Here is a 70,388-nt window from a genome sequence, read left to right as displayed (position 1 = left end):
TATTGGGGCTTGAACTCAGAGCTGCATTCTCTTGCTTAGTTTTTTTTTCCTCAAGGATACTAATCTCCAATTAATCACCAAAAAGCTGGACACAGAGATATGGATCATATGGTAGAGTTAGCCTTGAGCACAAAAGTTCAGGATACCGTGTTGAAAATGAACTACCCGGGGCCAGGGGTTTGGCCTAGTGGTAGAGTGCTTACCTAGCATGCACGAAGCCCTGGGTTCAATTCCTCAGTACCACATACATAGAAAAGGCAGAAGTGGTGCTGTGGTTCAAGTGGTAGAGCACTAGCCTTGAGAAAACTCAAGGACAGTACTATAGCCTTGAGTTCAAGCCTAGAACTGGTAAAAAAAAAAAAAAGAAAAATGAACTATACTATTTGTGGGTGGGAGTGGGAGGGAAAAACTGGGAGAGAGCAAGGCAAGGGGGTGACATTGTCCAGAAAGAAATGTACTGTTTGCCTGGTTTATGTAACTATAACCCCTCTGTAATAAAAAGAAGTCTCATACATGAGATATTTTTGTATTTTAAGACGTGTGTGTGTGTGTGTGTGTGTGTGTGTGTGTGTGTTATGTATGAGTCTGTATCCATACAAGTTTTTTTTTGCCAGTCCTGGGGTTTGAATTCAGGGCCTAGGTACTGTCCCTGAGCTTCTTTTGCTCAAGGCTAGCGCTCTACCACTTGAGCCACAACACTATTTCTATGTTTTTTTTCTGTTTATGTGGTATTGAGGAATTGAACCCAGGGCTTTGTGCATGCTAGGTGAGCACTCTATCAATAAGCTACACTTCTGGCCCCACATATAACATTTCAACTAAACTAAAAATACGTCATATCTGAACAACAACAACAACAACAACAACAAAATGAAGCAAGGAAAGAATGAGCTACATGAACAGCTTGTTCCAGGAGGGAGAGAGGGAGGATGCAAAGCCAGTCTTGTCACAGATGAGCACCAGGGGGCGTGAGAGCACAGCTGGACGGGCTCTGGCCAGGGGTGAGATGTCCAGTGAACGGATCCCAGGCTCAAGTCTCCCAGGCCCCTGGGGTTGATCCCCAAGGTCCACATCTGCTGTGAATCCCCTTCATTTTCTATGCTGCAGCCACTGCTTGATGAAGAGGGATGTGGCACAGTGGCCTGGTAGAAGTGGGTAAGAGGGTCACTGTGGTTTCTCCTGATCCCTCACCCTGATACAAGTCCATTCACTCACAGACCATGAGGACTGGCCTCCAATGAGCTGACTAGAAAGCTGAGTTCCAGAGCTGAGGCCTGACTGCAGAGGTGCCATGCCCTACACCCCAAATAAACAGAAAAGAAAAAACTGGGAGAGGGTGGAGGAAGGAGTGACATTGCCCCAAAAGAAATGTACTCTTTACCTGACTTATGTAACTGTAACTCCTCTGTATCACCTTATAATAGCATTTAAAAAAAAAAAGATGTCATTGAAAAACGTAGCTCACCCACATTAAGTCTAAAATATATGTAAATAAGAACAGTCTTCTGGTGAACACTGAGGGAAATAAGTCCAGGTCTTCTTTTTATACTGCAGGCCTGGACTCCCTCCTTTGAGAAATGAGGCACTAGTACCTGCTTTAAAGAACCGAGCTGCAGTGGAATCATCCTAAGTGCGGCACTGTGCAAGCTCTCCACTTTTGGGTTCAAATACTCAGCTGGGGAAGAAAGAACAACTTGAGAACCATTCACTTATCTCATGGAGATAAGAATCTCAAGGGAACTTTTCTGCCCAGGCTAGCTTCAAAATGCCATTCTCAGATCTCAGCCTAGGGCCTGGAGTTTGGCCTAGTGGTAGAGTGCTTGCCTAGCATGCACGAAGACCTGGGTGCGATTCCTGGGTACCACATACTTAGAAAAAGCCGGAAATGGTGCTGAGGCTCTAGCCTTGAGAAAAATCCAAGGACGGTGCTCAGGCCCTGAGGTTAAAGCCCAGGACTCGCAAAAAAAAAAAAAAAAAAAAAAATCAGATCTCAGCCTAGCTACTGAGCAGCTACGATTACAGATCTGAGCCACAGTGGCAGCTCCTGAACTTTATTTTGATCAAGTGCTTTACCACTTGAGCCACAGCTCCACTTCTGGCTTTTTGTGCTTAATTTTCCTACCTACTGGCTTCAAACCATAATCTTCAGACCTCAGCCTCCTGAGTAGCCACGTTTACAGGTGTGAACCACCAGTACCCAGTACCTTTTTTTTTTTTTTTTTGCCAGTCCTGGCTTGAACTCAGGGCCTCAGCACTGGCCTTGGGCTTTCTCAAGGCTAGAACTCTACCACTTGAGCCACAGCACTTTTTCTATGTATGTGGTACTGAGGAATTGAACTCAGGTCTTCATGCATGCTAGGCAAGCACTCTACCACTAGGCCAAACTCCCAGCCCTCCCCAACAGTAACTTTGGAAGGTCTTTTCCAGTGCTGGGTTTTGAGCTCAGGGCTTTGTGCTCTACCTCTTGAGCCACATTGCTATCATGATTTCATTTGGAACAGCTTGTGTTCCTGAGAGCTACCGTGGAGCCTGGAGCCAGGAAGAGGGGGTGGGGTGAGGACAGAAAGTAGCTCAGCAGAAGTCAGCCTGTGCCAGCGTAAAGGCTGCTTTGCCATGACTCAAAGAAACCTTATCTAAGCCGCACAAGCCACCAAGATGGATGCTATGTTGCTTTTCTTTCCAGAACCAAATCACATGGCAACAAAATTGTGCACAGAAGCACATTTTGGGGAGGGCCACTGTTCATTCGTGTGTCAGGATTGAGAAAGAAGCCAGAAGAAACCACATCCACAGCACAAAGAAGCCGTGTTTACCAGATCAGAAAGACAGTCATATTTTCTTTCACTCATCCTTCTGTTCATAAACTATTGACACATGAAATATTCATTCACTCTGCTGCCCTTATCCAAATAATTACAAACAATTCATAGTAAAGAAAAGGCAAATGTAGATTTCGCAGATGCTACTGATTGAATATATTCAAGTTAACAATCTAAAGCTAAAATTAAAGCAAAAGGAAATTGGAGCCAGGGGCTGGTGTCTCATGCCTGTAATCTTAGCCACTTAGGAAGCTGAGATTTGAGTATCACAATGCCCAGACAGAAAAGTCTGTGCAACTTTTATCTCTAACCACCAAAAAGCTAAAAGTAGATATGTAGTTCCAGTGATAGAATGCCAGTCTTGAGCAAAAAAGCTAAGGAACAGTACCTGGGCCCTTCAAGTCTAAGTACTGGCACCAACTGGGTGGAGGTGGGGTGTGGGGGTGGGGACAGAGAAAGGAAGAGGGAGAGGGAGAAGGAGAGGGGGAGAGAGGAAGGAAAAAAGAATTGTGTTTTGTTTTTCCATTTTTTGAATTTTCTTTGTTTTTGCCAGTCCTGGGACTTGAACTCAGGGCCTGGGTGCTGTTCCTGAACTTCTTTTGGTGAAGGCTAGCACTCTACCACTTGAGGCACAGCCTCACTGTGGTACTGAGGAATTGAACCCAGGGCTTTATGCATACAAGGCAAGTACCCTACCACTAAACCACATTCCCAGTCCTTTCCATTGTTTTAAAATGCAGCATTTGTGTGTGTTCATTAAAAAGACCTTGACTTAGGACCTGCAAAAGAGAGTCAACTGTACTGATTTGAGAGAGATTTCCCACTAATCCAGATCATTAAATGCCAGACTACTAGCTGACACCCAGGTAGGAAAAGCCCAGGTCCTGGGATTTTGATGGGCCTGGCTGGCTGGCTGGCATGTGAGAGATACATGTGATGGCGCAGCTGAGCCCTCACAGGGGGCAGATTTGTGAGCAAAATCAATGTGGTATGCCTTTATTTTTTTTTATTAGTGTGTGTGTGTGTGTGTGTGTGTATGCATGTGCACCAGTACTGGTCTTGAATTTCACGCTTAGATGCTTTCCCTTGGTTGTAGATTTGTTTTGGGTTTTTTTAATTAAAAAAAATCTTTTTTAGCGGGGGTGGGGGAGGGCAATGGGGACCATGACATGAGAAAGGGTATCAATGGATGTGAAGTAATGCACCTTCTATCTGGTGAATAGAATGTAACCCTTCTATTAATCACAATAAAAATATACGAAATTTTATTTTATTTTATTTTATTTTTATTTTTTGCCAGTCCTGGGCTTGAGCTCAGGGCCTGAGCACTATCCTTGGACTTTCTCAAGGCTAGAGCTCTACCACTTGAGCCTCAGCACCACTTCCAGCTTTTTTTTCTATGTATGTGGTACCGAGGAATTGAACCTGGGTCTTCATGCATGCTAGGCAAGCACTTTAACCACTAGGCCAAACTCCCGGCCCCACGGAAAAAAATTTTTTTTAATCTTTTTTTTACCAGTCCTGGGGCTTGAACTTAGGGTCTGGGCACTGTCCTTGGGCTTTGTCAAGGCTAGAGCTTTACCATTTGGGCCACAGCACCATTTCTGGCTTTTTCTATGTGTGGTACCAAAGAATCAAACCCGGGTCTTTGTGAGTGCTAGGCAAGCACTCTACTATTAAGCCAAATGCCCTGCCTATTATTGTTGCTTTAACTCAAGGCTGGTGCTCTACCACTTGAACCACAGCTCCACTTCGTGTGCTTTCATAGTTGACTGTAGATAAAATCTCACAGACTTTAGCCCAGCTGGCTTTGAAGCTTGGTCCTCAGATCTCAGCTTCACAGGTAGCTAGGATTATAGGCGTGAGCTACCCTACACCTGACTGCCTATTGGGTTTTTTTTGTTTGTTTTTTGTTTTGCCAATCCTGGGGCTTGATCTCAGGGCCTAAGCACTGTCCTTGGGCTTTCTCAAGGCTCCAGCCCTATCACTTGAACCACAGTACCTCTTCCAGCTTTTTCTCTGTATATGGTACCGAGGAATTGAACCCAGGTCTTCATGCATTCTAGGCCAGCACTCCACCACTAGGCCATGCTCCTGCCCTGTTGTATTGCTTTGAATCACTAAACTGTTTTGTTTTGTCATTATTCATGAGGGCACCGTCCCTGAACTCTTTTGCTCAAGGCTAGTGCTCTACCACTGGAGCTATAGGGCCACTTCTAGTTTTCTAGTGGTTAATTGGAGACAAGAGTCTCACAGTCTTTCCTACCATAGCTGGCTTTGAACCATGAGCTGCAGATCATAATTTCCTGAGCCACCAGCACAATCACTAAGTTTTGAAGGGATCTGGAGTCCTGGAGAAGATGACAGAACGAGAGGACCATATGGAAGACTGCAGAAGATGCAAGAGCAGGGAGTGTGAAAAAGCCACTGCAAGTTACAGGCAGAACCCATGCAAGGAACGTGAGGAACTCAACATCTCCCCCAGGGCTTCTGAACCTTGCAAGAGGAAGACGTGATTTTCTTTAAACTCAGAGTGCACTCAGTCTGAGAAGTAATATTATGAATGCATCTAGGTGCTGGTAGCTCACATCTGTAATGCTAGCTACTCAGGAGGCTGTGACCTGAGGATCACCTGAAATCATCTCAGAGAAGTCCATGAAGTTCTTTTTTTCCCCCTCAGTTGTATCCCTGAGCTCTTCAGCTCACAGCTACCACTCTACCTCTGTGGCAAAGCAGCACTTCCCATTTTCTGGTGGTTAATTGGCAATAAGAGTTTCAAGGAGTGGGGCCAGGAGTTTGGCCTAGTGGCTAGTGGTTGCCTAGCATGCATGAAGACCCGGGTTCGATTCCTCGGTATCACATACATAGAAAAAAGCTGGAAGTGGTGCTGAGGCTCAAGTGGTAGAGCTCTAGCCTTGAGAAAGTCCAAGGACAGTGCTCAGGCCCTGAGCTCAAGCCCAGGACTGGCAAAAAAAAAAAAAGAGTTTCAAGGACTTTCATGCCCAGGCTGGCTTTGAACCATAATCCTCAGATCTCAGCTCCAGAGTAGCTAGGATTACAGCGGGAGCCACCGTCCTGGCTATGAAGCTTTGCTCCCCCATTAACCAGCAAAAACCTGGAAGCACAGGTGTGACTCACACAGTAGAGTACTACTTTGATTTAAAAAAAATTCCAAGCCAAAAAAATCCACCATTGGGGGCCAGGAGTTTGGCCGAGTGGTAGAGTGCTTGCCTATCATGCACAAAGACCCGGGTTCAATTCCTTGGTACCACATACATAGAAAAGTCAGAAATGGTGCTGTGGCTCAAGTGGTAGAGCACTAGCCTTGAGGAAAGCTCAAGGACAGAGCCCAGGCCCTGAGTTCAAGGCCCAAGACTGGCAAAAAAAAAAAAAAAAGAGCCAGAGGTGGGTGGCTCACACCTATAATTCTAACTGCTCAAAAGGCTGAGATCTGAGGATTGCTTTTCAAGTATTCAAGTACACCCAGGGCAAGAAAGGCAATGAGACTTTTTTGTGTGTGGGTCATGGGACTTGAACTCGGCCTGGGTGGGGTCCCTGAGCTCTTCTGCTCAAGGCTACCACCCTACCCTGAGCCAAGCCCCACTTTACGTTTTCTAGGGGTTATTTGGAGATAAGAGTCTCAGGTCCTTTTGTGCCCTGACTGGCTTTGAACCTTGATCCTCAGATCTTAGTCTCCTGAGTAGTTAGGATTACAGGCATGAGCCACGGCACCCAGCTTAAAGGTTTATTTTGTTATTTTATTTATTTAAATTTTTGTCTGTTGTGGAGCTTGAACTCAAGGCTTGGCACTGTCCCTGAGTTCTGTGGCTCGAGACTAGTGCTCTACCATTTTGAGCTACGCACCACTTCTAGGCCATGAGACTCTTAACTCCAACTAACCACCCCCAAACCCAAAGTGGTGCTAGCCTTGAGTGAAAAGGGGACAGCACCCAGGCCCTGAGTTTAAGCCTCTTGACCAACAGAGAGAGGGGGGGGGAAGGGAGAGAGAAGGAAGAATGGAAGTCAGGCAGGCAGAAAGAGAAAAGGAGAAAGAAAAGGGGGAGAGAGAGAAGGGAAAAGAGAAGAGAAAGAGAAACATGGGGGGAGGGGGATGGTGGCTGGTGCCTATAACCCTAGCTACTCAGCATCACAGTTGAAGTAAGTTCAGGCAGGAAAGTCCATGAGGCTCTAGTTTATATTTAAACACACACACGCACACACACACATTCACACACACACTCCAGAAATGGAGCTCTGTTTCTAGTGTTAGAGCACCAGCCTTGAGCCCTTGAGCAGAAAAAGATAAAAGACAGCTGCCTAGGCCTTAATTTAAATCTCAGTAACACACACACACACACACACACACACACACACACACACACAAATTCCTTCTTTACTTGATTTACTAAAGGACTAGTCCAACTGTAGAATAGAGGGGAGAACTTCTCTGATGGAACAGGCAGGAAAATACCCTGCTAACTGACTGAAGGGAGAAGGAGCTGCCTTCCTTGAGCTGCAGTTTACCCTTTCCAGGGCTGAAACAGAAGAGCAGCCACACTTTGGAAATGGGGTGTAGCCGAGGCTTTGGATGGATGGGCCATGCCCCTTGGGTGGCCGGCTCCATTTCTGATTGTGGGGAAATCCATATGTAGCTGGTGGCTTATGAACAGATGGTCTGGCTGGGCTTCTGACAGTGGAGACAGCAGGACGAGACTTGAGGGAGTCGAGGATGGCTGGCCTGAGCCATGCAGAGTGGGAGATGGGGGTATCTCACCCAACCCAGACACTCTGCATATGGGGGGTGCGGCGCACACAACAGTGAACAAAAAGACCAGGGCTGTCTGGCAATCTGGACTGCAAACGCAATTAAAGCTCAAAGAAGGCATCAAATGCTCAAAGGCAACATGTCAGGGGAGAGGGCTGCAAAGTCCACAAGAGTAGACATGTCCACAAGGTAGGGGACAGCTCTGCCAGGAGCCCAGCTGGCAAACGCAAGGTGACAGCTCCTAGGCAGGCAGTGGGACAGGGTGAGGTTGGCATTAGGAAGCACCCCCCACTCTCCTGCGCTCTTTTCTCTTCTTTTCTTTTTTTTTTGCCAGTCCTAGGCTTGAGCTAAAGGCCTGAGCACTGTCCTTGGGCTTTCTCAAGGCTAGAGCTCTACCACTTGAGCCTCACCACCACTTCCAGCTTTTTCTATGTATGTGGTATTGAGGAATCAAACCCGGGTCTTCGTGCATGCTAGCAAAGCACTCTACCACTAGGCCAAACTCCTGGTCCCCTCCTGAACTCTTGTATAGCACTTATTTCATTGAGAAAAAAAAAAGATCATCGTAGCTAAGCCTCTTAGATGAGGGGGAGAAATGCTTGTGACACATGGTTGATCATTGTGGAGAAGCCTGTAGTCCCTAGACTGTCCCTAAACCAAGGGGTGTTCAGGCACAGAGTGGCTGAGAGAAGTCTGAGTGCACCAGCTTGCTACAATCTGTAAACCAGTGGTTTCCTGTAGTCAGATACACAAACTGCCCTGAACCTTGCTGCAACTGCATCAATGATCTTTATGTGTATGCATACATATGTGAACACAAGCACTGCTCCAAGAGGTTGAACTCAGAGCCTGGGAGTCCCTGAGCTTTTGTGCTCAAAGCTAACTCTACCGCTTGAGCCATAGCTCCATTTCTAGCTTTTCTGGTGATTAATTGGAGATAAAAGTCTCATGGACCTTGCTACTCCAGCTGGCTTTGAACCTCAATCTTCAAATTTCAGCCTCTAGAGCAGCTAGGATTACAGGCATAAGCCACCAGTGTCAGGCTTTGGATGGTGTCTTAATAAAGACGGATTTTCCTTATCTCCTGTGCAAGTTGAGCAGCCTCTGGAGGGCAGAGAATGGTTTTGGCTCTTCTACCCCAGATACATTTTAGAACCAGCAGAGGTCCTTTGCAAATTCCCAATGGCCTGGCTTCTTCATCCCACACTAGCTAAGTCAGGCTGTCATATGATCCCTGGGGGATCCATGCTGCTTGAGATGAATTGATAAATAAACAAATAAATTACACTAAGAATACCTATCATGGGCCAGGAGTTTGGCCTAGTGGGTAGAGTGCTTGCCTAACATACACAAAGACTGGGGTTCAATTCCTTGGTACCACATACATAGAAAAAAAAAGCCAGAAGTGGTGCTGTGGCTCAAGTGGTAGAGCTCTAGCCTTGAAGAAAGCCCATGGACAGTGCTCAGCCCTGAGTTCAAGCCCTAGGAATGGCAAAATAATAATAGTAATAATAATAATAATAGAGAATACCTATCATGGGCTGGGAATGTGGCTTAGTGGTAGAGTGCTTGCATGAAGTGGTAGATAGTATGCACGAAGCCCTGGGTTCCATTCCTCAGTGCCACATAAACAAAAAAGGCTAGAAGTGGCGCTGTGGTTCAGGTGGTAGAGTGTTAGTCTTGAGCAAAAGAATCTTAAGACAGTGCCCAGGCCCTGAGTTTAAGCCCCATGAGTAGCCCCCCAAAAAAGTTTAATAACAAGGTGCCAGTGGCTCATGCCTATAATCCTAGCTACTCAGGAGGCTGAGATCTGAACATCTTAATTTGAAGCCAGCCTGAATAAGAAATTCCATGAGACTCTAATCTCTAATTAATCATCACATGTGGGTGTCCTTTTCGGACGTCTATGAAGGGGGTAAAATGGCAGCGGAGCCCACGAGTAATACACAGACTGCGGAGACCAGACTCTCGGTGGAGATCTAACTTTATTCCACAAAACATGCTCGCTAAATACAGATCAAGTGGTCACAGCCATGACATCAAATAGGGAGACCATCAGACAATGGTGTCCTGAGACACGCCCCACTTGCTCCAGGTGGGTGGGGCTGGGCGCCCTCTGGCTCCTGACTGCTTGCACTACTGAGGGTGTATGTGCTTGAAGGGCAGGTGGCAAACAGCAGGGTTCCGAGAGCTACCCCACAATCACAGAGCCAGAAGTGGAGGTTTGGATCAGCAATAAAGTAGTAACCTTAAGCAAAAAAAAAAAAAAGGTCAATGACAGTGCCTAGGCCCTGAGTTCAACGCCCCCCACCAAATGTATGAGAAAATATTATACAGCAGTGAAGATGAAATCACTCCAGTTACACACACAAAGGCAGATGAAATCTTCATACCGTAACGGAAAGTGAGAAAAATCAAGTCCCAGAGACTAGATAGTAATAGTTGATCAAGATTAACCTAAACTGAGCTGATTAGTTAGAGCTAGATTGTTTTATCCTGGCATGATAGAATGAGGTATTGCCATATTTGGATATGATGTGATGCATTAGCTGCCTGTGATTGACAAAGCTACACTGTGATTGAAACCCTGATATTTTTCACATTTTTATTAGCATATATTAATAGTACAATGGGGGAGTTGGTTATGAGATTTCCATACATACATATAATACAGTTTGATCATATTCATCTCTTCTATTATTCTTTGCGGGTTTTAGCCCACACTGCTAAGACTTTAACTCAGAAGCTCAAGCTTGTTCAACTTTCTTGCTCACTGCTGGCACTCTACTACTTGAGCTATGCTTCCAGTCCTGCTTTTTTGCTGCTTAATTAGAGATGGAGTCTCACAGACATTTTTTGCCAATCCTGAGCTTGAGCTCAAGATCTGAGCACTGTCCTTGGACTTTCTCAAGGCTGGAGCTCTACCACTTGAGCCTCAGTACCACCTGCAACTTTTTCTATATATGTGGTAACTAAAAATCGAACCTGGGTCTTCATGAATGCTAGGCAAGAATGCTCCCTGCCCTGTGGTATTGCTTTGAATCACTGAACTGTTTTGTTTTGTTGTTGGTCATGAGGCCTGGGCACTCTATCACTGAGCCACGTTCCCAGCCCTCCCTTAAATGCGAAACTGTGTATGTACTAGACTTGCTACCCTAACTCTTTTTTTTTTTTTTTTTTGGCCCCTTTCTCTTTCTGGCCCCGCTCGCTCCGGCCCTGCTCGCTCCGGCCCGGCTAGGCCCTCTTTCTAGCTCCGGCCCCGCTCGCTCCGGCCCCGCTCGCTCCGGCCCCGCTCGCTCCGGCCCGGCCAGCTCTCGCTTGCTCCTGGCTCTGCTCGCTCCGGCCCCTTCTCGCTCTGGCCCCGCTCGCTCCGGCCCCTTCTCGCTCCGGCCCCGCTCGCTCCGGCCTCGCTGGCTCTGGCTCGGCTCGCTCCCGCACGCTCCGGTCCTGCTCGCTCCGGCCCGCTCGCTCCGGCCACCACTCGGTTGGGCTCTGTTCACTTCAGCTCAGCTCGCTTCTTTCGCTCTCTGTCGCCGTCGCAGTCTCGTCTCTGCCTCTTCCGGCTTGGTTGTGTATGTGGGATACCGAGGAATCGAACCCGGGTCTTTGTGCATGCTAGTCAAGCACTTTAACCGCTAGGCCAAACTCCCGGGCCCTACCCTAACTCTTGTCATTGATTTTTTTTTGTCAGTCATGAGGCTTGAACTCAGGACCTGGGAGCTATGCTTAAGACAATTTGTGCTCAAGGCTAGGGTACACACACATTATTTCTTATTTGTGACAGGTAAGCTGTTACTATCATTCTGTAACCAGGCTTAAGTTACCTTAGATGAAGCCAGTGAGAGTGTCCATTTGACAAATCCTCTCTTTCTGGAGCTTGAACTTAGGACACTTTGCTCTTGCTTGAATTTTCTGCTCAAGCCTATTGCTCTACCACTTCAACCACACTTCACTTCTGGCCTTTACCTGGTTAATTAGCAGTAAGAGTCTTTCAGGTCTGTCACAGCTGGCTTCAATCTGCAATCCTTAGATCTCAGCCTTCTGAGTAGCTAGAGTGGCCGACATGAGCCACCACCACGTAGCTCCTGTACTTTGAGCATTTAATTTCTGACACAGAATATCCTACTCACCCTGTGCTTTCCTTCCCTCAAACTCTGGAATGAACCGGCAAACCTATAAGATTTTTATCTCCCATTAGCTAACAAAAAGCTGGAAACGGAGTTGTGGGTCAAGTAGTAGAATGCTAGCCTCAAACACAAAATCTCAGGGACAGTGCCCAAGTCTTGAATTCAAGCCTTAGGAACAGCACACATTTTTTTAAAAGAAATGAAGAAAGAAAGAATGTGGCTTAGTGGTAAAGTACTTGCCTAGTATGCATGAAGCCCTGAGTTCAATTCTTCAGTGCCACATAAACAGAAAAACCTGCAAGTGGCGTTGTGGCTCAAGTGGTAGCTCAGTCCCAGGACAGAAAAAGGGAAGGAAGAAATGAAGGATGATAAGAAGCCAAGATTTGATGCAGGAGAGTTCATTTTCACCCGGGCATCTTTATACATACATATCCTATATCTATCTGTGTATATAGATATGAATAGGGGTGTGTAGGGGTGTGTGTGCTGGTCCTGGGGCTTGAACTCAGGACCTAGATGCTGTCCCTGAGTATTTTCATTCTTTTTTTTTGTGGGTCATGAGGCTTGAACTCTGGGCCTGGGTGCTGTCCCTGAGCTCTTCAGGTCAAGGCTACCTATGCCTTGAGACACAGCCCCATTTCCCCCTTTCTAGTGATTAGAAATTGAGAGTCTCATGGTCTTTAGTACCCAGGCTGGCTTTGAAGTGCAATCCTCAGATCTCAGCCTCCTGAGTAGCTAGGATTACAGGCATGAGCCAGCATGCCTGGCTGAGTATTTTCATTCTTAGGGCTGGTGCTCTAGCACTGAAGCCACAGCTCCACTTCTGAAGTTTTTGGTAGGTAATTAAAGATAAGAGTTTCCAGATTTTCCTGCCTGTGCTGGCTTCAAATTGAGATCCATATATTTTTGCCCCTTGAGTAGCTAGAAGTACAGGTGTGAGCCTCCAGGACCTGCCCCGTGATATAGATGTTTCTATATCTATCTGCATGTATATGTTTAAAATATGCATATTTATACATCTATCTTTATGTCTGTACATATATAGGTGTAAATTTCTATACTTGTATGTGGTATGCGTGTGTATTTATTTTTCTATAGATGTATATGAATATATATATGTATATTCTTTCTTTAAGTCATGGGCTTGAACCCAGGGCTTCAGGGTGTTGTCTCTGAACTTTTCAGCTCAAGGCTAGCACTCTACCACTGAGCCACAGCTCCACCTCTAGTTTTCTGGTGGTTAACTGAAGATAAGTCTCATGGTCTTTCCTGTCTGGGGTTGGCTTTGAACCACAGTCTGCAGACCTAGCCCTCCTCAATAGCTAGGATTACAGGTATAAGCCACCAGCACCTATCTATACATATATTTCTAATGTGCAATTATGTACATAGGTAATGTGATGAGACAATTAATAATGCTAATAACTGTGATTCTAACCTAGTCCTATAGGGTTTGTGCTACTCTTCCTCCTTTCTAGATTGGTAGCTTCCTTCAGTCAAAGATACTTGTCAGGGGCTAGAAGCATGGTCTAGTGGTAGAGTGTTTGCCTAGCATGCATGAAGCCCTGGGTTCATTTCCTCAGTACCACATACACAGAAAAGGCCAGAAGTGGCACTGTGGCTCAAGTGGTAGGGCCCTAGCCTTGAGAAAGCCCAAGGACAGTGCCCAAGCCCTAAGTTCAAGCCCCAGGACTAGAAAAAAAAATACTTGCGAGCTGGGCACTGGTGGCTCACGGCTGTAATCCTACCTATTCAGGAGGCTGAGATCTGAGGATCGAGGTTCAAAGCCAGCCTAGGCATGAAAGTCCATGAGACTCTTATCTCCAACAACCATCAGAAAACTGGAAGTAGAGCTGTGGCTCAAAGTGGTAGAACACTAGCCTTACGCTGAAGAGCTCACAGACAGTGCCCAGGTCCAGAATTCAAGCCCCATGACCAACAAAATTAATAGTAATACTAATAATAAGATTCTTGAGAGGCTCTGGATACTGTTACAAATACCTCCTTTCTCACTCACTGTATGGCCATGCATTGTGCTGAGCACAGACTTGGGTATTGTCGAGCCTGTGTGAGACCCTTGCTCTAATCAGGCACAGACAGACGGAGGAAGCAGGCAGGGGTCTGGTTCTGAGCCAGAAGGCCCTTCTGGAAGGTTCAGGAGAGGGAGAAATAGAACCCCCAGAACATGAGGGGGTGCTGGTGGGCTGGGGGAGTATTGAGATTTTTCTGGGTAAGTGAAAAGTCAGAACAGATGGGCTGTTGGCTGACTCCATGGAAAGTCCATAAGCGACCTATGGGGCACTTGGAAAGGGCAAACCTGTTCCTCAGGGCAGCTGGGACAAGAGCCCTAACTGGAGGCATTGTTAGCCCAACAGCTGGCTCCAGCTGAGGCCTGGGGCAGCTGGGAGTCTGGGAGGAGAGTGTGTACACTCAGCTGTAGCCCAGAGAGCCCACAGGAGAAGAGACCTTATGTGTCTTTCTTTCCTATTGTTTCAGGGTGTGACTGAGGGAGTTAAAATACCAGTGACCTTGATCATGACCTCCTCAGACTGGTCTGTCCAACAGGACCTCTTCTGAGATCTTGTCTCTCTCTGAAGCCCATTGCACTTGAAGGCTCCAGTTTTATTCATTTATTTTTGTCAGTCCTGGGCTTAAGCTCAGAGCCTGAGCACTGTCCGTGGGCTTTCTCAAGGCTAGAACCCTACCACTTAAGCCACTGCAATGTTTTTTGCTTTTTCTATGTATGTGGGACTGAGGAATCAAACCTGGGTCATCATAAATGCTAAGGCTCCACTTTCTTAATTTAATTAATTTTTTGTGGTCCTTGAGTTTGAACTTAGGACTTCGACTTTTCTATGCAGGAGCTCTACCACTTTACCCACATCCTCAAACATGTTACTTTGTGTGTGTGTGTGTGTGTGTGTGTGTGTGTGTGTGTGTGTGTGTGTGTGTGTGTGTGTGTGTGCATGTGTGTGCCAGGCCTGGAGCTTGAACTCGGAGCCTGAGTGCTGTCCTTGAGCTTTTTTAAAATTTTTTTTTCAAAGTTAGCACTCTAGGGCCAGGAGTTTGGCCTAGTGGTAGAGTGCTTGCCTAGCATGCATGAAGACCTGGGTTCGATTCCTCAGTACCATGTACATAGAAAAAAGCTGGAAGTGGTGCTGAGGCTCAAGTGGTAGAGCTCTAGCCTTGAGAAAGTCCAAGGACAGTGCTCAGGCCCTGAGCTCAAGCCTAGGACAGGCAAAAAAAAAAAGTTAGCACTCGGGGCCGGGAGTTTGGCCTAGTGGTTAAAGTGCTTGCCTAGCATGCATGAAGATCCGGGTTCGATTCCTCTGTACCACATACATAGAAAAAAGTCGGAAGTGGTGCTGAGGCTCAAGTGGTAGAGCTCTAGCCTTGAGAAAGTCCAAGGACAGTGCTCAGGCCCTGAGCTCAAGCCCAGGACTGGCAAAAAAAAAAAAAAAAGTTAGCACTCTACCACTTGAGCCACAGCTCCTCTTCCAGCTTTATTGGTGGTTAGTTGGAAGTAAGGGCTGGGTGTTTGGCTCACACCTCTAATCCTAAGTACTCAGGAGGCAGAAATCTGAGGATCGAGGTTTAAAGTCAACTGGGGCAGGAAAAGTCTGTGAGACTCATCAGTTAGCACAAAAAGCCAGAAATACAGCTCAAATGAAGAACACTAATCTTCAACAAAAGAGATCAGGACAGTGTGCAGGCCCTGAGTTCAAGCCCTAGTACTAACATACACATACATACAAGAATCTCATGGACTGGCCTACCAGTTAGCTGCAATCCTCAGATCTCAGCCTCCTGAATAGCTAAGATTACAGGTTATGAGCCATTAATGCCCTATTTGCTTTACTTATTTCCTCAGATAGGGTCTTATATTTTTGCTGGGGGCTAATCTGTGATCTTCCAATCTATGGCTCCTGAGCAACCTGGATTACAGAGGTGAAACACCCAATCTGGCTTTTTTTTCCCAGTCCTGGGTCTTGAACTCAGGGCCTGAGCACTGTCCTTGGACTTTCCTCAAGGCTAGAGATCTACCACTTGAGCCACAGCATCATTTCCGGCTTTTCTATGTATGTCGTACTGAGGAATCAAATCCGGGTCTTCATGCATGCCCAGTTTGGCTTTTTGGATGAGATGAGCCTTTTTTTTTTTTTTTTTTTTTTGCTATTCCTGGGGCTTGAACTCATGGTCTAGGCACTGTCCTTGTGCTTTCTCAAGGATAGCACTCTACCACTTGAACTATAGCACCACTTCCAGCTTTTTGCTGTGATTGTGGTACTGAGGAATCCAACCCAAGTCTTCGTGCATGTTAGGTGAGCACTCTACCACTAGGCTACGCTCCTGGCCTCAAGATAAGAATATTAATACGTTTTTACTCAAGCTACCCTTGAATTATTATCCTTCAGTTGAATCTCTCTGCCTTCTGAGTAGATAGACTGTCATCATGCCTGACTCAACTTTCTTATGTAACAATTACATTTTCCAAAGTGTAGCCAAAGTACATGTAGTTTTTATGTATATGTTCTAGGAATTCAGTTGGAAACAGTAGGGTCTTTCTGGACTAAGAAGCCAACCAGGGGATTTATTTATTTACTTTTTTTTTTCTTTTTTTTTTTTTTTGCTAGTCATGGGTCTTGAACTCAGGGCCTGGGCACTGTCCCTGAGCTTCTTTTGCTCAAGGCCAGCACTCTACCACATCATCACTTGCAGCTTTTTTTGTGTATGTGATACTGAGGAATTGAATCCAGGACATATGCATGCTAGGCAAGCATCTACCACTAAGCCACCTTCCAAGCCCAGCCAGGGGATTTATGAAGGAAGCTCAGTTCAGCCCCCTATAAGTAACATCAACAATCTACCTGAGTACAGATGTGCCAGCTGAATATCATATTTCCTCGTGGGAAGGAAAGTTCTCTGAGGCACACATGAGCATTGTCCAGGTGAGAAAGGCCCTTACCGGCATAATGAGGGTGCTAATTCCACTTGCTAGGTATTGGGAATCACGTTTGTTCCAAACTTTTACTTCCGCAGCATGTGTCCTCTGGGTTATACAAGACAGGGCTTCTATGCTTAATACGGTCTCTTAGCTTCTGCAGTACCTGGAGAACAACCCAAATGTGTGTACACGTGTGTGTGTGTGTGTGTGTGTGTGTGTGTGTGTGTGTGTGTGTGTGTGTGACACACAGAGACAGAAAGACAGAGAAAATGAGAGAAAGCAATTGATGGCTAAGCACAGAGACTGAGAAACTACGTTCTCTTGACACCATATAAGCAACTGATTTTCAATCTCATAAAAGTCAGCAATCCCCAGAATAAACAGTGAGTGCAGCTGCCCAGACAGGATGAGGCAACCATTTATTTACTATTTACTTACTTACTTAGGTAGGTGTTTTTGTACAAATACTGGAGCTTGAATGCAGGGCCTGGGCACTGCTGTATAGCTTTTTTTGGTCAAGACTGGTGCTGTATCACTTAAAACACCCTCCACTTTCAGCATTTTTTTTTTGCCAGTCCTGGGCTTGAGCTCAGGGCCTGAGCACTGTCCTTGGACTTTCTCAAGGCTAGAACTCTACCACTTGAGCCTCAGCACCACTTCCAGCTTTTTTTTTATATATGTGGTACCGAGGAATCGAACCCGGGTCTTCGTGCATGCTAGGCAAGCACTTTAACCACTAGGCCAAACTCCCGGCCCCCACTTTCAGCATTTTGATTGTTAATTTGGAGATGAGTGTTTCAAACTGTTCTTCCTAGGCCAGCTTCAAACCACCACAATCCTCAGGTTTACCACCTGAGTACCGAGGATTACAGGCATGAGTCACTAGTGCCCTGCAGGACAAGTTTCAGACTGTGCAGGAAGCACAAACTTGCTTTCAGCCATGCAAATCCAAGAAATGTTACTGGAGACCTCAGTGGAATATTTAATCCAGAAGTGTCAAGCTGCCACACGTTTGAAGTGGAGGCAGAGGTTGACCTGGGAAGCCTCAGGCTGCACTGCTGGGCTGCTGCCCCCATCCCTATCAGCCACCTCTTTCTAGTTGGTTGCTAGAAAGGAAAGAGACTGAAAAGACCACAGCTTCCCAACAACTCAAAGCAAGAAGGCACTGAGTGCGAGGATGATTTTCATTACTGATATGCTCATAAATTCTGTTTTTTTTGCCAGTTATGAGGCTTAAACGTCAGGCCTGGGCGCTGTCCCTAAGGTTAGCACTACCACTTGAGTCATAGCACCATTTCTGGCTTTTTCTATTTATGTGGTACTGAGGAATCAAACCTAAAGCTTCGTGCATGCTAGGCAAACACTCTACCACTAAGCCACCTTACCAGCCTATTTTTTGTTGTTGTTGTTGTTGGCTGTGGGGATTGAACCCTGGGCCTGTGCACTACCCCTGAGCTCTTCAACTTAAGGCTAGTGTTCTACCCTTTGAGCTACTGCACCACTTCCAGCTCTCTGGTGGTTAGTTGGAGATAATAGTCTCATAGACTTTGGTGCCGGGTTGGCTTTGAACCTCGATCCTCAGATCTCAGCCTTCTGAGTAGCTGGGATTACTGGCATGAGCCTCTGCACCCAGCTTCTGTGAGACTTTTTTTTTTTTTTTTTGCCAGTCCTGGGCTTCAGTTCAGGGCCTGAGCACTGACGTTGGACTTTGCTCAAGGCTAGTGTTCTACCCTGAGCCACCACACCACTTCTGGCTTTTTCTATGTATGTGGTACCGAGGAATTGAACCTGGGTCTTAGTGCATGCTAGGCAGGCACTCTACCACTAGGCAAAACTCCCGGCCCTTCCATGAGACTCTTTATCTCCAATTAACTGCTCAAAAAACCAGAAGTGGTACTGTAGCTCAAGTGGTAGAACACTAGCCTTGAGCACAGAATCTCAGGGTCAGTACCCAGCCCCAAGTTCAAGTACCACTACCAACAACAACAACAAGCTAGAAGTAGAGTTATGACTCAAGTGGTGGAAATCAGCTTTGAATAAAAATGCTAGCAAGAGTGTGACACCTTATGAGTACAAGACTCAGTAGTGGCATATACACAACACACACACACACACACACACACACACACACACACACACACACACACAGTATTCCACCTACAAATCCCCAAATACTAACATCCATTACATTTGCTCCAGCACAGCACTGTCTGGGAACCTCTTTTTTTGTCTCTTGATCTATCTTTGGCACCCTTTCTGTGTCTCATTCTAGTTCCCTATCCCAATGTCTCTATCTCGATATTTATATTTCCTCCTGCATTGAGAATCAACTATAAATATGACATCCCTTTGCTCTTAAACACTTCTGTGTCTATTTCCCAAAACAAGGACATAGCTTATCTAACTGGAGCACCACGATCAAAATCAAGAAACTAGCACAGACCCGCTGCTGTTATCCAATCTGCAGATTTTATTCACACGCTGCCAAGTGTCCTAATTGCACCCTCGGCTGCATGCGCTGTGGCGTGCCTTGCTCTCTAGAATCAGCCAGTCCTGGTGCTCTGTCTTCCTCACTAGGGAAATTCTGAAGCATGAAGGCTGGGTATTTGTAGTCCATCCTACTTTAGTTTTAAAGGTACGTGTGTGTGTGTGTGTGTGTGTGTGTGTGTGTTGGTTCTAGGGCTTGAACTCAGGGCCTGGGTGCTGTTCTGGAGATTCTATTGCTTTACCACTTGAGCCACAGCTCCATTTCCAGCTCTTTTTCTTTGGCATTTTAATACATATAAAAGTCTCATAGAGTTTCCTGCCTAGGCTGGCTTTGAACTGCAATCCTTAGATCTCATCCTCCTGAGTAGCTAGGATTAGATGTGAGCTACCAGTGCCTGGCCTCACTTGGCCTTTTTTTATTAATGGCTAGATATAAACTACTAGCACCTAGGTGAAAAGAGTACAAAACACTTGGTAACTAGTTTGTGATTGGAGGTGGAGGGAGGGGGGTATCATGGGGTTTGAACTCAGCCTAGAGGCTGTCCTTTGAGCCATAGTTCCACTTACAGCTATTTCTGGTGGTTAAATGGAGATGAGTCTTATGGACTTTGTGCTTGCTGGCTTCAACCAATGATTCCCAGATGCCAGCCTCCTGAGTAGCTAGGTGCAAGCCATCAGAATTCAACTTGGTAGCTATTCTTTAAGTTCATATTTCAAATTTAAAAGGACAAAAGTGTATGCCTGAACTGACAGATAGCAATAGAAGGGGTGTTTTTTGTTTGTTTTTTTGCCAGTCTTGGGGCTTGAACTCTAGGCCTGTGCACTTGAGCCACAGCTCAACTTTCAGCTTTATGAAGGGAGTCGGAGATAAAAATCTCCATGATTTTCTGCCTAGCTGGGTTTTGAGCTGAAACCCTCAGATCTCAGCCTCCAGAGTAGCTAGGATTATAAGCTCTGACCCATGAGAAAGGGTCCACTTAAATAAATAAACAAATATACAAGTGGACAAAAGAGCAAAAGGCCATATGCCCATGCAATATGTGAGTCCTTTCTCACCCTCCTGAGTCCAGCATTGCTTTGCCAAGTGAGCATCTGAGGCCATCTGAGGCCACTCTCCCACTATTTGTCCCTTCCCCCTACTCTCTCTCTCTCTCTCTCTCTCTTTCACACACACACACACACACACACACACACACACACACAGCCTGGCAAAGCCATTGCCACCTGTCACCAGAACCCAGTCCATGGTCCTCAGGGACATGTACATTCAGGCCACCCTGCTTCTGCCCTGCCCTGGCTACCAGAGCTGCCCAGCACAGCCTCCTCCTCAGTGTGTGGTCTCACTGTTAAAGCTTCTAGCAGCTAGTGCAGCAGCTCGTCTTCCTGCCATCAGAGGCTCTTCTCCCAATTCCCATTACTGGTTGCCCTACTCCCCATGCCTGCTATGGGCCTCACTTAGGGATTTCATCCTGAGCCCTCCTTACCCTTGGAGCTCCTCAGGTCTGTGTGACAGAACTGGCATCTTGCGTCCCTCTGCCCATTCCCATCATTTGTTGCTTTTTTTTCTCATATATTTTTTTATTGTAATTAATAGAAGGGTTACATTATATTTACCAGATAGAAGGTGCATTACTTCACATACATTGATACCCTTTCTCATGTCTTGGTCTCCATTTCCCTCCACCCTACCCCCACCATCATTTGTTTCTTAAACCATACTTCCTGCCCACACATTCACTTGTGAGGAATTTGACATCTGGCTTCTATCCCCACCCCCAATCCCAAAGTAGGTCAGGGTCAAAGACACAGTATTTAGAAGGGAAAGACTTGAATTCCAGTCTCTGTCTTCTAAGAGCTGTGTGATTTGTGGCATGTTTCCAAGACATGTGAGAGGCTGAAATATAACTCAGCATGAACTGTCACCTGCCACCTCCAGTTACCTGATGCCTTTCTCGTTATCCTGGTCACCTGTCTCTGACTTCACACAACCACCAAGGAGTCTGATGTCTAAACCACCCGTCTGTGGGCAGGTCCCCAACCTACATCTCTACCACTTGCTCCCTGGGTCCATAGCCAATGGGCTATCTCCCCTCAGGCACTGAGTAAGCTCCCTAAATTTATCATGCCAATTATTAGATCTACTGTCATTCATGTTCCATTTGCTTAAAAGCTGGGGATAAAAGAAGAAATAAAACTGGGAAAATACTTTTAGGTTCTAGATATACCAAAGCAGCAACTCAGTTGTGTTCTATAGACTGTGAGTTACTTTGGGAAGAGTTCTAGGTAAAGCATCCAGGGCCTGTGAAAGTCTTAGTTCAGAGCTGGCTATCTTTATTTAAAGGGCTCATGCTTCCTATAAGTGTTGTCTGCTAAGGTCAGCCTGTTTTGAGACAACAGTTTACTCACCTCAAAATCATGTTCCACATTCTTAGTGGAAACCTTGTGTGGTTTCTGAGTCCTATCGACAAAGAATCGCCAGGCTTCCTTCTTTCCCAGTCACTGTCAGATCTCTCTAGCCTGTTTCTTTGTTTAAATGTTTATAACAACAAGCACTGGTGGCCCAGGCCTGTAATACTAGTTACTCAGGAGGCTGAGATCTAAGGATTGAGGTTCAAAGGCAGGAAAGCCCATCAGACTGTTATCTCCAATCAATCATCAGAAAACCGGAAGTGGTGCTATGACTCAAAGTGGTGGAGCACTAGCCTTGAGCAAAAGAGCTCAGGCCCTGAGTTTAAGCCCCACAATCACCACCAACAATGAGGTAACGTTACTAAACTGGGTGCTGGTGGCTTAAGCTGGTAATTCTAACTATTGAGGAGGTTGAGATTTGAGGATTGAGGGTTTGTTGTTGTTAGTTTTGGGTTTTGTTTGTGGTCTTGGGGCTTGAACTGTGGGCCTGGGCACTGTCCCTGAGCTCTTCAGCTCAAGGCTACCATCCTACTCCTGAGCTACAGCCCCACTTCCCATTTTTTAGTGATTAATTGGAGATAAGAATCTCTTGGACTTCAGTGCCAGGGCTGGCTTTGAACCGTGATCCTCAGAAATCAGCCTCCTGGGTAGCTAGGATTATAGGCGTGAGCCATCGCACCCGGTTTGTTGTTGGTGCGTTTTGGTTTTTCTTTTTTTTTGTAGTTGAAAAACCATGACTCAAAAAAAGAAAAGAAAAAAACATGACACAAACTCAGTACCTGACACTTTTGCTCACTAGCTAATATTGTACCAACTGAACTTGCTTCCAAACCCCCAGTTCAGTCTTCTGGGGAAGTAGTCCTTTTGTCTGTGTGTGGGTCAAAGGGCTTGAGCTCAGCCTGGGCACTGTCCCTGAGCTCTTCAGCTCAAGGCTACCTCCCTGCCCTTGGGCCAAGTCTCACTTCCCATTTCCTGGAGGTTAATTGGAGATAAAAGTCTCAGGTTCTTTTGTGCCTGGGCTGGCTTTGAACCTTGATCCTCAGATCTCAGCCTCCTGAGCCGCTAGGATTACAGAGTAAGCCACCAAAGCCCAGCCACTCTTTTGTTTGTTGTTGTTGTTTTTTTTTGCCAATCCTGAGGCTTGAACTCATGGCCTGAGCACTGTCCTTGAGCTTTTCTCAAGACTAATGCCTAACAATTTGAGCCATAGCACCACTTCTGGTTTTTCTCCATGTGTGTGTGTTACTAAGGAATCAAACCCAGGGCTTCATGCATACTAGATGAGCAATGAGCACTCTACCACTAGGCCATTCTCCCAGCGGGGTTTTTCCTTCCCTTTTTTTCTTTTTAGCCAGTCCTGGGGCTTGAACTCAAAACTCTGGTCACTGCCCCTGAGCTTGTTTTGCTCAAGGTTAGCCTTCTACTATTTAAGCCGCAGAGCTGCTTCCAGCTTTTTCTGTGTATGTGGTACTGATTGAACCCAGGACTTCATGCCTGCTAGGCAACCACTCTACCACTGGGCCACATTCCCAAACCCTGGTTGTTTGTATTACTGTGTTGAGATAGAATCTCAATATTGCTTTGATTTACATTTCTTTTATGGCAAGGGATATTGAGCTTCTCCTCAGGTGTTTATTGACCATTTTCACTTCTTGTGAGAAAGCTATTTAGCTACTTTGCCCATTTATTTAGTTATTGATTTGAGGTGAGGCTTTTTTTTTCTAAAGCTCCTTGTATATCCTGAATATAAGACCCTTGTTGGAGCCAGGTGGCTCATGCCTATAATTCTAGCTACTCAGGAGGCTGAGATCTGAGGATCACGGTTCAAAGCCAGTCCAGGCACTAAAGACCATGAGACTTTTATCTCCAATTAACCACTAGAAAACTCAAGGAGTAGGGTGGTAGCCTTGAACTAAAGAACCCAGGAACAGTGCCCAGGCCCAGATTCAAGCCCCATGATGGACAAAAAAAAAAAAAGAAAGAAGACCGTTGGATATATAGCTAGTAAAGATATCCTATTCTCCAACATGTCTTTTTAGCTTAGTAACTATGTCCTTAGCTGTGCAGAAACTTTTTTTTTTTTCTTGCTAGTCCTGGGTCTTGAGCTCAGGGCCTGAGCACTGCCCTTGGGCTTTCTCAAGGCCAGAGCTCTACCACTTGAGCCACAGCACCACTTCTGGCTTTTTCTATGTATGTATTACCCAGGAGTCGAGCCAGGGTCTTTGTGCATGCTTGGCAAGCACTCTACCACTAGGCCAAACTCCCGGGGCCCTGTGTGCAGAAACTTTTTAGTTTTAATTCTGAGCCACTGGTACCTGGCTCTTATTCTTCCCTGTGCCCTCTTCTCTCTCCACCCCCAACCCCTCCTAGGGCTTGAAGTCAGAGCCTGGGCACTGGGGGCACTGTCCCTGAGTTTTTATGCTCATGGCTAGTGCTCTATCATTTTGAGTCAGAGTTCCACTTCCACTTTTTTTTTTCTAGTTACCATCAGTTTATTATAAAAGGGAGATGTGGAAATTATTTACATGATGTAAGATCTCAGAACTTGCATGGAATGGGAAGCTTCACACGATGCCATTTCAGTGGTGTATTCACTCTACATACTTTCCAAGAATGTTACCATTCCTAAATAAGAAATAATCCTGTCACCTAGAACTACTCTGGTGCCTCCATATTCTGGGAGAACTTTATCACCCACTTTCATACTCACTGGCTGAATTGCTCCATCCTTTCCTTTAGGGCTTGCAATACTTCTCCTTGAGACTTTTCTGGAAGCGTAATGCCTCCTTTGGTTACAGTTTCAGCTGCATGCCTTTCAACCAGCACTTGGTCAAACAGAGGAAGAAACTTTCTAAATGCTTGTCCAGCCATGACTCCTGCTCCTCAGACTCTGCTCTCCACGTCCATTTTTTGAGATAGTGAATTGGAGATTGAATCTCATGGTCTTTCGGTGTGAGTCACCAGCGCCCAGCTGTCCCTGAGCCTTTTTGCCAGCAGTCTACCACTTGAGCCACAGCTCCACTTCTGGCTTTTTGGTGGTTAATCTGAGATAAGAATTTTGCAGACGGCTTCCATCCTGAGGGCTCAACCTTCCGGTTAACTAGGGTTACAGTGAGCCACATGCACCTGGCCTGTTCACATTGCAATGGAGTCCAATGGCCCTGCTCACAACTCTGGAAGCTCACAAGTTTAGGCCAGCTGTCTTGAGTCCATTTTTCACCACCCACTCCTCACAAACACTGGACTCCAGCCAAACTTGCACTTCTCACCATTTGGGGACATCTGTTCCCAGTAACAAAAAAATAACCTAACCCCATCATGTCCACCTGTTAAAATCCATCCTTGAAGGATTCTTCAATAAATAGTACCAGGACAATTGTTTAATCATTTGAAGGAAATTTTTTGGATTCTTCACTTCATACCATACATAAAAGTATATTCTAAATAAACTAGTGTTATAAACATGTAGTCATATATTTAAGAATAAAAAAAGTCTCAGAACCCAGGCACCAGTGACTCATGTTTAAAACCCTAGCTATGCAGAAGGCTAAGATCTAAGAATTGAAGTTTAAAGTCAGCCCGGGCAGGAAAGTCCCCGAGACTGTCTCCAGTTAACCACCAAAAATAAAAAATAAAAAAATAAGGGCTGAGAGTTTGGTCTAGTGGTAGAGTGCTTGCCTAGCATGCACGAAGGCCTGAGTTCAATTCCTCAATACCACATACACAGAAAAAGCCAGAAGAGGTACTGTGGTTCAAGTAGTAGAGCTCTAGCCTTGAGAAAGCCCAAGGACAGTGCACAGGCCCTGAGTTCAGGCCCCAGGACTGGCACCAAAAAAAAAATAATAATAATAAGTTTCAAAGAGAGTAATAGAGGTGACTGATCCAGGTACATTATGTATATCCCTTATACAACTAATTTATGTTAACAAATGTATGGAGAGGAAGTGGTGCTGTGACTCTAGGAGTAGACTGTTAGCCTTGAGCTGAAGAGCTCAGGGACAATGCCCAGGCCCAGAGTTCAAGCCTCATGACTAACAACAACAAAAAAGTAACAAGCAAGGAGCAGGGGAGTCATTTGCATGAACTGGAGATCCTTCGATATTTTGGAATTGCTTTGTGATTAGTGTTCATAAGCAATGAATTGCTTCCCAGAATGCACTTGTGTTAAAGGCTACCAAGCCTTTACCTCAATTGGTAAATCCAATCACTGACAAGTAACTGGATCTGAGGACTCTACTCAGTGTATGAATCCCTTGATGGACTCATAATATGACAGCATTCTTGGGAAGTGAGTGCTTGGGTGACATAGGTCACTAAAAGTGAGCCCTGAAGATATACCTGGTCCCCAATTCCCTCCTGGTAGCCTGAATGAGAAGTCCACTCTTCCACAAGCTCAGTATACGATCTCAATGGTTTTTGCCAAATGGGAATCCGGCCAGGCACTGGTGGCTCACGCTCGTAATCCTAACTACTCAGGAGGCTGAGATCTGAGGATCGTGGTTCGAAACCAGCCCGGGAGATTCTTATCTACAATAAACTACTCAGAAAGGGCAGGAAGTGGTGCTGTGGCTCAAATGGTATAGCGCTAGCCGTAAGCAGAAAAAGCTCCGAGACAGCGTCCAGGCTGAGCTCAAGGCCCAGAACCCTCCCCTCCCCCTTCTCCCCTCCCTCAAAAAGAAAAAAAAACTTGAACCTAATCACGAACGAATCCCGACTGCAGACGGCCTTCCGGTGCTACCCCGCCCCGTATCAGGCTCAGGTCTGCACACAACCCCGTCGCGGGTCGGGAGCAGTCTGCCGAATCCCGGGTGCCTCCGTCCCCCGTGAGCCACAAACCAGGGGCGGCTCAACTGCCCACTTCCGGGTGCCACCCGTACTCTTCACCGGGCGCCCGAGCGGACATGGCCTGGGGCCCTTCCAGTCCTCAGCCCCGGAGGGCGGCTGGGTGCCCTTAGGTTTCAGTAGAAAGGAGAGACACGAATTCCGAAGGGTACAGGGAAAGGACCACGCGGTGGACGCAAAGGCGCCGCCCGCACCGCGCGGCCCGGGCGCAGCCGGTGACGTCACCTCGGCGCCAGCCGCCGTGGCGAGCGGCTCTTCCGGCCGCGAGGCCGCTGCGGGTGGGGCGGGGCGACGTCACGGGAAGCCGCGCGCCGGAAGCGGGCCGGACTGCGCGGAAGCCGCGGGGGCGGGGCCCGGAGGCGATGGGGGGCGGCGGCGGCGGCCGGCGATGAGCGGCGGGAGCGCGTGAGGAGCCGGCGGGCGAGGCTGGGGGGCCCCGGAGCGCGAGCCGCAGGGCGGAGGGCGGGGGCGCGAGCACAGCGGGCGGCGGCGAGGCGGCAGCCGAGAAGATGGCGGACGGCGACAGCGGTAGCGAGCGCGGCGGCGGTGGCGGCGGCGGCGGCGGCGGCGGCGGTGGCGGCGGCGGCGGCGGCGGCGGCGGCGGGCAGGGAGGCTTCCAGCCCGCGGCCCGCGGTGGCGGCGAGCAGGAGACGCAGGAGCTGGCCTCGAAGCGACTGGACATCCAGAACAAGCGCTTCTACCTGGACGTGAAGCAGAACGCCAAGGGCCGCTTCCTGAAGATCGCCGAGGTGGGCGCGGGCGGCTCCAAAAGCCGCCTCACGCTGTCCATGGCGGTGGCGGCCGAGTTCCGCGACTCGCTGGGCGACTTCATCGAGCACTACGCGCAGCTGGGCCCCAGCAGCCCCGAGCAGCTGGCGGCGGGCGCCGAGGAGGGCGGCGGGCCGCGGCGCGCGCTCAAGAGCGAGTTCCTGGTGCGCGAGAACCGCAAGTACTACCTGGATCTCAAGGAGAACCAGCGCGGCCGCTTCCTGCGCATCCGGCAGACCGTCAACCGCGGCGGCGGCGGCTTCGGCGCTGGCCCCGGGCCCGGCGGCCTGCAGAGCGGCCAGACCATCGCGCTGCCCGCGCAGGGTCTCATCGAGTTCCGCGACGCGCTGGCCAAGCTCATCGACGACTACGGAGGCGAGGACGACGAGCTGGCCGGGGGCCCGGGAGGCGGCGCCGGCGGTCCCGGGGGCGGCCTGTACGGGGAACTCCCGGAGGGCACCTCCATTACGGTGGACTCCAAACGTTTCTTCTTCGACGTGGGCTGCAACAAATACGGAGTGTTCCTGCGCGTGAGCGAGGTGAAACCGTCCTACCGCAATGCCATCACTGTGCCCTTCAAGGCCTGGGGCAAATTTGGTGGCGCCTTCTGCCGGTATGCGGATGAGATGAAAGAAATCCAGGAGCGGCAGAGGGATAAGCTTTACGAGCGTCGTGCTGGAGGCAGTGGAGGCGGCGAGGAGTCGGAAGGCGAGGAGGTGGATGAGGATTGAAAAGGCAGCTTTCCCTACCGGCCTTCCCCACCCCGCCACCCCCTCCCCCCATCCCCTTGGCTAGTTCCCATTCCTGCTCATTCCCCTGTGAGCTAGTGGAGAGGGAGCCCGGGAGGCCAACGAGGGAGAAAAAAAACAACAAAATTTAAAAAAATAATAATATAGTTAAGAGAAATAACCATAAGACAACAGTCATGAACAATGAGAAAAGTAGTAAAGTTCCAGAAATTGACAGCAACCTGCAAAGAGAGGACAACAGCTTCTCCTCCTCACCTGCAAGAGTCTCAGCTTGTTTCCCATCCGAGGTTCCAAAGCCCATCTGGATAATCCTGAAGGGAATAGATTTCCAGAGCCTGGGCTCCTAAACACATCTGACTTACCCAGATCCATCTGAGAACAACAGTTGAAGTTGTGTTGTACCTGGGTAATCTAAAGTATCTCTCCAGGCCTCGCCACTGCAGTGTCTATTCTTTCACCTTCATTGTAATCAGCCTTTTGGATCGAGATCTTCATGGAAATTCTTGAAAGAGGCCTTTGCAGTTACCCAGTCCTGAGAGTCCAGGTTTATGAAAAGGAATGCAACTTACACAATCATGGACAAGGCAAAAAGATAAATAAGAATTCAAGAAGCCATCAGCGAATCAAAACAGATTGGATTTTTTTTTTTAATGGTTTTGCATGGAACCTGGCCCCGAGTCTTTTCTTTGCAGAATTGTTTTCCGGGATGCGAAAATTCAAAAGCCAATGCTTGAATTAGAGAATTCATTACTAAAATAATTTTAAAGTTTTGCAAAAAGAAACTTCTTTCCAAGAATAAAAGCAGTTTTACATTGGGGGTTGCTGAGGTAGGCACAAGAAGTCAAGGCATAAAGCACAAGGCAAACTCTTTGAGTGGATGGGTTGCTGCTCACTAAAGTTCTTCCCTTGATCTCTAAAGGTAGAGGTCATTACCAAGAAGTGGCATTGGTATGAATGAGAGCCAGATCCCATGGCTTTACCATATGAGCCAGTGAATTACGGCTAATTCGGCTGTTACAGCCACTGGTTGGCTGCATTTTAAACTGTAAAACTTGATGATTTTTCTGCAAAAGGAACAGTGTGGCTACAAGCCTGAGCTTTAATGGAATATACATCCTCACAGAGAAGTTGGAAATAACCAAAACTGAAGTCTTAATTCTTCTTCAGTTTAATCTGTGGATTTGTTCAAATACTAAAGATCCTCAGGTCCAGAATTCCAGCATCGTTTATTCTTTTAAAATAAATTTTTAAGAACTTGATCCATCATATTAGTACCTCACAATCAAAGTTGGCAAGAGATGGATGAATGATTGATTCAAGCAGTGCACCCGCAGGAAGCTGAAATCCATCTGTGAATGGAACTGAGGTGAACGTGAATATGCTGACTATATCCTGGAAGCATTTTTTACCATCTTGAAATTGCAACATACTGGCATTGGCCAGTTTATCCAGCTGTCTTTCAAGAATAAAAGTTGGGGTTTTCAAGGATCGCCTCTTCTATATTTTAAATGGATTTTCAGTAGAAATGATTTTTACTAATCAAGTTAATCCCACCCCATCAAAAGGTATTTCTAGAAATGTCACAAACCTAGGAAACTTTGAATTGAATGGGAGCTAATGTTCTTTCCAAAGTTTTCAGGTATTCTTTGTGTGACACCTTCTCAACTAGGAGGCAAGTAACCCCACCTCCACAATCTTAGTATTTTTTTTTTTAACTGCATGCCTGCCCTTTATTTGAGCTGCCTTTTTAATTTATTGCATATCCTTTTTATTATCTTATTTTGGTATTCAATCTATACAATCTTTTTGTATTTATTGGGAAATAAGTAATATACAAAAAGGTCATTTTCATGTATTTGTGGCTGAGAGGGAGGGAAGTACTTGTGTATATAAAATTAGGCTTTTTTTTTTTAACTAGACTGATTGAGAATATTATTGTTCTTAAGTTCAAAAAAGTGGAAGAGCCACAAACATTGGTGCCCTTTTCAGACTATTTCTCTACTCTCATCATTCATAGTAGAATTTTTAAACAAGTTTTTTTAAAGCTTTTTTTTCTTCAATTTTTCTCCGTTGCAAAGAATGTTTCCTAAATTGTATGGGAGCAATAGTATTTTTGATGTTTTAATGACATCCGTATACTTGTACTGTATTTTGTACCACAAGGCAGCTGTTTTCAATAATGTCCTGCTGTATTTACCTATGTGTTTTGAGTGTTTTGTTTCTTTGCTGCGGAGAACAAATTCCTAGTTTTAGTCAAGAAGCTGAGAAGCTAGCATTAGGCTTGCAGAAACTGTCTAAGTTTCAACTCTGAGGCAGCAATGAAAATTAAGGTTGCAGCTATTAGTTGACTGCTGTAACTTTTTCATTTTCAAACCATGTACAATTCTTGTGTAGACCAACTTGTTTTCTTGCTTCAGTGGTGGTTCTGTTGCTCAGCTGCAGTGAGCCAGTTCAATTTTGCAAAGGTGCAGTACCTCTCTTTTTCAGGGGGGGTAGTTTATTAATCTTTTTTCTTTTCTTTTTATTTGGCTGAATTGCAGTAACTAGCCTTGCCTTTCTATTCTGTAGAAATGACAGGGTCTTCACAATCCTTTACCAGTGGCTACTAAGCTATAATTAGCTGAATAGAAAGAATGTGGAAGTGGTCTGAGGCATATAGAGTATATGCCAAGAACACTACCATATATGGCATCAGCTTTGGTTACCAGAGAAATTTTCTTAGTCATTAGACCATATAACAGTTATATATCATATGTAAGTCTTTAGATATCAATTTGAGAATCCTCCAAAAAAAGGAGCAAAGAATGCGTAAGCTATGTGTTGGCAAAAGTAATTTATATTAAAATTTTGACCTGCCTGTGTAAGATTAAGTGGTGAATGTCCTAGTGGTGGGTTTTTAAGTCTTAAACCAATCTCTGAGGTTTATTTCTCCTGCAGGGGGTGTTTCATGGCCTCTCTTCCACTGTAGGAAGATTGCAGAAGGATGTGGATTCATTGTAGCATTTCACTGATCCTCATTCCAGTGACTAGGGACAATAGAGATCTGCAGAGCATGGAGATTCATTCATTAATAGTAGCTTATTAAAGGAGATAGCCTTTGTTCCAGTTAGATAATAGCATTCTACAAACTCTGGGAAACAACTAACTTTTTTGTTTTTAGCTGCTACTACAAACACTTCAGAGGTTGTTTTTGAAATTTGGCAAACATCCCAGCTAATGAAAATAGTTACATTCCTTGAAGGAACTAAAACTCCTTCTCAAATAATTGGGAAGGTATATTTCAAAGTACTGTAGCTACAGAGATAAGCCAATCCCTCCCTCTCTCCAACCGCCCCTCCCCTCCCCAAGTCAGGAGTCAGTCTCTGTGAAGAGATGTTACTCTTCAGGTTTCTATTGTCCCTTACCATTTCAGCAAGTGAAATGGCATCTTGGGTGAGCAGATTGTTTCAGTGTATATGCTACACCAAATAAAATGTCAGTCTGTATCGCACCAAAAATCAAACTGAAAAGCAAACCAAAAACCCAAATACCCTATGGAACTGTTTGGAGGTATGTAGTTGGTATAACTGGCTGTAGCTGTGATACACACATGGCTACTTGTCATGTCACTTTCCATAATTATTTACTGCAGAATGATTGAGAGGCTTTTGGTGCAGGCAGCCATTAACCTCCTGCTTCCTTTGTTACCTCTGGGTCAATTCGCAGTAAATTGCAGGTCTTTTAAGAAATTCAAGCTTCGGTTTTCTCAAAACAAAACAATTATCTTGTCTTATCTGAAAATGCAGGGTTGTGGGCAAAAGAGGCTGGTTATAATAATGCCCTCATATTGAGTGGTCTGTAAATGGCTGCACACTTCAGGCACTGTAGTTGCTGAAGATGCTTAAATATGACCTTGACTGGCTTTACAGGGGTGTAGAGTGGAATCTACACGTGGTGACTGTGCATCTACCTTGCTCTTGAGGTGGATAAGATTAAGAAGCTAGAGTGTGTAAGCCATGCACATAAGTATTCTTCACTGTAAATTTTGTTTTCATTTTTAACCCAATTATGGTACTTTGTCCAATGCACAACTGATCTCTCAGTAGATATTCATTTGAAAATAGTGTGGCCTTGATCAATGAGAAGGAGAAGGAGAGAAGTGACTTTTTTGCTTATGTGAAAATGACTTGTTTGCTGAGAGTCTTTGTAAGACACTCTTGGTATGTTTCGATTGTATCCTTTTTGATTGGGGAAAGTTAATGTTTTGACCCTGAAGCTAATTCAATTGACTTTTCTTCTATTCTTAGGAAGTATCAGAAGTGCTCTGATAAATAGCAAAGTTGACTGCTTTGATGTCCAATCTCAGGTTTTAAAATATAGTGGAGTGAAATCCCCACTATTATGAATTCTTTAAAACAATTTTAATTTAGGACACCTTAAAAGTCTTGTGCATAAGTAAGGCCTGTTCAGAGAACAGGCCTTTTTGCTCCTTTTCCACATTGTACATCACTTGAAAAAGTGTCAAGTGCTTTTTGCATTGTATATTTCCATTTTAGCCCTGACATATTTCTCAAAGATAAAGCACTTTTTGATCATGAAATACATAGAATCTGTGTGATGTGGATCATGGTTTCTCAGGCTCCCCTAGATATTCTGCTTATGAATATTGTTCTAACTTTATGTCAGGAGAGTAGAAATCTTTGCTAATGTTAGAAAGTTTGTATTGTTAATTCAGAATGCATTTTGCTAGTTTCCAATGGATGGGAGAGTAAACAATGCTGCATTCACAATTTAATAAGTTACTTTCCCTTGAGCCTTAAGGTAACTTTTTCTTTTCTGTCAACAACAGCACGGAAGTTACAGTAAATGAATGAGATTATCAGTTTTCAGGGTTGGTTTTAGAGTACTGTAAATCAATTAGCTGTCTTCCGAAAGAGTTACAATTCCCATTCAGTGTACTGGATAATGGGTGTAAGGGTGGGGGCGGGGGGAAAGGGGAGATAGTTTGTAGAAAAGAAAAAAGAAAAAAAGAACCATGTTTACCTTAAAATATAGACAAAAAAAGAAGAAAGCTCACATCATATATCCCCTTTGAAATTCCACATGCAAGGTGGAAATGGCAAATTATAGCCTTGTTTCCTGTGCTTTTAATTTAGGAAAAAACTTAGCTCATTTTTAATATTAGCCCCAGAAGTTTTTTAGATAACTGAACTCTTGTGTGATAATTTCCATTGTCATATCTGACTTCATTGTGTAAGTAATTTTCTCAGCCCTCAGTTTAAACCTAGTTTCATTACTAAAGGATTTAATAGGCCTTTACTGGAACAAATGCGATCCACTTGTCAGTACTGAAAGTTAAACTCAAAAAATGGAAACGTAAAATAAAATTGCATCAGCATTGTAAAGATTTATTGTCCTAGGGACTCCCATTTGCTATCTGTCTCCCTAAACCAAGCAAGGCCTTTTTAATGCCTTTTATATTTCCTAGTGCAGTAGGGAATATGCTATTCATGTAATCATATAACCACTTCTGTTCAGTCTTTTACTCTCACTTGAGAATCTAACTCATGCTTTCTTGGAATTAGACATTCCAATTGGGACAGATAGAACTGGTAAAGCAGAGCAGATGCCACAGTAAACAATAAAGAAAGAACACACCTTTATTAGAAGTTAAGCTAGCTCTAGTGAACATTTTTAACCCAACATTCATTAATAGATTTTTTTATTCCAGGAGTAAATTTTATTTTCCCCCATGCTACATCTACTATCCACTGACATAGATAAGAGAGGGCTGATTTTTGTGTGTGCATGCAGTGGAATGAAGGCCCAGAGTTGTGGAGAGAAAGCAGTAGATTCAGTGGCCACTAGCATTTTGCAGAAGGCATGATTTTGTTTTGTTTTTCCTACCTTCAGTATCTCTTCAGTGGCTTTTTTTCTTCTAGAATACTCGCTGAGACTGTCTCTTCTTAAAGGCATAATGTTTTGTCTTGTGTTACAGGATCAGGCTGGTCAGTAAAAATCTATACTTGGAAATAAAAGGGCAAGTGGATTGCTTTTTTTCCTCTTTTAGCATTTCTTTGGAGAAGAAAGTACAAAAGACAAAAAGGAAGAACAGGATTTTATTACTAAACACCTTTGGAGGTTTTGTTTTAAGTTAATAATAGGCATAAATCTTTTTTCCCATCCCAAGTCACCCTTCTATATAAAAAATGCTCTCTGGAGCCAGGCATGGTAATACATGCCTGTAATCCCAGCTGTTTGAGAAAGGCAGAGGTAGGAGGACGTGGTCCAAGGCCGGCCCTGGGCCAAAAACAAAAAACAAGGACCCTGTCTGAAAAATAAAGCAAAAACAGGAATGAGTGTGTGACTTAAGTCATAGGATATTTGCCAAGCAAGCACAAGATCCTGAGTTCAAAACCCAAGTTCTACCAAGAAATAAAATCCTTGTATTTCTAAAACCCGGTAGATTGGACATGAAGTCTGAAAACTGACTTTCAGTCAGTATAGACACATTTTTTTTATAATCTGTAGTTTTATACATTCCAGTAGGAGGCAAGTTATTTGAGTTATTTTTCAATGGCATCAATATCAATAAGATTATATCAGTGTATCTGTTTTCTGAAGTCCTAGAACATTTGTATTATAGGAATTTTCTCTTCCTGTTGGACTTTTTCTAAAGTCATTTTTAAAAATCACCTGTCTTCTAATACAGTTATGCATAACACATTTTTCTGTAGTTCAGTCTACCGGTACCATTGTTAGACTCAGCTCTTCACTGCAAAGCGTGGACTCATGTCCTTCTAGTAGAGAATCTACAGAACTTAATTAAATGAAAACCAAATCTTGATAGCAGGAGACAGCTTCCTGATCTAAATGTACAATTAGAATGTAGGTTGGCAATTAAAGGGTCAGTTGGTTTTGTTTTTTGGTGCGTGGGGGGTGTCTTCAATCTCTGTAAATACCAACAAGCTTATGCATTGTAAGCCAAGTGTGTATGCCTGTGTATGAATTTGTTGAGCTGATTACTGCTTCAAGTGAAGCTGCACCTTTCATTTTATAAGGTCCCCTCCACTCAGAACCCTATAAATGTTGTAAATAGAACATGGAAATTGTAGTGATAGGATCAATTTGAGAATATCTGCTGAGAGACCAAAAAGTTCATTTTTTTAAGTACCTTGGTTAATTAAAGAGTAAAAAGATTATTTCTCTTGCTTATTTTTGAAAAGAAGAATGCACTTTAACATAGAGCTGCATGGGCAATTCAAACAAATCCGTGAAGTGCAGTACCCATCCAGAAATCACACTTCCTGAAAACTGTTCAAAAGCAGAGTCCAGACGGGCTGTTGATCTCACTGCCTGTAGGTTGAAGCTCAGATTCTGAACAATTTCGAGACAAGCAGGGCTGCTTCAAAAGAGCAATGTGAATACAGCCAGCTTCGGACAGGTCTGTAAAATGGCGGGTCCCATATTTACCACTAACTAGCAAAACTGACAGAAAACTCATAGAAAAAGTTAAGAATCCTTCCTGCTGGTGTGCACTCCTTACAATAGCAGACTTTTGCAAATGGAGTTTTACAGTCTATATTTAAAAAATTGTATGTTTGTAACAAATAAAGTATGCGGAAAAGTGAATGACAATCTTGTGTCTGTGTCTCTTTTTTTGAGGCCGCTACTAGGGAGGGGGGAAGTATGACCTGTGCAGATGACAAATGCATGTGGGTTTGAGAAATTTCGAAATCAATGCATATTTTATTAAACTATATATCCAGTCTTAGAACTTTGCGGTTTTTATAACCCTTTAATCATAAGCAGTGTGCATAGTAAATTCAAATCCTAATTAGCTTTATACTTTGGTCTATAATCCAGACAAATCATTTCTATTTTAATCCCCTCTCATAATGACTTTGCCTCTGGAAAAACTGGACTTGAGAAAATGAACATAAAAATTCTCTTACAAACATAATTTTGATTTCTCAAACTCTGAAACCCAGGCATTAGTGGCTCATGCCAGACTAACAATCTAGGCTGGAGACTGGCACAAGTAATAGGGCACCAAGAAAGCAAGTGTGAGGTCCTGAGTTCAAACCCCATAATGGAGGGGGGTTGGGGTGGGGGGAAATCTCCCTAATAAAGCCTCAGGAACAGCACAGTAGCTCATGCCTGTAATCCTAGCTACTCAGGAGGCTGAGATCTGAGGATCAAGGTTCAAAGCCAGACAGGGCATTAATGAGAGACTTTTTTTAAAAAAAAAATCTCCAATTTATCACTAAAAAAACTGGAAGTGGGGCTGTGGCTCAAGGAGTAGGGGAAAGCCTTGAGCAGAAGAGCTCAGGAACAGTGCTCAGGCCCAGAGTTCAAGCCCCATGACTGACAAAAAAAAGCCTCAGGATCCTCTATTCTGGATCACCCTTAGTGAATCACTAGACTAATGTGTTCATCACATCTTTCTGAAAATGAAGGCTGGAATAGATTAAAAAGAACTTCCAGTGGCCGGGAGTTTGGCCTAGTGGTAGAGTGCTTGCCTAGCATGCACAAAGGTCCGGGTTCAATTCCCCAGTACCACATACATACAAAAAAGCCGGAGTGGGCCGGGAGTTTGGCCTAGTGGTTAAAGTGCTTGCCTAGCATGCGCAAAGACCCGGGTTCGATTCCTTGGTACCACATACATACAAAAAAGCTGGAAGTGGTGCTGAGGCTCAAGTGGTAGAGCTCTAGCCTTGAGAAAGTCCAAGGACAGTGCTCAGGCCCTGAGCTGAAGCCCAGGACTGGCACAAAAAAAAAAAAAAAAAAAAGCCGGAGTGCTGCTGAGGCTCAAGTGGTAGAGCTCTAGCCTTGAGAAAGCCCAAGGACAGTGTTCAGCCCCTGAGCTCAAGCCCAGGACTGGCAAAAAAAGAAAAAAAACTTCCAGGCTGTGGTGGCACTGACGTTTGAGCACTACCCCAATCTTTGGGTCATGGAGCTTTGTGATATTTTGCCTTTTAAACTCCTGCATGTGTAGGTAAATATAAAGAAGGAGGGGAGGGGAAGTGGGAGAAAACATGGGAAGGGATAACAATGTCTAACAAGAAATGTACTCACTACGTATGTAAGTAACTCCTCTGTATATCACCCTGACAAAACTTTTTTAAAAAAAGAAAAAAAGGTGTAAAGAAGGGGAAAAGTGCTGGGTGCTGCTGACCCACATCAGTAATCCTAACTACTCAGGAGGCTGAGATCTGAAGTTCAAAGCCAGCCTGATTAAGAAAAATGTGTGAGACTCTTATCTCCAATTAACTACCCAAAAGCCACAAGTAGAGCTGTGTCTAGAGCACTAGCCTTGAGCAAAAAAGCTCAAGGACCGTGTTCAGGCCCTCAATTTATGCCCCAGGACTGGCACAAAAGAAAAGCTTGCAAATGAAATAATAGAGCACTAAGAAATCTCTGCTAACACAGAGTACCTGTTAACATGATCCAAAGTCACTCAGAGCTCCCAGACACAGACTTCTGAGTTCCTGGGTAAATAGGCCTCAGCTAGCCAGACAATCTGACTGGTAATAATGAAGCTGTCTTGGTTTGTGGACTCCATGTAAAGACTTGCCACCTCAATTGGTAACATTCAGGGCAAGGATGGGGGATAGCTCAGTTGTTATCATGAATTAGTTTTGTGCTTGCTTCAGAAAGACTTCATCTGGCTCACTTTGAACACCTGTAGGTAGTCTGACTATTTTAGCCTCGTGAGAAGTTGCAGCCAGGCCATGTCTGCAAAAACTTCATTAGAGCCAATACCTCAAAGAACAGGAATAAATTTGGTCATTTTGGCCTTGTTGAAGCTAGATTGTATGCCCAACTGTGTCCAAGACTACTAGTGTGAGTCTGTACAAATCTCCTTTCACACATAAAAATCCATAAGGTAGATGCATATAATTTCATAATTTTGGAGGAAGGCAAAAAGATAAGAAAACAAAAACACAGTAATTCTTGGGGAAATGAGAGCCACCTAGTGGTCATTATTAAAATTTAAGTCCATTCATCCAATTAATGATGGGTAACTACTATATTCCAGGATTGTAGTAGAGGACAGGAACGTGATACATGGTTCACATGGAAGGTAAAACTTGATAAGGAGGAAAAAGTAAAAGTCAACTTTTAGGAGAAACCAGTTTCCTAAAAACCAAGTTCATTTGATATATAGCATCATTTTTTATTTATTTCTTGTGGGTCATGGGGCTTGAACTCGAGACCTGGGCACTGTCCCCGAGACCTGGGCACTGTCCCTGAGCTCTACAACTCAAGGCTACTGCCCTACCACTGGGCCTGGGTGCTGTCTCTGAACTCTTCAACTCAAGACTACCACCCTACCCTGGAGCCACAGCCCCACTTCCTGTTTTCTAGTGATTAATTGGAGAAAGAGTCACTTCACTTTGTATTGCTCACACTGGCTTTGAACCTTGATTCTCAGATCTCAGCCTCCTGAGTAGCTAGGATTATAAGCGTGAGCCACCGCGGCTGGCTGCATCATTTTTTAAAAATTATTATTAAAAGATTATCTCCAAGGGTCGGGAGTTTGGCCTAGTGGTAGAGTGCTTACTTAACATGCACAAAGACCTGGGTTCGATTTCTCTGTATCACATACATAGAAAAAAAAGATGGAAGTGGTGCTGAGGCTCATGTGGTAGAGTTCTAGTCTTGAGAAAGTCCAAGGACAGTGCTCAGGCCCTGAGACCAAGCCCAGGAATAGCAAAAAAAAACAAAAAAACAATTACCTCCAATTAACCACCAGGAAACTGGAAGTGGCACTGTGGCTCAAGGGACAAAGCCCTGGCCCAGAGTTCAAGGCCCTTGACAGAAAGAAAGAAAGAACGAACGAATGAACGAATGAAAGAAAGAAAGAAAGAAAGAAAGGAAAGAAAGAAAGACAGAAAAGAAAGAAAGAAAGAAAGAAAGAAAGAAAGAAAGAAAGAAAGAAAGAAAGAAAGAAAGAAAAGAAAGGAAAGAAAGACAGACTGAGAAAGCCCAAGCCTTGGGACTGGCAAAAAAAAAAAAATGATGGACCAAAAGGCATATTTGTCTACTTTATGGATGAGGGTTTGGGTTAGTAGTGGAGTGTTTTATCTCATCCCTTATAACATAAAAATAGAAAGCCTGTTAAGCTCATGAGAGGCTTTGGGAAGAATAGCAGAGAACATTCTTCCCAGGGAAGAAGAGTTGTTGTCAACGATTGTGAATGTTCTAGGATTAGCAGGTTCTGGTTTCCTGGCAGTGAGAGCTAGTTGGTGACTTGGCCCAGGAAAGTGACTCATCAGGATAGCTAGCATGATCTCATTTGTCCACCAGTTGACACCCTACCTCTTTGGGTGGGGATGGAAAACTGTTTTGGGAACAGCTACAAGATACAAACCTGGCCGGGAGTTTGGCCTAATGGTAGAGTGCTTGCCTAGCATGCACCAAGACCTGGGTTCGATTCCTCGGTACCACAGACATAGAAAAAGCCAGAAGTGGCGCTGTGGCTCAAGTGGTAGAGCTCTAGCCTTGAGAAAGTCCAAGAACAGTGCTCAGGCCCTGCGTTCAAGCCCCAGCACTGGCCAAAAAATAAAAAAGACGCAAACCTTCATCAGCTACTTTGTGGGCAAGACTTTGGGCAGAACCATGTGTGGAATTCCTGGGGTTCTTATTGCTATGTTTCTACACCACGCCTTTAGCAGAGCTGGTTTCATTTGCCCTGAAAGCTCCTCTCATTAGCCCCTCGAGACACCTGGACCTGACATTGCTCTGGTGTGTTCTAGAACAGAGGGCCAGAAGTGGCACGGGGGCTCAAGGGGTAGAACGCTTGCCTTGGGCCAAGACGCTCGGGCACAGCGCCCAGGCCCTGAGTTCAAGCCCCAAGACGGACCAACATCAATTTGTGCACACAGATGGTGGGCCCCAGGAAAAGATCGCCGCGGAGCCTATGCGTTCACGCCCATTCTTTAATTTTCAAAACAGCTTCCAACAAGAGGCATTCCGCATTATAGGTTTTGCTCTGCTCTACTCCGGGGTGTTCCCCAAACTTTCACTTAGTAGCAACAGGACGCTCCAAAAGGGACAGGGGCCTGCGGCTGCCCGTGCAATCTTAAAACTCGGAGCCCACTAAACTCTCCGGTCCCACCAATGGCCAAGGCAGCACGCAGGCCCACCGACCTCCACCTCCCAAAAGAGCCCAGAGCCAAGGCTGCCGAGAATGGGCGGGAAATCCACGGCCGCCAAAAACCGCTCCACCTGATTGGATATTCCTGCAGCCGTTCCTGGCCTCCCGCCTCCTTTGCTTGCGGGCAATGTTTTCATTGGCTGTCTTGCACTCTCATTGGCCAGTCCTTCTGTCCGTTAGATTCCGCGCGTGGAAAAAGGCCGAGAGCGCAACAGCATTGGAGCTGATGGCCCCGCCTTCCCGTGCCGTGTGCAAAAACAAACAGCCGTTGAGGAGGAGTTGACACAGAGGCGGGGCTTTGTCTAGAAGAAGGCTCGCGATTGGCTCTCCCCCAAGCTCTAAATCAGCAAATCGAGCGGCCATTGGTTTTGGTAGCAAGAGGCGGGCTCTAGCCATTGTCCGGTTTTGGCGGCGGCTGCGGCTGCAGCGCTTCGGAGCTGCGAGGGCGGCGGCGGCGGCGGGGCGGGGCGGGGCGGCAGGGGGTGGTCCCGCGGCCGAGCAGAGTCTGCCGAGACCATGGTGAGTTAGGGAGGCCGAGCGGGACGGACTGGCCGAGCGCGGAGCCCCGGCGTCTGTGCCGCTACCTGTGGAGTCGGGTGTTGGCGGACGCCGGGGCCGCGTCCTGGGCGGCCCTGCACGACGCGAGCGTCTGGCTTGGTGGTGCGGTGGGGAGGGGCGGGGCGGTCGGGGACAAACACTTTATCCGGCGGGGTCCGGGCCCCGTCGGGCCGGCCACCCGGGACGCAGCGGCGTCTGTCCAGCGGGAGAAGGAAGTCAGCACCTGCCCTGGCCGGGCCCGACCCGCTGCCGGAGTCCCGGGGCGCGGAGTCCGGGGGCGCGGAGTCCGGGGGCGCGGAGCCCGGCGTTGCTAGGCTACGTAACGCCCGGCGGTCCGGGACGGGGTCCGGAGCGGGGGTCGCAGCTTGGGGCAGACTCCCTTCTCCCTCGGGCAAGCTGGCAAGCCGTCTTCCCAGCAGCCCTTCCTTTGCCCCGGTTGGAATTTTCTTTTTCTTTTCTTTTTTTCTTTATGGTGACCTTTCATTCTGTAACAGCGTGCCTTTGAAAGACTCAAAAGTGGATAAAGCTTGAGGTAAAAGGACTTGCTGGCGCCTATGCCACTGCAGTGTTTTTGACATAACGCACACTGGAGCTGCTAGCATTTCTTGTGTCCAAACTGTATTCGATTTTTTTCCCTTCTGCTTGAGGATAGCACGGATGGGATTCAATAGACCCATCACCTAAACTGGAAGCAGAATGGTTAGTCCAAAGGACACAAATTTTGGTTCTTGTAAAAATTTCCAGTTCCAGTAATTAAAAAAATATTTTTAGCCAGGCGAGGTGGCTCACGCCTGTAATCCTAACTACTCAGAAGGCTGAGATGCGGATCATGGTTCAAAGCCATCCGGGCCACTAAAGAATGTCATACTCACATCTCCAATGTATCACTAGAAAACGGGAATTGGCACTGTGGCTCTATGGGTAGGGTGGTAGCCATGAGCTGAAGAGCTCATGGACAGCTCCCAGGCCCAGAGTTCAAGCCCCATGACCCACCAAAAAAAAAAAATATATATATATATATGCATATGTATGTATGTATATATAGAGAGAGATGGGGGGGAGAGGGAGAGGTGTGTTACTGGGGCTTGTACTTGAGGCCTGGACACTGTCCCTTAGCTTTTTTGCTCAAGGCTAGTGCTCTACCACTTGAGCTATGCTCCACTTCTGACTTCTTTGGAAGTTTATTGGCGGTAAAAATCTCAATGGACTTTCCTGCCTGGGCTGGCCTCAAACTGTGATCCTCTCAGATCTCAGCCTTCTGAGTCCTAGGATTATAGGTATGCGCTACCAGTACCTGGCTTAGAAGGTAGTTGTTGTTTGGTTTTGTGACAGAAGTAAGGCTTGCTTGAGCTGAAGAGCTCAGAGACAGTGCCCAGGCCCAGTTCAAGCCCCATGACCCCCCTCCCCACACACACACAAAAGGAACTAAGGCTTGAATTCAATATGTCTTGATCATGCTTTCCTTTTGCTTAAGGCTGGTACACTACTGGTACTGGGGCTTGAACTCAGGACCTCACTGTCTGAGCTTTTTCAACTCAGGGGTGGCCACTTGAGCCATGCCTCCAGTTTCTCTGTTTTGTTCTTGGTACCATGCTTGTTATTCATCCCACAATAACTAAATTCTGAGTAATTCTAAGTGAAACATTCGGAAACGTAATGCTATGTTGACACATTAGAAATTTTTGCAGCTATGCATAAAAGTTACAGACTTTCAGAATTCATCAATCAAGCCTGGTGCAGTGGTGCTCACCTGTAATCCTAGCTACTCTGGAGACTGAGATCTGAGGATCAAGGTTCAAAGCCAGCCCGGGCACAAAAGGACCTGAGACTCTTATCTCCAGTTAACCTCTAGAAAAGGCACAAAAGGACCTGAGACTCTTATCTCCAGTTAAACTCTAGAAAATGGGAAGTGGGGCTTGGCTCAAGGGTAGGGCAGTAACCTTGAGCTGTTGAGCTCAGGGACAATACCCAGGCCCAGGGGTAGGGTGGTAGCCTTGAGCTGAAGAGCTCAGGTCCAGTTCAAGCCCCATGACCCACCCCCCCCCAAAAAATATTCTTCAATCAGAAAATTGAGAAATATGTTTAAATTTGTAGAACTCTCACATTTTAAATTTTGTATGTCTTTTTTTTGTTTTGATAGTACCAGGGTTTGAGTTCAGGACCTTGCTTTTGTTTGGCTTGTTTTGCTTAGCTGATGCTTTACCTCTTGAACCATATATTTTAATAAAAATTCATGAGACTTGATATGATACCAATGGGTTAGTAGATCACCTAAGACCGCATTTAAGTACCCAAAATAAAACTACAAATTTTGTTGTCTGTTATTTCTTTGAGGTAGTATTCAACTTTTCATCTGAAACTTTTTTTCATCCAGGCTGGAGGCAAAGCTGGCAAGGACAGCGGGAAAGCCAAGGCTAAAGCCGTGTCTCGCTCACAGAGAGCTGGACTACAGGTAAAAATCTTTGCAGTATATTGTCAAATCATTTTCTTTTATACTGTTGTCATTCTTGGCCCGTAGATGTTAATTAATTTCCAAAATGTCCTTTTATTACCGTAGGCCTTTAGTAATGTGATTCATTGGTCAATATTTATATCATAAAGTTAACAATTAGTTTTATATGAGAACAAATTGTAAAAAGGCCTTAATGAATTTAGTAATTTTATTCTATTAAAATCTGTTCTTTTAAGATTTTATATGAAAGCAAGTGTGCTGTGGTTTTTCTTTGGAGGTGTTTACAGTGTTGCCTTCATTCTCTGGGTAAGAAATGGAGGCGGGGCAGGAAGGAATACTTGTTTTAGTTCTCTTAAAATTTCTTTACTATGTCAATTATGGGTTGAATGGTCACAAAACCATTCAAATTTTGTATATTGTTGCAACTTAAGCACATTCAAAAATTTCTGAAATTATTTCCTGCCATTGTGCTACCCAACAGACACTTTTAAACAAGAAAGTTGGAAAGCCAGACTATCAGGGTTTTTGTTGATTTGTGTCTTGAGATGGTTTCACTGTGAAGCCCAGGCTTGTCTCAAACTTTCAATCTCCTGCCTCAGCCCCTAAGTGTTGGATTACAAGCATGCACCACCACCATGCCTGGCAAGGTTTAGGTTTCATCCTTGCAGTAATAGTGAGAGTTTGGTTTAGGTGACACTGAAGAATGGATTAAAGAAACCTCAGTTTGACACATTGTACATCTGAGGGCACTATGACAATTCATTTGAAGTACAGTGCATTTGAAAGCTATGTAAGCCTGCATGAAGGGTACTGCCATGATCTAGGAAGTGACAACATGCACTTGAATTAAGGTGGTTTGGGGGAAGGGTACAGGAGTGAGAGGAAGTCAGAGAAAGAACTTAAGGAACACACTGTGCAAAGGAGCATGCTATGAGAATTAGTCATCTTGAAGTTTACCAGAACCTCTATGTGAAGAACATCCAGAGTTGGAAACATGAACGAAGCATTTCCAAGAGTAGTGCTGCACAGAATTACAAATTTGGGATCATTTGTGGAAAATCAGTAGTCTGTGGTCACATGTGTATCTGAGCCCCAGCAATACAAGATTGATAGTTCCTCGATTTGAGACAGCCAAGCACAGCAGGCTTCAGACCACAGAGTGGATGCAAAGTGGTGTTCTTATTTACCCTGCTCCCAAAACTTCTTTTCCCTTCCTTTCTTTTCTCTGTTTCTCTTTTCCTTTCTTCCTCTTCTTCTCTTTCCACCCCTCCTGTTTTTCCCAATTCCAATTCCATTTTCCTTTCCTTTTCTTTCCCTTCCTTTTCTTCCTTTCCTAGTAGTTCCACTAAGTAGCCCTAACAGACATCAGACTTACACTCCTCAGTGGTAGCATTACAAAAGTTAATGTAGTGTTAGACTCTGCTCCATCCCTACAAGGCTACTACAGCAGCCAGATCAAGACAGCTTGATTTATATATTGATTTTAAGAAAAAAATGAATCACACTTGTAATCTCATCATTTGGAAGCCAGAGAGAGGCCAGTCTAAACTCATAGAAATACCCTGTGTCAATAAATTAATGAATAGGAGCTGGGAATGTGGCCTAGTGGTAGAGTGTCTGCCTAGCATATACAAAGCCCTGGGTTCCATTCCTCAGTACCACATACACAGAAAAAGCTGAAAGTGGTGCTGTGGCTCAAGTGGTAGAGTGCTAGCCTTCGGACAATGCCTAGGCCCTGAGTTCAAGCCCTAGGACTGGCATGCATGCACACATACACACACACACAAACTTTACTGAATTTGGTGCCTACAAAGATTTTTTTTTTCTGTGTATGTGCTGGCTCTGGGTCTTGAACTCAGATCCTAGGCATTATTTCTGAGTTTTTGTGCTCTTTCTAGTGCTAGTATCCTACCACCTGAACCATTGCTGTACTTCTGGCTTTTTGTGTGGTTTATTCAAGGTAAGAGTGTCATGGACTTTCCTGATCACAACTTCAGATCTAGGCCTCAGGATTAGCTAGCTAGGATTATAGTTTTGAAGTACTGGTACCCAGCCAAAGATTTTTTTTTTTTTGCCAGTCTTGGGGCTTGAACTCAGGGCCTGAGCTCTCTTGTTAGGCTTTCTCAAGGCCTGCTCTACCCACTTGAGCCACAGCACCACTTCCGGCTTTTTTCCATGTATTTGGTACTGAGGAATTAAACCCAGGTCTTCATGCATGCTAGGTAAGCAATCTACCACTAAGCCAAACCCCTGGCCCAAAGAGATTTTTTTTTCTGCAAGTCCTGGGACTTGAACTCAGGGCCTGGATACTATCCTTGGGATTTCTCAAGGCTAGTGCTCTGCCACTTGAGCCACAGCACCATTTCTGGCTTTTTCTGGATATGTGGTACCAAAGAATCGAACCCAGGGCTTTGTGCATGCTAGATAAGCATTCTACCACTAGGCCACACTACAGACCCCCAGAGAGATATTTTTAAGGTCCTACTAGGTGTCAGACAACACAATCTCCACAAGAATGTAAAAGAGAATAAAGTGTGGATCCAGTTTAAAAAGGTAATGGGGTTGGTGTAGGAAAAAGTGCTTTTACTCCTTAAGAGTGAGATCTATACAGCTGGGAATGGAATTAGTGGTAGAGTGCTTGCCTACCATGCATGAGGCCCTAGATTCAATTCCTTGGTACCACATTAAATAAAATTTTAAAAAGAGATCGATAAGTGAGTAGTAGATTGGTAATGAAAATGGTAATATTGAAGTAGTTGAAGTTTAGGTTGGGAGAAATGGCAATAAGAAAGTTGGAATTTTGGGGCCGGGAGTTTGGCCTAGTGGTTAAAGTGCTTGCCTAGCATGCACGAAGACCCGGGTTCGATTCCTCGGTACCACATACATAGAAAAAAGCTGGAAGTGGTGCTGAGGCTCAAGTGGTAGAGCTCTAGCCTTGAGAAAGTCCAAGGACAGTGCTCAGGCCCTGAGCTCAAGCCCAGGACTGGCAAAAAAAAAAGAAAGTTGGAATTTTAAGGGACCAAGAGCATAGCCTAGTGGTAGAGTGGTCACCTAGCATGCATGAAGCCCTGAGTTTGATTCCTCCATACCACATACACAGAAAAAGCCAGAAGAGGTGCTGTGGCTCAAGTGGCAGAGTGCTGGCCTTGAGCAAAAAGTGTCCATGGACAGTACCCATGCCCTGAGTTCAAGCTCCAGAAATGGCAAAATAATAATAATAATTAAAATTTTACCTTTGAAAAGGAAGGAGATATGTAGACTTCACTGTAATCAATTGAAGATTTGTGGTAAAGTATTAAGGAAGGAGCCACTGGAAAAGAAGTAATTGAAATAAGACTAAGGAAGGACAATAAATAGTGAATTGCAAAGAAAAGTAGAGCAACTTGTACAAGACCACCAGTACCAAAAACAACCAAACCAACCAAAACCCCTGGAGGGAGTGGTAATGAAAGCACAAAACAAATAGGATTGGGGTACTTTAGAGATGAGAGAGTACTTTCTACCTATAAGCTCCACCCCATGAGGTTTGAACTCAGAACCTCAGACTCACTAAGCAAGTACTTTGCCACTTGAGCTACATTACAGGCTCCAAAGGACTCTATTTGAATAGAAGATAAATGTCTCCTTGAAAGAGTGGTGAGGATATTTCCTAACCAGATGATTACTTCTTCAAACTGAAGAAAGGAGAGTTAGGATGAGAGGAAAAATCGTCTGGCATTACAGTCATGTGCAGCTTATTAGGTGGAAGAGGTGAATGGGTGATATGTCACATGTACAGTAGTGCCAGCCAGAATTATTTCTATCATCTGATAGAAACTGATAATGAAACCCTCCTTCCGTATTGTGCAGAACTGACAGATTTGAAGCTGATTACCAGACATACCCTCAGCACCTAGGAACTGTCAGTTGCCAACTAGTTTTGACTTCCGTACACCCAGGTTATTTAGTTCATGCTATACTTGTGTTAAACCATTTATTAACTTCATCGATGAAGACCCTTGGCAGTGATTGCCAGTGAGACATCTCTCTTGCAGTTTCCTGTGGGCCGCATCCACAGACACTTGAAGACTCGTACTACAAGCCACGGACGGGTGGGTGCCACTGCTGCCGTGTACAGTGCTGCAATTCTGGAGTACCTCACTGCTGAGGTTTGTGGGACAATGCAATGTCTTGTATAGGGGAGTCCAGAAGGTCCTCTAAACTAAGTTCTGCAACCCAAAGAGACAATGTTTGCTCTTGAATTTCTTTTTCTTTCTTTTTGGTACTACTGAGAATTAAACATAATTCTTGCATTTGAGATATTCTACCACTTAAGCCATGTTCACAGTCCCTTTGCTTCTAGGGTTTTATTTTTTTGTTGTCTTTTGTTTGTGGGTCATGGGGCTTGAACTCTGGGCCTGGACCTGTCCCTGAGCTCTTCAGTTCAAGGCTACCACCCTACCCCTGGGCTTGTGTGCCTGGGCATTGTCCTTGAGCTGAAGAGCTCAGGGCTACCACCATTCCCCTTGAGGCACAGCCCCACTTCCCATTTTCTTCAGGTTAATTGGAAATAACAATCTGTCTCAAATTCTTTAGTGCCCCGGCTGGCTTTGAACCTTGATCCTCAGATTTCAGCCTCCTGAGTAGCTAGGATTACAGATGTGAGCCACCATGCCCAGCTGCTTTTAATTTTTTAAGATAAGGTCTTATGCTCATTTGTAAAGGCTGATCTCATCATGATTTTCTTACCTCCACTTCTCAAGTAGCTGGGATTGCAGGCACCTGGTTTTTTCCTTTTCCTTCTTTTTAGATAAAGTCTCCAGGTCTTGACCAGGCTGACCTGCCTCAGGTCTGGCCTTCATCTAGTTTCTTTTCTCTCTCTCTCTTTTTTTTTTAATTTAAATTTTATTGTAGGGTGCTGGGAGTTTGGCCTAGTAGTAGAGTGCTTGCTTAACATGCACAAAGACGCGGATTCAGTTCCTTGGTACCACATTCATAGAAAAAGCCAGAAGTGGTGCTGTGGCTCAAGTAGTAGAGCTCTAGCCTTGAGCTCAGGCCCTGAGTTCAAGCCCCAGGACTGGGCAAAAAAAAAAAAAAAGTTATTGTAAAGGTGATGTACAGAGGGGTTACAGTTACATAAGTCAGGTAATGAGTATATTGCTTTTTGAATAGTGTTAATCTTTCATTTTCTCCCACTCATCTGGTTTCTTTTAAATAGCAATTATAAATGCATCTGTCAGCGTATTAATCGTGCAGTGCTAGAATTAAAAATAAAACTTGGTAGACCTGGTGCTAGTGACTCATGCCTACAAAGGAGGCTGAGATCTGCAGGATTGAGACTTTTTTTTTTTTTTTTTTTGCCAGTCCTGGGCCTTAAACTCAGGGCCTGAGCACTGTCCTTGGGCTTTCTCAAGGCTAGAGCTCTAACACTTGAGCCTCAGCACCATTTCTGGCTTTTTCTATGTATATGAATTGAACCCAGGTCTTCGTGCATGCTAGGCAAGCACTCTACCAGTGAGCCAAACTCCCGGCCAGGAGTGATACTTTTAAATCCAGCCTTCCGAGAAGACTTTACAGGTTTGTCTCCTAAATAACCAGCAAGAAGCCAGGCTGGAGATGTGCCTTAAGTGATACAGTTCCAATTGAGAATGTAAACTGAGTAGGTGCAAGACCCTGTGTTCAAATCCCAGTACCACTCACCACAAACAACAATTAAGAAATGCCAGTAAGCCTCCTGAGTAGCTAGGAGGAATGCGTCATCGCGCCCAGCTGTATCCATATTTTTTTAAGTGGCATGACATAAGAGTATAAAAGTATTAGTAATGGGGCTGAGAATATGACTTCATGGTAGAGTGCTTGTTTAGCATGCATGAAGCCCTGGGTTTGATTCCTCAGTACCGCATAAACAGAAAAAAAAAAAGTGACACTGTGACTCAAGTGGTAGCGTGCTAGCTTTGAGCACATAGAGGCGTAGGGACAGTACCTAGGCCCTGAGTTCAAGCCCCAAGAGTGGCCATAATAATAATAATAACAACAGCAACAACAATTAAATGAATACTGAGACATATAACAGAGTCAATAGGCAAATTACTGTATAACTTTTTCATTTATGAAAATTTTGAGTAGGATAAAGGCTTGCAGGAATGTTGCTCTAGGCAGGTACAGTGGAACACATCTGTAATCCAGAACTCAGGAGCTTGAGACAGAAAAATCTCAAGTTTCAGGCCAGCCTATGATCCAAAGAAAGACACTATCTCAAAAAGGTGGGCAGGAGAAGAAAAATATCCAGGGTGATTTATAAAAGTCATATATTCGCTGGGAGTTTGGCCTAGTGGTAGAGTGCTTACGTAGCGTGCACAAAGACTAACTGGGGTTCCATTCCTCTGTACCACATACATAGAAAAAGGTGGAAATTGTGCTGAGGCTTAAGTGGTAGAGCAGAGCTCTAGCCTTGAGAAAGCCCAAGGACAGTGCTCAGGCCCTGAGTTCAAGCCCCAGAACTGGCAAGAAATAATGTAATATACCCACTACCTGATGAATTACTGTAACCCTGATATACATCACCCCAACAATAAAATAAAATACAGCAGGTTATTGAAAAAACAAGTCGTATGTGTATTATGATGCTATCAGATCTCTTACTCATTAGGTAAAAGATCTTCTGAGCCTGGGAGTTTTGCCTAGTGGTGGAGTGCTTGCCTAGCATTTGCACAAAGACCCAGGATCAATTCCTCAATACCCTATACATAGAAAAAAGCCAGAAGTGGTGTTGTTTTTCAAGTGGTAAAGCCCTAGCCTTGAGAAAGCCCAAGGACAGTGCATAAGCCCTGAGTTCAAAAAAAAAAAAAATGATCTTCTGGTTTTCTGCATGTTTATACATATGGTTGACATCAGAAGATTAATTTCATGGGCAAAAGTTTGTATTTTTTGTTGTTGTTGTTGTTGATTGTACAGTTTGAATGCTGTCTCTGAGGTTTTGTGCTCAAGGCTAGTGCTCTACCTCCTTGAGCCAGTGCCACTTCTGGTTTTCTGATGGTTAGTTGGAGATAAGAGTCTGAGGGCTTTCCTACCCAACCTGGCCTTGAGTCACGATCCTCATATCTCAGCCTCCTTAGCAGCTAGATTGTAGGTGTGAAACAGCCTGCACCCAGTTGAGTTTGTAATTCTTTTTTTTTTTTTTTTTGCCAGTCCTGGGCTTGAACTCAGGGCCTGAGCACTGTCCTTGAACTTTCTCAAGGCTAGAGCTCTACTACTTGAGCCTCAGCAACACTTCCTGCTTCTTTCTATGTATGTGGTACTGAGGAATTGAACCGGGGTCTTTCGTGCATGCTAAGCAAATACTCTACCACGAGGCCAAACTCCCAGCCCAAGTTTGTAATTCTTAAGAAAAACTAATTGGAAACCAAGAAACTCCTTGAGCTTTATTCCAGAGAAGGCAAGCCAGTGAAGTGCAGAGACTGCCAAGGTAAACAGAAGGGTCTTGATTGAGGTGGGGAACTAGTCAAATGAGTGTAGGTCTAACTATATATCATTTATTGTCCCTACCATTTCATTATATTCACCAAATCATTTTGATTATTTAACATCAATTATCAATAGCTTAGATTTCCTGCCGTGAGTAAGTTGTTTTGTGTGGTATTACTGAAACATTTTCTTGGTACAGTTTTTTTTGACTGCAGACTCTAGAAAGGTATATGGTTTTTGTTCTGGTTTTTTGAGACAGGTGTCTCACTACATGCCTCAAGATGGCCTGGAATTCAGTATGTAGCCCTGTTTGACCTCAAATTCTCTATCCTCCTGCCTCTGCTTCCCAGATGCTGGAATTACAGACTTGGGCCATCATGTCCATCAAGGTATTCTCTCTTTAAAAAAAAAAAGGTTTTTTTAATTTATTTTTGTTTCTGTGGTATCAAGGAATTGAACTCAAGGCCTCATGCATGCTAGGAGAGCACTGTTATCAGTAAGCCACATTCCTAGCCCAAGGTATTCATTTTTGTTTACATTGTTGCAACATAGTATTTTGGATCATACTGCTTAAGTCCTATCTGCACTACTTTTATTTTTAAATTTTATTTTATTGTCAGGGTACACTACAATTTGAACATTACTTTTTTTTTCTTTCTTTTTTTAATTGATTTTAAGTTGATGTACAGAGGAATTACAGTTACATAAGTCAGGTAAAGAATACATTTCCTAGCTGGGCATAGTGTTCATTTCAAGCCAGCGCCTTAAACATGCTAGGCTCTACTTCTTGAGTTGTACCTCTAGCCCTTTTTGCTTTACTTTTTCGGATTGGATGTCATATCTTTGCCAAACCAGCCTCTGGTCCTAATGTTCCTACCTCTGCCTCTTATATTGCAGGTGTGCATCACTATACCTGTCTTATTTTTTGTTTTGTTTGTATTTTTGCTGTTTGGTGGTGGTTATGAGGTTAGCTATTCCTAGCCCTTTCAGCCTTTTTTTTTTTTTCTAGTAGAGTCAAGTTTTTGCCTGGGGCTTGCCTCAGCTTGAAGTCCTCCTAATTATGGCCCTATCATAGCTGGAATCACTGTTCCTATCACCACTCCTAGATTACTTACTTAAGATGAGGGTCTTCATTACTTTTCTGCCTGAGCTTGTCTCAAACCCAAGTCTTCCTTGCTCTCCATCTCCCCCAAGTAGCTGAGATAACAAGCTTAGTTTTCAATATAAGGCCTAGCTGTTGCCTACACTTGCTTTGAATCACTATTGTTTTATCTCCTTTCATTTTTCTGTTTTTGTTTGGTTTTGTTTTGGTGGAGTATCTGAAGGCCTGGGCACTGTCTTGAGCTTCTTTTTGCTCAAGGCAAGTGCTTGAGCCATAGCACCACTCAGATCTCAGCCTCCTGAGTAGCTGGGATTATAGGTGTGAGCCACCAGCACCTGATTATTTTGGAGATGAACTCTGTAGTATTTTTTTTTTTTTTGCCCAGGTTGGCTTTGAACTGCATTTTCTGTATCTCAGGCTTTTGGAGTAGGATTATAGGTAATGTAAGCCATCAGTGCCTGGTTATTTTTTTTCCTTATAGGGTCTCAAGTCTCACACTTGTAATACTTCTGCCTCAGTCTTCCAAGTAGCTGAGATTACGGGTATTAGGTGATTACCATGACTAGATAGTTAAAATTAGGCAGACAGAAAGTACAGCATGGAGAATAGAATAAGTACCTAATATATGATGCCATAGATTCAATATCAGTGCCATGAAGAGAGATGTGGGCTTCAGCAAAGCATACAGTATCTATGGTGGTCAATATATCCCAGATACTTACATTTGGAGTTTGTCATTTAGTAGTCTGTACCCTAAGCCAAGAGTGTAGATCAGGCATAAGCACTTTTCCCCTCCTACCTACCTTCCCTTCCCCTCCCCCAACAATAAGCACTTTTTGATCTTGGTTTGGCACTAGAACCACTTGAAAAGTTTTCAAAAATGCTACTGCTGTGTCTCATCCCAGAGCTGTCAGAATTCATGGGGAAGGATGGGCAAGTGTCAGTTTTTAAAATCCAGGCACTCAGTCTAACTTATCCTCTACTTAAATATTTGAGAGGGTTTTGTGGAATTATTTTTTTTATTAAAGAATTAATTAACCTTGATTTTTATATCATATTTCAAATGACGTGTTTAACAAACAAGTATTCAACAAGGGAATCTGGAATTATTTTTGTACTGATTCCCCCGGTGGTATATTGATGCCAGTAGATTTTTATGAAGGTAAAACCCAACAATATCATGTTATAGGTAACTGGACTTGAAATTTGAAGATTCGCAGGACACCAATTGCTCACGCCTATAATCCTAGCTACTTAGGAGGCTGAGATCTAAGGATCATGGTTGGAAAAGTCCCCATGAGACCTTTTTTTTTTCTTTTTTATTTTTTTTGGTCAGTCATGGGGCTTGAACTCTGGGCCTGGGTACTGGACCCTGTCTGAGCTCTTCAGCTCAAGGCTACCACCCGACCCTAGAGCCACAGCACCACTTCCCATTTTCTAGTGGTTAGTTGGAGATAAAAGTCTCACTGACTTTAGTGTGTGGGCTGGCTTTGAATTATAATCCTCAGATCTCAGGCTCCTAAGTAGTTACCATCACAGGCATGAGTGACTGCACTAGGCTTGTTAATCACTCAAAAATCAGAAGTGGCATTGTGGCTCATGTACTTACCTAGCATTCACAAAGTCCTGGGTTCGATTACATAAAAAAAGCCAAAAGTGGTGCTGTGGCTCAACTGGTAGAGCTAATACCCTTGAGAAAGCCTAAGAACAGTGCCCAGGCCCTGAGTTGAAGCCCCAGGAATGGCCAAAAACAAAAAAGAGAGTTTCATGGACTTTCATGACTGGGCTGGCTTTGAACTGAGATCCTCATATATCACCCTCCTGAATAGCTAGGAGTACAGGCATGAGCCACTGTGCCCAGCTCAAATTACATTTTAAAACCTTTCTGTAACATGAGTCACGATCATTAAAGGAAATGAACTACCAGTAAGACTTGGTATAAAAAATACTACAAAGAGGGGCTGAGAACGTGGCCTAGTGATAGAGTGCTTGCCTAGCATGCATAAAAACCCGGGTTTGATTCCTGGGTACCATGTACACCGAACAAGCCAGAAGTGGTGCTGTGGCTCAAGTGGTAGAGCACTAGTCTTGAGGAATGCCCAAGGACAGAGCTCAGGCCCTAAGTTCAAGCCCCAGGACTGGCCAAAAAAAAACAAAAAACACTACAAGGATTTATTAAAATACATCAATTTTGTAAATGCTCATATTTAGAATCGTGAATAAGAGACAATATTCCTTGTTCTTTAATTTTTTTTCTTTGTAATAGTAAATTGTTTCACGTTTTTGTTTTCTCTTGTTCTTATGTGTCAGATATCAGGGCTTGAACTCAGGGCCTGGGCTATACCTTAGCTTTTTTGATCAAGACTGATGCTCTACCACTTGAGCCATATCTCTCTCTCTACTTCTGGTCTTTTGCTGATTAATCGGAGATAGTCTTATGAATATGCCTTCTGTACTAATTCTCAGATTTCAGCCTTTTGAGTAGCAAAGATCATAGGCATGTGATATCAGCACCCGGCTTTGTTTTAATTGTGTGTGTGTGTGTGTGTTTTATTTTATTTTATTTTACTTTTTGATACCAGTATGGGACTTGCACTCAGGATTTTGTGCTCTTGTTTCACTTTTTTTGCTTAGAGCTGGTGCTGTACCACTTAAACTACACCTCTATTTCTGGCTTTTTGCCAGATTATCTGCCAGGCTGACTTCAAGCCTGGTTCCTCAGATCTCAGTTTTCTGAGTAATTAGGAATACAGGTGTAAACTACCACATTTCTAGAAGGATCTTTTTAGTTTTGGCTGGTAGACTAGCTAGAGGGACTAAATAAGGCTGAAACCTTTACTTGTTATATTTTTTCTTGGCTATTTTATAGGTTCTGGAACTGGCAGGAAATGCTTCCAAGGATCTCAAAGTAAAGCGTATCACTCCCCGTCACTTGCAGCTTGCAATCCGTGGTGACGAAGAGCTGGATTCTCTTATCAAGGCTACCATTGCTGGGGGTGGTATGTATTATTAAGCCTGATTAGTAGTATTTCTGTTTATTTTTCTGTCTCCCTGCCTACCTGCCTGCCTTCCCTTCCCTTCCTTTCCCTTCCCTCCTCCTCCCCCCCCCTTTTTTTTTTTGCCAGTCCTGGGGCTTGGAGTCAGTCTGGGTGCTATCCTTGAATCTCCTTGTGCTCAAGGCTAGCTCTCTATCACGGTGCCACATCTGGCATTTTCTGAGTAGTTTATTGGAAATAAGAGTCTCATGGACATTTTCTCCTTGGGCTGACTTCGAACCATGATTCTCAGATTTCAGCCTCATAAATAGCTAGGATTACAGGTGTGAGCCACCAACACCTACCTTGTTTGTTTAATTTTTTTTTTTTTTTTTTTTTTTTTTTTTTGCCAGTCCTGGGCTTGAGCTCAGGGCCTGAGCGCTGTCCTTGGACTTTCTCAAGGTTAGAGCTCTACCACTTGAGCCTCAGCACCACTTCCGGCTTTTTTCTATGTATGTGGTACCAAGGAATCGAACCCAAGTCTTCGTGCATGCTAGGCAAGCACTTTAACCACTATGCCAAACTCCTGTCCCCCTAAATTGTTTTTTAAATTATCTTTACACGCGAAGGAGTTTCCATTTAACAAAGTAGTTTATCGGTACAGTATATCTTGATCAATATCACCCTTTTTCTAAATTTCATGTGGAATATTTCAAGCCTGATTTTCTTTTTCTTTCTTTTTTTTTTCTTGCCAGTCTGGGAGCTTAAACTCAGGGCCTGAGCTCTGTCCTTGGGCTTTCTCAAGGCTAGGGCTCTACCACTTGAGCCACAACACCACTTCTGACTTTTTCTATGTATGTGATATTTATTTTGGAATTTATGACGCTATGGTAACTCTTTGCTAAAAATGCACATAAACTCATCGTTTTACCTATAATAATTTCTTGGGGAAGCCCTTGATATACTTGTTTTACCATTGTTGGTTGGCTAGCACTCTACCACTTTGAGCCACAGCATTGCTTCTAGTTTTCTGGTGGGGAATTGGTAATGAGTCTCACAGACTTCCTTGCCTGGGCTACAGAAATCCTCAGATCTGAGCCTTCTGAGTAGCTAGGACTACAGGTATGAAGCACCCGGCTTTTTCTGGTTTTTGTGTTTATTTTGGTGCTGGTACTGTAACTTGAATTTGGGGCCTTGCACTCTTGCTTATTTTTTTCACTCAAAGCTGCTGCTCTAACACTTGAGCGACAGCTCCACTTCTAGATTTATGCTGTTGATTGGAGATAAGAGTGCTATGCACTTTTCTGCTTGGGCTGGCTAGGAGCTTCTATCCTCAGAGCTCAGCCCCCTGAGTAGATAGGACTACAGGTGTGAGCCACTGGTGTTCAGCTTTGATAGAGATACTTTTAATAGGATTAGAATGTGAAAATGGACTTGAATAAAATTCATTCTTTATATAATGGTCTTTTTTTTTCACTTTAGGAACTAAAATATTAAGATGGGCCAATTAAAAGAATGTTTTAATTAACTTTTTTTCTTAAATTTTATTCTAGGTGTGATCCCTCACATCCACAAATCTCTAATTGGAAAGAAAGGACAGCAGAAAGCTGCATAGTTAAGTAGAAAAGCATAGACAATTAAAATTACCATAGACGTGATAGAAGTAACATTTGTACATTCATAGACCCAAAATTTGGTAAAAAGAACCCTTTTACATTGTGCTAGTTGTGTATAGGTTGGCCAGGTTTCTTCCATGTGTTTTATATCAAAATGGAATTGATAAACCATTTTTTACAAAACTAATTTGTCTCCAAACTGTTCTGTTTATAATGTAGTAGAAATATTTTACTCAGACTTGAAGTATTTTAAGTCTCAAGTTAGTTCCTCAGAATAATCCTAAAACAGAAATTAGGAAACGAAGCCACGGCCTGGTGGGTTTATGCCTGTAATCCTAGCTACTCAGGAAGCTGAGATCTAAGGACCACGGTTCAAAGTCAGCCTGGGCACAAAAGTCCATGAGACACTTATCTCCAATTAACCACTAGAAAATGGAATGTAGTGCTGTGGCTCAAGTGGCAGAGCAGTAGCTTTGAGGCTGAAGAGCTCAGGAACAGTGCCCCAGGCCTAGAGTTCAAGTCCCATGACTGACAAAAAAGAAATTCTAGTCAGTGTTCAGGTATTTTTAGTTCTTTCCTTCTTTGGTGCCAGTTCTATGAGTCAGGACCTGGACATTATCCCTTAGCTTTTTTTAAGTTCAAGACTAACTCTTGTTCTGTTAACTCTTCCAGCTAGTTAGCTCAATGCCTGTACTTGCTTCAAATTGTGATCTTCAGATCTCAGCCTCCTGAGTAGCTAGAATTACTTGAATAAACCACCAGTAGCTGGCTTGAGTATATCTTAATGGTACCATTGGAAAGGTTTTCTTAATTTTTTTTCAAGGGTCTGAACTAGAGGACTTTTCTGGCGGTTGGGGGCGTGTATTTTCTGATAAGATTGATGGTGGGCTGAATGCTTGTGGCTCATGCCTTTAATCCTAGCTACTCAGGAGGCTGAGATCTGAGGATTGTTGTTCAGAGTCAGGCAGAAAAGTCTATGAGACTATATATATATATATATATTTTTTTTTTTTTTTTTTTTTTTTTTTTTTGCCAGTCCTGGGCTTGAGCTCAGGGCCTGAGCACTGTCCTTGGACTTTCTCAAGGCTAGAGCTCTACCACTTGAGCCTCAGCACCACTTCTGGCATTTTTCTATGTATGTGGTACCAAGGAATCGAACCCGGGTCTTCGTGCATGCTAGGCAAGCACTTTAACCACTAGGCCAAACTCCCGGCCCCGAGACTCTATTTTTTTATACTTAGAAAAAGCTGGTAGTGATACTGTGGTTCAAGTGGTAGAGTGCCAGCCTTGAGCACAAAGAGGCTCAGGGGCAGCATCCAAGCCCCAAGTTCAAACCTAGGACTAACAAAAAAAGAAAAAGAGGGCTGAAATGTAGCTCAGCGGCAAAGTGCTTGCGTAGCAAAAAAAATACAGTTAAAAATAAAATCCAAACAAAAAAAAAAAAAAGATTGATGGTGGAAGTCAAAAGGATTGAGGTTTAAAACCAGCCAGGGCAAAAAAAAAATTATGAGACCTTACTTCATCCTATAAAAGGCTGCTTGCAGCCAGGCATTGGTGGCACATGCCTGTAATCCTGGCTACTTAGGAGTCTTGAGATCTGAGGATTGTGGTTTAAAGCCAGCACAGGCAGAAAAGTCCTCGAGAGACTCTTATGTCCAGTTAACTAAAATCGGACATAGAGCGGTGGCTCAAATAGTAGAGCACTCTTTGAATACAAAGAGGCTCTAGGACAGCGCCCAGGCCCAGAGTTCAAGCCCCACAACTGACTCCCCCCCCCCAAAAAAAAAATAAATAAATGAATAAATAAATAAGCTAATTGCAGGTGACTTTTGTCCTAGCTATTCAGGAGATGCAAATAGGATCTCAATCTAGCCCTGCTGAGGCATAAAATCAGGACCCTATTCAAAACAATAAAGCAAAAGGCTGGAGGGCCTGGCTTAAGTAGTAGAATACCAGCCAGACAAGGGCCTTGTGCTTAAATGCAAACCCTAGTGCCACCAAGCAGGAAGAGAAAAGATTGATAAATCTGAGCATGCTTGTCTAGCCTGTGATCCCAGCACTTGGAAAACTGGGATTGCTAGGAAGGAGGATTACTTGAGGCCAGCCTTGGCTGCATAGTGGAGCCCTGCCTCAGAAAAGGGAATAAATAGGTTTTGATTCTGAAAGCCCATTGTAAGTATAAAGTCTTTTTCCTAATGATTTTATCTATTGTTAATAATTTGCCCAGATCTAGGATTCCATTGGGGTATAAAACAGTGAATCCTCTCTTTATTTTCTGCTGGAAGTGGGGCTATGATTCAAATTATATAACAGCCTTGAGCAAAAAAGAAATTGTACAATGAACTTTAATTTTAACTTTTTTTGATGCTAGTGTCATTGAACTCTGGGCCTAGCACTCTCAGATTGCTTGCTTTTGCTCTATTGTTGAGCCATGCCTGTCTATCAGCATATTACTGGTTAATTGAAGATAGAGTCCTGTAGACATTTCTGCTCAGACTAGCCTCACACTTCAACTCTGATCTAAGCCTCTGAGTAGCTAGTAATATATGCCAGAGCCATTTAGCCCCAGCTTATAGTAAACCTTCAGACTTATTATAAGGCAGAGTCGAATAGTTGTGTGTAGTTCTAAGTTTTCAGAAAAAAAACTAGCGAGTAAATGGCTAAATAATCACGTCTTCCTTTGACTAAATTATCTGAATAAGAAGATTTAATATCTGCCAGGATTGTGGCCTAGTGTTAGAGTGCTTGCCTCACATACATGAAACCTTGCCTTTGATTCCTTAGTAACACATATGCAGAAAAAGCTGAAAGTGGTGCTGTGGCTCAAGTGGAAGCACTGGCCCTGAGTTCAAGCCCCAGGACTGGCAAGAAACAAAACACACACACACACACTTAATAGAGTTTTCCAATAAATTACTTCAAATACTTTCATTTTGTAGTTGCTTGATTACTATTGTCCTCAGGAATGTATTTTTGTTGTTTTGCTTTCCCAAGCCATCCAACAAAACTACCCCTAGTATAACACTTTCCACAACCCACCAATTAGCATGATTTTTTGTTTTCGTTTTTACCAGTTCTGAGGCTTGATTTTAGCCTGGGCAATGTCCATGACTTTTTTTTGCTCAAGACTAACAGTCTAAAATTCTAACCTTGGAGGTTAGACCAATTTCTTGATGTTGGCAAGGCTTCAGGGAAGCCTGATCTAGCCAAAAGCTCTTTACCACTGGCCTCTTCCACCTGCTGCCACACCTTTATTTCTAGATGTCTTACTTGGTATTTCTAGGAACTAGATTATGGGTACTTTGTGGCCTGGGCATTGCTTTCTTTTTCTTTTTCTTTTTTTTTTTGTCAGTCCTGGAGCTTGAACTCAGGGCCTAATCCCTGTCCTTGAGCTTTCTCAACGTTAGTGCTCCACCATTGAGCCACAGTATCCCTTCCAGCTTTTTCTGTGTATGTGGTGTGGAGGAATTGAACCCAGAGTTTCATGCATGATAGGCAAACGTTCTACTACTAGGCTATACTCCTGACCCTCCCCCCATGCCATTTAAAAAATAGAGGTAACCCTGCTGTGTATCATCTCTAAAACAAACAGTAAATTAATTAAATAGATGAATAAAGAGACATAGAACTCTGAAATTATTTTTGTTTGCTTTTTTGTTTTGTTTTTTGCCAGTCCTGGGCTTGGGCTCAGGGCCTGGATTTTCTCAAGGCCAGGGCTCTACCACTTGAGCCTCAGCACTACTTCTGGCTTTTTGCTATGTATGTGGTACCGAGGAATCGAACCCGGGTCTTCGTGCATGCTAAGCAAGCACTCTACCACTAGGTCAAACTCCCGGCCCTCTGAAATTATTTTTATTGTTTTGTTTGTCCTGGGACTTGAACTCTGGGCACTGTCCCCGAGCTCTTCAGTGAAGGCTAGTATTCTACCACACTGAACCATAGCACCGCTTCCAGTATTTTTTTCTCTTTTTTTTTGGCCAGTAATGCGGCTTGAACTCAGGGCCTGAGCTCTCTTGTTGAGCTTTCTCAAGGCTAGTGCTCTACCACTTGAGCCAGAGCACAACTTGCTGTCTTTTCTGTGTATTTGTTACCAAGAAATCAAACCTGGGTCTTTGTGCATGCTAGGCAAGCACTCTACCACTAGGCCACTTTCCTGGCCCCATATTTCCAGTATTCTTGTGGTTAATTGGAGATAAGAGTCTAGTGAACTTTTGTTCCCTATGCTGGCTTTGAACCAGGATCCTCAGATCTCAGCCTCCTGAGTAGCTAGGATTACAGGTATGAGCCACTTGCACCTGGCTCTGGAATTATTTTAAAAGTGATTAAACAGGTTTGGAGTCTGGTCCATTGGGATTCAGCTCTTTATTGGGTGTATCCTGGCTGTGAGCTTCCTGATAGTACCTACCTCACCCTGATGTCTTTGAGTATATGTGCACCACTCTTCCACCATAGCTGGCACTCATAAAGCTCCAACCTCCCAAGCTTTTCAGTCAGCATCTTTAAACAGACTGGATTACTGGAGACACAATCAGAATGTGGGTGGGCAAGTTAAACTTAAAATACAGAATATGCAAATAGTAAAGGAGGGCAGGTGCTAAGGACCATACTACAGGAAGTACCAGCACTGAGAATGCTGATAAAACAATGCAGCAGGCTTGGAGAAGTGTATTGAGATATCTTCTGTACCCCCAGATTGAGAATATGTCACAGTGCAGTCTCATGACACCATCAAGAATGTGCCGATTATTGGTGAGTGATCATATTAAAATTGGGGTGCTTAGTAGTCATGTATTTGTTCATCTTGTCCTCTAGCTCTAAAAAACCCAATATTGAAATTTTATACCTAGAAAATTCATCATATATGCCTTTGCATATATGAAACCAGGAAAGTGAACTTTTTTTTTTTTATTGCCAGTCCTGGGGCTTGAACTCAGGGCCTGGGCACTGTCTCTGAGCTTCTTTTGCTCAAGTCTAGCACTCTACAACTTGATCCACAGCACCACTTCCAGCTTTTCCTGTGTATATGGTACTGAGGAATCAAACCAAGGGCTTCATGCATGCTAGGCAAGCACTCTACCACTAAGCCACATTCCCAGCCTTAACTGATGTGGGGCTTGAACTTGGCCTGGTACTGATCCTAACTTTTTTCTGGGGGGGGGGTGTAGGGGGGGGCGGGCAGTCATAGGCTTGAACTCTGGTGGGCCTGGGCATTGTTCCTGAGCTCTTCCGCTCAAGGCTAGCACTGTATCTCTTGAGCCACAGTGCCACTTCAGTTTTCTGGTGGCACCAGGTGGGGGGGTTGGATTTTTCTGCCTGGGTTGGCTTTAAGCTGGACTCCTCAGATCTCAGCTTCCTGAGAAGCTAGGCTTACCGGTGTGAGCCACTGGTGCCCACGTTTTTTGGTTTTTGTGTTTTTTGGATTGTGGTTGTGTGTGGCTTGAGCCATTCCAGGTTTGAGCACTGTCTCTGAGAATTAAGGCTAGTGCTCAATCACTTTGAGCCACATTGTTGCTTCTGGTTTTGTAGTGGTTAACTGGAGTCTCTCTAGCTTCCCTGTCCTGGCTGGCTTTGAACCACAATTCTCAGCCTACTGAGTAGCTTGAGCCATCAACTCCCAGTATTTTTTTTTTTCCTTTTTTTTTTTGGCCTGGCAGTGGGCTTTGTGCTCAGTGCTAGTACTCTACCACTTTCCCCCCCACTTGGCTTGAACTCCAGGCCTGGACAATCCCTGAGCTATTCAGCGCAAGGATAGTGCTCTACCACTTTGACTCACAGCCCCACTTCTGTTTGTTTTTAAGTTGCATTGTGAACTCCATCTCTGGCTAAGAGTTACACAAAAACTTCAATTCTTTCAATCCTTCTAATTCTATAGATAAACCCAGTATTAAGCAACCACTGTACATCTAAAATTCTAACCTTGGAGTTTAGATAAATCTCTTGCAGTTGGCCTAGTTTCTTCAGAGAAGCCCGATCTAGCCAAACAGCTCTTTACCACTGGCCTCTTCTACCTGCTGCCAGACCTTTATTTTCGGATGTTTTATTTGGTACTTGTAGGAATTAGATCACATGTGTTTTGTGTCCTGGGCATCGCTTTTTACGGCTAGTGCTCTACCATTTGAGCCACAGCTCCACTCCTGATTTTTTGCTGACAGATTGGAGATGAATCTCCAGCTGGTGGCAGACACTTAATAATCCTAGCTACTCATGAGGCTGAAGTCTGATTGCAGTTTGAAATCGGCCTGGACAGGAAATTCTGAGATGCTATCTCCAATTAACCACCGAAACAACGTAGTGGAGGTATAGCTCAAGTGGTATAGTATCTGTTGAGCAAAAAAGCTGAGACAGTAGGCCGATTCAAGCCCCTAGGAATGGGAAGGAAAAAAAAGTGATCCTCGTATCTTCAACTAGAATTACAGGTGTGAGCCACCAGTATTGGGCCTAAGCCTTTAAGATTTGTTTTTCCTAGGCCTGGGGCTTGAACTCAGGGCCTAAGCACTGTCCTTTGGCTTGCTCAAAGCTAGAGCTTTCCCTTGAGCCACAGTACCACTTCCAACTTTTTCTATGTATGGGTACTCAGGAATACTGAGGAATCAAACCCAAATTTTTTTTTTTTTTTTTTTTGCCAGTCCTGGGCTTGAGCTCAGGGTCTGAGCACTGTCCTTGGACTTTCTCAAGGCTAGAGCTCTACCACTTGAGCCTCAGCACCACTTCCGGCTTTTTTCTATGTATATGGTACCGAGGAATCGAACCCGGGTCTTCATGCATGCTAGGCAAGCACTTTAACCACTAGGCCAAACTCCCGGCCCTCAAACCCAAATTTTTATGCATGCTAGACAGGAACTCTACCACTAAGCCAAACTCCCAGCCTCTTCCTTTTTTGTACTAGATGTAATCATGAAACCTACCAGATACTAATGGAAATGCTTAGTATGTTTAGTTAACATGAGCTTTCTGTGGATCTGTTATTTGTGTAGCTCATGATCACGTCTGTTGGTAAACTTTTTTTTATGATGCCTGCCAACACTTCTTGAGCCACATTTCAGCTTTTAAAAACTAGGCACTAAATAGAGCAGGTCTCTGGTATTTCCTTTCCCATATCCACAGCAGGAAGATTAACTTTTTGGTCATAGGGTTTGAACTCGGGGTCTGGGCACTTGTTCCTGAGCTTTTCTAGCAAGGCACTCCTCTAAGTACTGTGGAGGCAGAGGATCGCTGTTCAAAGCCAGTACACAAGCATGTCCATGAGACTTATACTAGCTACTTAGGCCGAGATCTGAGGGTCACTGTTCAAAGCCAGCCCTGGCAGTGAACTGACCACCATAAAATGGGAAGTGGCACTATGGCTCAAGGGGTAAGGCGGTAGCTCTGAGCTCAGGGGCAGCCCCCAAGCCCAGAGCTTGAGCCCCACAATTAACAAAAAGTTCCAAGACCCTGTAACTTCCAGGGTTAATTCTTGTGTTTTCTGACTTTTTCCAGTTCTGGAGTTTAAACTCGGGGCCTGACCACTGTCCTTGGGTTGTCTCAAAACTAGAGCACTGGACCAAGAGTTTGGCCTAGTGGTTAAGTGCTTACATAGCATGTACAAAGACCCAGATTTGACTTCTTGGCACCCCCACATACACAGAAGTGTGTGCTGTAGTAGAGTACTTGAGGAAAGCCCAAGGACAGTACTCAGGCTAAGCTCAAGCTCCAGGGCTGGCAAAAAAAAAAAAACAAAACTAGAGCTCCATAACTTGAACCAGTGCACCAATCCTACAAGCTTCAGATTTGTAACTCTAATCCTGGCAGTGGGAGTGAAGTGGGTTCAGCACAGTACAAGAAAACCAAGATTACATACAAGTGCTGGCACAGAAAGTCCTGCCTTCTAAATGTCTGCTATCAATTCTCACTTGAACCACAGCACAGCTCGTAGCTTTTTGCTGAACTTTCCTGCCTTCAAATGAAGCCCCTCAGATCCCAGCATTGTTGCAGCTAATGCCAGCCATAGAGGAATCTCCCACTGACTACCCTCTTTGTCCTTCACCTTCTGTTATTCACTGACCAGTTTACTTTAGGATACTCTGGGTTGTGAATGCAGAAGCAAAGCCTAGGGACTTTGTGGACTGACCCAAACAAGGACAGACAACTGTTGTTTAGTTTTTATTCATAATCATAAACTTAACTCTGCAATCCAGCTAGACTTGGGAGTAAGGAAAACATGGAACCCAAAGAACTGCAGTGAGAGCACAAAGAGTATAGGATATTGCAAGCAGATGGGGTGGAAGGGTGCTCTCCTCAGCTATAGAAGGAATGGTCTGACAAGATAAACCAAGTCAAATGTATTAGAGTTGTCCACAGTCGGTAATGGTGACTTTCTTGCTGGTCTTGCCATTCCCAGACCCAAACCCCTGCATGGCTTCCACAACTTCCATGCCTTCTTTCACCTTCCCAAACACCACATGCTTGCCATCCAACCTGAAAACAGAAGAGTAATCATTAATCCACTCCTATTACATAACTAGGTAGAGTACCCCTGGCAAATCAATAGAAAACAAAGAACGAATAGCAAGCTGGCATAATGCATCTAACAGAGAAGCAGAGAAGATAGCTTAGTTTACTATGTATGAACTAATCCCAATTAGCCCAGTTTCTTACAGTACTTTGTATTCTGTATCACACTAAATTTGCAACTATGCAAATAGAAAAAAAGTTGAATTTTCCCCAGTGCAATAATCCTTACCAATCAGTCTTGACAGTGCAGATGAAAAACTGGGAGCCATTTGTGTTTGGCCCAGCATTCGCCATAGACAAGATGCCAGGACCGGTATGCTTCAGGATGAAATTCTCATCTTCAAACTTCTCTCCGTAGATGGACTTGCCACCAGTGCCATTATGGCACGTGAAGTCACCACCCTATCAACATTATAGAGAACTGTCACTTCTGAAACTGTAACCCAAAGTATGCCAGGCTTGCAAGGTTCAACTTGAATAGAAGGGCCAAGGGAAATCAAAATAGTAGAATGTATGCAGATAAAATGGGCTATGATCTCAATTAAAGGCTCACACCTATAATGCTACTCGAGAGCTGAGATCTGAAGCTCTGGATTTCATGCAAGTCTGAAACACCTCATCTATCCCCAAGCCACTACTACCAAAAAGCCAAAAAATTAGAGCTGTGGCCCAAGTGATAGAGCATAAGCCTTAAGTAAAAAAAGCCTAAGAGAAGGTACCCAGACCCTGAGTTCAGGTCTCAGGATTGGCACAAAATATAAGATTTCATACCTGGCACATGAATCCTGGGATGATCCTGTGAAAGCAGGAACCCTTATAGCCAAATCCTTTCTCTCCAGTGCTTAGAGCACGAAAATTTTCTGTTAAAAAGAAATTAAGTATGTAGATACACAGTAGTTTTTTTTTTTTAAATAACCAGGTTAAAGCTTAGAAAATGGAACCAACCTGCTGTCTTTGGAACTTTGTCTGCAAATAGCTGTAACAGAAAATGACAATTAGCAATTTAGACTTGCATATTTTGTTGCTCAATACCCATGTATTTCAAGGGCTTCTGTATCACCTGACACTTATGTTATCAACAAGCAGTTCAATAACTGTTCAAGTCACTGGCAGTAATAATGCTATCAACTTGTTGACTTCGTTTTGCTGATGAGTACTTCTTGGTTCTGACTAGTGGAGATTGGTCTCAATTCCACTAAGCCCTGTGAGAAACCTGATACTAACTCGGAGCCCACATTAAGCACAGGCAGTTTCCACAGGGCCTCTTGTCAGTTATGAGCTTGGACTACAGTTTAAGATGAAAGCAGAGCACGTTCTAGTGCCTACCATGAGCCAGACAGTATAGTATGGACAGAAGAGCAAGCAGCCTCCTGCCTCAGACTTCAGGTTATTTGGATTAAGATGGTGAAATGTGTTCCAAGTGCTGTTGATGACTCACACGAGTAATCCTAATTTTTGGGAACCAAAGTTCAAAGCCACCCAGGGCAAGGATGTCCCTGAACCTTAACCACCAGGGCCCTTTTAAGTGGAGCTGTGGCTTTAGTGGTAGAGCGCTGGCCTTGAGTAAACATAGCTTAGGGACAGTGCCCAGGTCCCGGGTTCAAGCCTTAAGACCGAAACACTTTCTATAATTGCCTACACATGAGGTAAGCCATGTCGAACCTAACGTTTAACTTAATAAAAGCACATCAGATTCCTGTGGCCTGCACAAGTGACCTCCATTAGGTGCTCGCTAGTCGCTGACCGCCCTCGGGGCCAGTCCGGAGGGGCAGGGGAGAGGAGGGCTGCGGCGGTCGCCACCGGGCCGGCCGGGGCCGCGGGAGGGGCCGCCGCTCCCCGCGCCCCCGCCCGCCATCACTGCGGCGGAAGGCGGTGCTTGGGCGCCAGCGCAGGCCCAGCCCACTCTCCCATTTCCGCTTGGGGGTGGGGGACGCGGAGGATGTTGGGGACCGTTTCTAAAAAAATTTTTCCTATTTTAGAACTGCAGGCGCATCCAGGGCGGCCAATCACCATCTGCTAACACACCCCCCATCCAGCTCCGCCAGGCCCGGCGCGCCCGCGCCGCAGCGCCCGGTGCCTGCCGACGCCCCGAGGGGCCACGCTCTCCCCGAAGGGTCTGCGACGCCGGGCGGCGGCGCCCGGGCCCCGTGCGGCGGCGCAACGGCCCGCAAGGCGCCGGTCGAGCGCGGCCCGAGCACGTGCGCCGAGCCGGGCGCGGCCACGTGGGGCGGCGGCAGGCGGCCCCCTCCCCCAACGGCCGCCGCCCCACCCGCCTTTGTCCGCTCGTGCCGCCGCCCGCGCCGCCCAAGATGGCCCCTCGTCAGGAAATGGCGCCGCCACCGGCCGCGCTCGGCCCTCAGGAGGGTCGGCCCGCGCCCGAGGCTTCGGGGTCCTCGCCACCCGCCTCATCCTACACCCGCTCCCAGGGCCCACCCTAGCACGCCACCGCCCCCCCGACCTCGAAGCAGACGCGGCCCAAGGGCTTGCCGTCGGCGGCAATGTCGAAGAACACGGTGGGGTTGACCATGGCTGATAGCTGGTAACCACAAGCGACAGCGGCGTCTGCAAAGCGGCACGAGCCTGGCCGCCCGCCTCTTTTATATTATCCTCGGGCCCCGCCCACAGCCCGGTCGCGCGGTACGGTCATAGCCAATCGAACACACAGCCTAGCTGGAGTGACGTCCCAGCCGGCCTATAGCTAGAGACTGCAGAGTTGCGGGGGGCGGGGGGGCTGGGGAAAATGGAGGGAGGAGGGCGCGCGTGCGTCCTGACGCGCCGAGGCAGATTCCCGCCCGCGGGCTACGACGCAGTGGCTGCGGCGCTGGGCGGCGGCGCGGTTCGCGCGGCATTGTCCGCGCGGTCTCCACGGGGTGGCCCGGCTAGCAGGCTGAAAGCTCCACGCGGGGTGAGAGACTCGGGGCCTGCTGAATGATCAGACGTATGTCCCCATTCCACAGAGAGGGCAGGTGAGGCGAAGGCAGGCCTCAAGGTCGCCCCGCACGTCAAGGTCGTTGGGGATGCGCGGCGGGCCGCGGCAGCGCCCCGGTCCTCCCGAGACCCCCGGGCGCCAGCGCCTGCGAAGCGGGGAGTGCTCCGCACACGCCCCACTTTCCCAGAATCTCTCTCCTCCTCTGCCGAAGGAAGCCGTTAGAGCAGGAGCCAGGCCAGGCCCTTCCCCTGAGAAGACGACATTTGCACCTCCTCCCGCCCTGGAGGGAACTGTGCCCGGCCTCTCACCGTGTGGGGACCTTGAAATGGGAATGTATTACGGTCCGAGCTGTCCCTTATTTGCAATATTTAGGATGTTACTTCAAACTCAGTGTCTTCACGGGCAAAACCAGAAGAGGCTGGTGGTGAGAGGCAGCTGAAAGTGTGCGCCCTCCAGTCCTTGAGGACCCTCTCTTGTTCTAGCCTGCAGTACTGTGTTTACAGGTGGAGAAGTAAGGCTCCGAAGTCTCAAGCCACCGGGCGCTCAGGAGGCTGACATGGAAAGATCCTACTTCAGGCCAGCCAGAGCAGGACAATCCATGAAGTTTTTATTTAACCACCAAAAATCAGAAATGGTGCTGTGGCTCAAGTGGCAGAGTTCGAGCCTTGAGATAGCCCAAGGACAGTGCTCAAGCCCTGAGCATACACACTTTTTTTTTTTTTTTTGCCAGTCGTGGGGCTAGAACTCAGGGCCTGGGCACTATCCTTGGGCACGTTTGTTTTTGCTCAAGGCTAGTGCTCTACCATTTGAGCCACAGCGCCACTACTGGCTTTCTTCTGTATATGTGCTTCTGGGGAATCGAACCCAGGGCATCATGCATGCTACCACTAAGGCCATGCTCCCGGCCCCACACACATTTTTTTAAGAATGGGAAAATTTAGAATACCACCCTAGAAAATATAAACCCCTTAGTTCAAACCCCAGTAACACAACAAAATTTCAGTGGTTGGAAGTGTGGCTCAATCGACAGAACACCAATCAGTGAACAAAAGTGCTAGAAACCAGGTTCAAATCCCGGTCTGGGACAAAAATTAAAAAGTTCAAAAACTTTAAAGAAAAGGAAATTTTCATCTTTTTCATTCCCATAAATATGTGATCAGAGACACTGAGGCATTGCATCTTTGTAATATATATATATATAATATATATACATATATATTATATCTATTACAAATTATATATATTATATACATATATATAATTTTGTTTTTGTTTTGTGAGTCATGGGGCTTGAAGTAGGCCTGGGCTACCGCGCTATCCCTTGAGCCAAGCCCCACTTCCTGTTTTCTAGAGCTTAATTGAAGATAAAAGTTCCAGGTACTTTTTGCCCAGGCTGGCTTTGAACCTTGATCCTCAGATCTCAGCCTCCTGAGTAGCTAGGATTGCAGACATGAGCCACCGTGCCTGGCTTTAAATATAATTTTTTTATTGAGCTATAGTAATGCACACATTTCTGTTTTGAACAGTCACTATCCATCCTTGGCTTTCCCTCAGTTTCCCACTCCTGTCCCTACCTACAAGTTGCATGAGTCATTTTGCACATCATATATACTGAATACCATGATTGCATTTGTTCATCTTTCCTCCCTCCCCTTCTGTACTACCCATTTTGTCAAAAGCTGAAAAGGAAAAGCACACACACCACCACCACCACAAATAACCAACCCATTCCCTGGAATTCATTTCCATAGGAAATTCTTTTTCCCCACTCTTCATCACCTAATGCTTTGTGACTTTGAAAAGGCTCCTTGTTCTCATCTGACAGTCATAGATACCCCCCAGGTCTCTCAGCAACATCTTGAAATACTGAGTGTTAGGAACTTCTAAGAAACAAATGCAAAGAGCTGCAGGTAGTGGTGGAAGCGTTTGCCTAGCAAACCAAAGATTCCATCCCCAGCCCTGTGAGACATGAAATACATTTGAAGAGGATGGTATCCCATCATGCTGAGATTGGGGATTTGAGGCTAGACAATTAAGAAGGGTGAAATGTGAGACTATCTCAGGGAAGGGAGAAGATAAATGAAAGGGAAAAGAAAGAAGAAAGGGAAGGGAAGAAAAAGGAAGAGCACCAGCCTTGAGTGAAAATGTAAGGGACACAGCCCACAGGCCCCAAATTCAAGCCCTCATACTGGGACCAAATAAAGCTTGAGGCTTGGTGCTAGGCATTCTGCCCCTGTGGCTCAAGTGGTAGAGTCCTAGCTTTGAGCTAAAGAGTTCAGGGACAGCACCCAGGCCCAGAGTTCAAGTCCCAGAACAACAAAAAAACAAAAAAAACCTCAATGAAGCAACTAAAAGAAAGAAAACGAAACAAACCAAATACCCATGGCTTATGCCTATAATTTTAGTCACTCAGGAGGCTGACATCTGAGGATTAAAGTTCAAAGCAGCTGGGGCAGAAAAGTCCCTGTGAGACTTTTACTCTCAATTAACCACTCAAAAACAAAGTGGAGTTGTGGCTCAGAGTGGTGGGGTGCAAGCTCAGGGATAGCAGCACCCAGGCCCTGAGTTCAAGCCCCACAACTGATCTACCTTCCCCCTCAAAAGTATAGCTTTAGTAAAGTAAGTATCAGCTGTTAAAAAATCCCCAGAGTACAAAATTCACCTAACAGGTACCCCAGGGGTGTGACTCTTCCTCTCATTATAGCCCACTGGTTCAGATTCTAGGCTTTTGTGGCAAACTAAGAGACCAGGGAACGAGAAAGAAGAGAAA

General features: G+C 44.9%; 3 protein-coding genes and 1 pseudogene across 3 annotated transcripts; 2 read left to right on the top strand and 2 right to left on the bottom strand.

The window, feature by feature from the left end:
* Positions 1-22,667: 22,667 nt before the first annotated feature.
* Positions 22,668-26,201, bottom strand: LOC150062704 (10 kDa heat shock protein, mitochondrial pseudogene; annotated as a pseudogene).
* Positions 26,202-26,753: 552 nt separating this feature from the next.
* Purb (purine rich element binding protein B) lies at positions 26,754-35,180 on the top strand. Its single transcript, XM_090332513.1, has one exon. It carries the CDS (start codon positions 26,904-26,906, stop codon positions 27,891-27,893), a length of 990 nt encoding a protein of 329 aa, XP_090188639.1. The 5' UTR covers positions 26,754-26,903; the 3' UTR covers positions 27,894-35,180.
* Positions 35,181-40,016: 4,836 nt separating this feature from the next.
* On the top strand, positions 40,017-56,386 carry H2az2 (H2A.Z variant histone 2). The gene is made up of 8 exons (XM_090332844.1): positions 40,017-40,177; positions 40,234-40,300; positions 40,429-40,572; positions 42,986-43,063; positions 47,098-47,211; positions 50,857-50,895; positions 54,478-54,607; positions 56,137-56,386. The coding sequence occupies exons 1-8, from the start codon at positions 40,017-40,019 to the stop codon at positions 56,196-56,198; spliced, it is 795 nt and encodes a 264-aa protein (XP_090188970.1). The 3' UTR covers positions 56,199-56,386.
* A 7,939-nt stretch (positions 56,387-64,325) lies between these two features.
* On the bottom strand, positions 64,326-67,276 carry Ppia (peptidylprolyl isomerase A). Its single transcript, XM_090332512.1, has 5 exons — positions 67,148-67,276; positions 65,635-65,665; positions 65,461-65,549; positions 64,919-65,091; positions 64,326-64,653 (listed from the first exon to the last, which is right to left on the bottom strand). The coding sequence occupies exons 1-5, from the start codon at positions 67,214-67,216 to the stop codon at positions 64,521-64,523; spliced, it is 495 nt and encodes a 164-aa protein (XP_090188638.1). The 5' UTR covers positions 67,217-67,276; the 3' UTR covers positions 64,326-64,520.
* Between the last annotated feature and the right edge of the window lie 3,112 nt (positions 67,277-70,388).

This window comes from Megascapheus bottae, chromosome 5, assembly GCF_031878675.1.
Source record: "Megascapheus bottae isolate mThoBot1 chromosome 5, mThoBot2.hap1, whole genome shotgun sequence".
NCBI lineage: Eukaryota > Metazoa > Chordata > Mammalia > Rodentia > Geomyidae > Megascapheus > Megascapheus bottae.
Note: the sequence above shows the minus strand (reverse complement) of the source record. Positions and strands in the feature narration are given on the sequence as shown.

Bases quoted from the DNA above. Each gene is read 5' to 3' on its own strand.
- Purb (XM_090332513.1), top strand. From the start codon at position 26,904: ATGGCGGACGGCGACAGCGGTAGCGAGCGCGGCGGCGGTGGCGGCGGC.
- Ppia (XM_090332512.1), bottom strand. From the start codon at position 67,216: ATGGTCAACCCCACCGTGTTCTTCGACATTGCCGCCGACGGCAAGCCC. The intron at 65,666-67,147 runs GTCGGGGGGGCG...TTTCTGTTACAG, and splicing joins TGGGCCGCGTCTGCTTCGAG to CTATTTGCAGACAAAGTTCC. The intron at 64,654-64,918 runs GTAAGGATTATT...TTCTGTTTTCAG, and splicing joins TGCACTGTCAAGACTGATTG to GTTGGATGGCAAGCATGTGG.
- H2az2 (XM_090332844.1), top strand. From the start codon at position 40,017: ATGGCCAAGGCAGCACGCAGGCCCACCGACCTCCACCTCCCAAAAGAG. The intron at 43,064-47,097 runs GTAAAAATCTTT...TCTCTCTTGCAG, and splicing joins CACAGAGAGCTGGACTACAG to TTTCCTGTGGGCCGCATCCA. The intron at 54,608-56,136 runs GTATGTATTATT...ATTTTATTCTAG, and splicing joins GGCTACCATTGCTGGGGGTG to GTGTGATCCCTCACATCCAC.